Source organism: Ziziphus jujuba, chromosome 8 (assembly GCF_031755915.1).
Source record: "Ziziphus jujuba cultivar Dongzao chromosome 8, ASM3175591v1".
NCBI lineage: Eukaryota > Viridiplantae > Streptophyta > Magnoliopsida > Rosales > Rhamnaceae > Ziziphus > Ziziphus jujuba.
The window spans coordinates 3,486,136-3,558,224 of NC_083386.1; the positions used below are offsets into that span (position 1 = coordinate 3,486,136).

The 72,089-nt window shown below is 35.6% G+C and overlaps 1 protein-coding gene and 3 long non-coding RNA genes across 5 annotated transcripts; 2 read left to right on the forward strand and 2 right to left on the reverse strand.

Annotated features, from left to right (window-relative positions):
- Nucleotides 1–5,761: 5,761 nt before the first annotated feature.
- LOC125420293 (23 kDa jasmonate-induced protein) lies at nucleotides 5,762–6,786 on the reverse strand. Its single transcript, XM_060819294.1, has 2 exons — nucleotides 6,311–6,786; nucleotides 5,762–6,140 (listed from the first exon to the last, which is right to left on the reverse strand). The coding sequence occupies exons 1-2, from the start codon at nucleotides 6,749–6,751 to the stop codon at nucleotides 5,958–5,960; spliced, it is 624 nt and encodes a 207-aa protein (XP_060675277.1). The 5' UTR covers nucleotides 6,752–6,786; the 3' UTR covers nucleotides 5,762–5,957.
- Nucleotides 6,787–9,302: 2,516 nt separating this feature from the next.
- LOC132805128 (uncharacterized) lies at nucleotides 9,303–11,414 on the forward strand. Its single transcript, XR_009640490.1, has 3 exons — nucleotides 9,303–9,799; nucleotides 9,912–9,972; nucleotides 11,185–11,414. It is a non-coding gene; the product is annotated as an uncharacterized LOC132805128 (long non-coding RNA).
- A 1,844-nt stretch (nucleotides 11,415–13,258) lies between these two features.
- Nucleotides 13,259–45,300, forward strand: LOC132805111 (uncharacterized). 2 transcript variants are annotated; one of them, XR_009640445.1, is made up of 3 exons: nucleotides 13,259–13,649; nucleotides 13,762–13,822; nucleotides 45,248–45,300. It is a non-coding gene; the product is annotated as an uncharacterized LOC132805111 (long non-coding RNA). The 2 variants fall into 2 exon arrangements; XR_009640444.1 differs by lacking the exon at nucleotides 45,248–45,300 and adding an exon at nucleotides 15,055–15,265.
- A 10,293-nt stretch (nucleotides 45,301–55,593) lies between these two features.
- On the reverse strand, nucleotides 55,594–57,588 carry LOC132805120 (uncharacterized). The gene is made up of 3 exons (XR_009640463.1): nucleotides 57,202–57,588; nucleotides 57,029–57,089; nucleotides 55,594–55,804 (listed from the first exon to the last, which is right to left on the reverse strand). It is a non-coding gene; the product is annotated as an uncharacterized LOC132805120 (long non-coding RNA).
- Between the last annotated feature and the right edge of the window lie 14,501 nt (nucleotides 57,589–72,089).

Below are 72,089 nucleotides of genomic sequence, written 5' to 3' on the forward strand. Positions count from 1 at the left end.
TAATACAATATTCTAATATTACACTATTTATTTAATTAGTTTGGTTTATATATACATTTCATCATTTGAATCGTATTTTGAATTTCTATTATTATTAATAATTGTAGAATATTTATAGCATGGATAATAAATTTTACTTGACATCTAACATGAAAATTATTTAAAACCAATTATTGAATGACAAACATATAACTTTTCTATGTGAACAAGATTTTAATAACTCTTGGTAGTCCTAATACACTTAACTAACCACCAATATGATGTCTCGGACTACGTATACACATACGAAACTACATCGAGCGGTCAAATGTATACCTAAGTTTAATGTGCACACACATATTAAACATGATAACTGGATCAATAACATTGACAAATAATATATTTATCGACTTGGAAAATTAATAGTCAATAGGTAGTCAATAGGTAGTGATCCACCTTCTCATATTCCACTCTATTAATCATTATTTAAATTGATGCCGACACATAACCAATTTTCTAAATTTTCATTAATCATTAACCTGTCCATACTGCTAAGTTTTCTTACCATTATTGTATATACATATACATATATCATGAATTATTTGTATTGTATCCTAACTTATAAATCTTAATATACTAGTTTGATCAAAATTATATATGTTATATAATATATAAGATATTGTCTTAATTCCGCAACCATTGGATGTCATAGCTGTTTTTTTTTTTTTTTTTTTTTTTTTTTTTTTTTTTTAATTTGCTCATATTAATTTAAATTCAAAAAGATGTTTAAATATGCATTAGTCTTCCTTCAGGGAAAAAAAAATGTATTAGTCAATGAAGGCGTGACAATTAATAATAAAAATTATATGGGCGACAATCCTACTGATCTAGAACTTTTGTTTGTGTTTATGACATCCTGAGAAGAGTATTTATTGATAAGAATACAAAACTGATGAGAGAGGACCAGAGAAGCATGAGGCAAGCTTTGAACATTAACAAAAAGTTGAGAATGGGCTGAAGCTTAGATTGGGTGATATATATGCATGAATATAATTTTATTAAATGAACATGCATCCATTGATATATATATCTGACAATATTTACTTCTTATTTTTGCTAGAATTACCTAAGATTACGGATTAACGAATAAAATACTATTTTATCCTTATTTATTTGAGAATCACAGCAAATATGACTTATACAAATGAGCAACCAAGGGCCTATCAATCATTCTGATTGCAAAAATATCATAACTTCCTTTTCAAGTTCTTTGATTGCTTCAAATTTTAAAAAATTAATTTGTCATATTAGATCCTACAAGTTTGATCAAATTTAACTTAGATATAACTTCAAATAATAAAGTTAAATCTACATTTCAAATGGGCCCAAATATCTAGAATGGAACTTAGCCTGTTTACGTCCGTTCCTTGATATTTGATCAAACGTGCATTTCTTATATTAAAAACAAAAAAGAAAGAAAAGAAAAGAAAAAAAGTAAAAAGAAATAAGTGGCAATATAATTTTTATTCATATATATTCCATCTAGAGAGAGAGAGAGAGAGAGAGAGAGAGAGAGAGAGAAAAAGGAGGATTACACTAGCTAGTTTATGGGACAAAATACCCTAAATTGGAACTAACAGTAAGGTTGTTGGGCGTGACGATGTGTCTCCATCAATTTGCGACCGAAAGGCAAGGCCTCTATGGCCGTTCATAGCGGAACCAGCCGCTCAGTCCATGAGTCCACATTTTTTTTTTTTTTTTTTTTTATGGTGTGGGGTTTTTGTCTATAAGGGCTGACGGGGGCGTTTAAAGCCCATTCAACTCTTTCTTTGGTTTTTTTATTTTATTTTTTGATTTTTATACTAATGAAATAAAATTTTGATTGAAATTTTATTACTAAAATAATTCATGTACTCATATTCTAATATATATATATATATATATTGGTGAATGATACATAAAATTATACCTTTTTTTTTTTTGTTTGCTAGTGTGGCTGGGCCTGCAGGCTTCCCTCCCCTTCCCAAAGACTCGATCCCGAGCACACACAGGCTGGGATGTGGAAACTCTGCCACTGGAGCTCCACGGCGAGTCTACATCAAATTACACTTGATAGTATTTCCTCGCGGGCTCCACTGTAGTCTACATCCATCATGGAAGGGGACATATTGATAGCTTCACTTAATATAAGTAACACTTTAATAAATGAATAATCTTACTAAATTAATAAAATTGTTGGGTTCCAATTTGAATCAATATACTAAATAAATGAATTCAATAAATGTATAAAAAATATTGTTAAAAAAAAAATCCTTTAAGGCTTATTGATTATATAAATTAATATCTGATTAAATCTTGTAATAAATAAATAAATATATATATACATTTATCGTAGAAAAAAAATTATGTAATAGTTTTTATTTTATTTTATTTTTTTTATATTGCTTTTTTTTTTCCCCTCCAAATATGCATATAATATACTTTTTTCCAAGATGGATAAGAAGATAAATAAGATTTGAAATAAAAATCGATCAATTGTCAATTTTTCATAAATATAAGTTAACTAATTAGCTAACTCAACAACATTTTTTTTTTTTTTTTTGTATTTATCTGTGGAATTCCTTCTATTGGTAGAATTTTTGATATAGTGAAATTCTCTATTTCTCGGTCGTCTGTCTTAATATAAGTGGATTCCGATTCATGCGGTCGTTTTCTGCTGCATTGGTGTTTTCATTGGTTTTTTTGTCTTTATTTGTTAATTAAGTGGTGATTAATTTGGTAGTTGTAGATCTGATCAAACCGGATTGATATTTTTTGTTGCTAATATATATTATATAGTTGGTAAAATTATTTTTAAAAAGTAGTATAAAATTTGTTTTAAATTAATAAATATTTATTTATTATTAATAACTAAATAACCTCATTAAATGAATACTTTCTTATAGTCCTATGAATATTCATTTATCAATGTTTTACTATACTGGCTTTCTAAATGTAAATAAGTTCATTTTTGTTTTTATTTTGTTTTGGTTTTTTCTGTTTTGATTATTATTATTATTATTATTATTAATTTTAAATATGAGGATATAGAGAGCTAAATTCAATCTTGCCGCAAGAAAGAGTAAATTGACCACATGGCTATATCCACAGAGACCACAGGCAAGTCTATAAAACATTATTATGATAATATATTAACTTCTTGCAAGAAAATTATCCCAGCAAGATATAGCAAATGAGTACGTATTACAATACGAAATTTATGCACACTGAATTTTTAATTATTTTTTCATATTACAATCCTATCCATTAATAGCAATTCATAATTACCCTAAAACCAAATAGAGAAAAACAAATTAAAAAAAATACACCACTCTCTGTACTTTTGACTTACATATACGGAATCAAAATATCCAAGTTAGGTATACCGCGAACCAGAGGCCGTTGTCTTGCCCTGTCAAAATAATTGGGTTATGTATATTGGGCATGAAATTAATTATGTGTTTCGTAATAAGCCTACATCGATTTTTCTCATGCAAAATGGAAACCTCAAATGTCAAATTATTAACTCCAAATCAAAATAGGTTTAGCCACCTACTAGAAAAAGATATCACTTACTAACAAACCTATACATTGCAGATTAGAGTATGCCAAAGCAAAAGAGAAAAATCGAGAGAGATTCTAAAACTCAAAAACACGGAAAAAAAAAAAAAAAAATCTTATATGTCTCAGACCCATAGGACCCAGAGGTCTATCTGGTGGTGGTGGCGTTTGCCATAAACTTCAAATGGGAGCAGCTTTCTTTCAACAAGAATACTGGCTGAATTAGATCTTGTGATAAAAGGACATGTGAAGAATTGAAAAAATATATGAAAAAGAGAGAAGCTGTTCTCCTCCCCTGTTTTTCCATATTGCCGAATATTCCTCTGTTTCCATGTTTTAAATCCGTTCAAATATATCTGAGAGTTTATTTATAGAAATATATGTGAATTTTCTGCTATATATATATATATATATATGTATCTCGCTTTGAGATTTATTTTCACTGAAGGCCACGTTTAAGCTCTTCAACAGCCAAACAGGCTTTTATTACACAATTCCATAGGAGAGAAACATCCCAAAGAGGCATCAGAACCAGAAAACGCACTCAAGAATCGGAAACTTCCAAAACAAATCGTAAAGACATGATAATGAAATATAGGTTATACGTGCACTCATAGGATGATAAGATGATGAAGTTATTTATTTTTAGAAGAAAATGCACTTTAATATCTTTTCTTTTTATCCATCTTTTATTTAGAGATTGTAAAAATATTTATTGAAAAACGGTATCCTCTGTTTCCAGAGCCTGTAAGCTTTTGACAAATTCCATTTGAAAAAAAAAAAAAAAGGAAAAAGGTCGTGCTACTCATTTCATCCGTAGAATTGATTTTATATATATATATATATATATTTTTGTTTTTTTTTTCTTGAATTAAATTTTTTTTAAAATTGTGAAAATCCCTTAAAGCGTAAGCGCATTCTTGGTTTTACAGTGCCTCTCTCTTCTTCTTCTCTAGCTGGAAAATCATGCCAGAGGCTCCAACAATGGCAAAATATAGATAAACTCTCTGATAATCCTAGCCACTCTTTTCCCACAAACCCAGGACCCTTTTCTTTCACCCTCTCGAAACCACACAAAAACCCACTTCTCATTGAAACTTCTGCTTCTTCTTCATCTGCGCAACCACAATCCCAAACAATTGCCCCTACAAACCCATCACCACAGTTTCATGTGGGTCAGACTTCTGCCTCCATCTTCTCTTAGTATTCTTCTCATTTGTTAAGGTGCTGGATGACAATGGAATTGCAGCATCTGGAGAAATTGTTAGACCAAATGACATATATATTAACAAACAAACTCCCAGAGTAACGAGGGGGACTATGGTAGGTTAAATGATGGGTCAGCTTTTGGTTTCTTGCATAACTATTCAATATCGTTCTGTTGACATCAATTGCATACCTGCCATTCCTGCATCCAGTGAGTACAGAAACGTTCAATAAGTTTCTTTCCCTTTATTTCCAAATTCAGCGATTTCAAGTGTGCTCCTCAGACTTTTAAAAGTCCCACAGGGGAATCAAGTGTGGTTGACAAAGTGGCTCTTTTTACTGACAAAAATAAAAATATGTGCATCAAATAACATAATTCGTCATACTCGTAGACCTGAGGTAACAGGGTTTAATTTTGGCATCATCTGTTGATTCTTTTTATGTTTCTTTTATTTTTTGTTGATTTTTTTGTAATTTAATGTGCAAAGGTTGGTGATAAATTTAGTAGCAGACATGGACAAAAAGAACCATTTCCAATAGGAAGATTTCCCCTTTTCTAAGCGTGTCATTTGCCCTGATTTAATTATGAATCCTCATGGATTTTCAAAATTCCTTTCTCATTTATTGTTAGCATTATTATTATTATTATTATTATTTTTTGTCTGTGTTTAGTGTAATAGATTATATTGACAATTGCATTACCTGTAGGTGATAAGACCTAGAGTCTTATTACCCAAGTATAATATATCCGGGATGCTTGTCATTACTTAAGTTGGTGACTGATGTATATCTATATCCATAGAGACCACAGGCATGTATATAAAACATTATTATGATAATATATATTAACTTCTTGCAAGAAAATAATCCCAGCAAGATATAGCGCAAGAGTGCATAGCCAAGTATCATTAACTTCTTGCAAAGAAATAATCCCAGCAAGATAGAACACAAGAGTACATAGCCAAGCCTATAAAACATTAATGCTGCATGCACAGTGCACTTGCAATTGCAGCCTTAATCTTAAACATACACACACACACAGACATAACAAGAATATCCATACATATTGGCATGATTATCAATATATATAGTTTACTTTATGTATATATATATATAATAGTCCATGAAATATTTGAAACAAATATTCTGCAATATATATATTATGAGGCGAATCAAGGAACGAACTGCAAGGTCATTGTTCCAGAATATTTGTAAGGGTTGTTTTGGGTAATGGACGCACCTGAGTAGCATCCAAACGAAGTTTCCTTGTAAGAATCAGATTTGATCAAGGGGTAGACCCAGTTCCAAATATCACCAGCATCGTAATGCGCAGGCTTTCGAATCTCAGTGTAAACCTATATATATATATATATATACACACACACACACATAACAATTAAATTCAATTAATTAATACTATAAAAAGCTTAAATAAATAAATGTATTTATAGATAATTAATTAAGGTATATACGAATGAATTAATAATATTAGCATATGAGTTTGGCAGAGAAAGAAGCTACTCACGTATTTTTTGGGGTTGCTGGGGACGTTGTACCAAGAGTGCAACCAGACATACTCTTCTCCACCACTTTCATCGTAGTTGAGGCCGCGGTACAAAACGGCGGCGGATGAACCGGCCACATGGAGGAAAGCAGCCCACTGACCGTTCTGAATCTGTCTGGGGTACGGGGCTTCACCGATGTGGCCGCTGAAATCGTGCTCCCTAAAATATGTTAAGGTGTCACCAGTGGCATTATAAATAGTGACCAACGTAGCAATTCCATCGCCATACTTCTCCTTGAGTTTGAGCACGTACGCATCGGCCTTCTCATTCTTTCTTTCAGCTTCCCTCAGGTTGTAAGCCAAGTAAGCCCTGTCTTTGCGGGTGATTACTTGCTTATTTGCAAAATACTTCCTCACTGTTTCATCGGTCACTGGTTCTCCAAACACGTTCGGAGCTGCCATGATATGGCTTTGGAACTTTGATGATATATTTCTGATTTTTTTATTTTTTATTTTTTTTATTTTTTTGGATTTTTGTTGGAAGACAACTAGGTATGCATGGCAAGCTAATCAAGTTAGCACCTATACTTATACACATCCACGCCCAATCCCTGAACTCCACGACACTGTGTTACGTGGACAACTTCTTTTATTTTATTTTTCTTTCTTTTTCCGTCTTAAACATTAAGCCAAAAAAAAAAAAAAAAAAAAACTACGTAATAGAAATCTTGGTGGCGGTTTACGGTGAACTACCATTTACGTCATGAAAACAAATATATATATATATATATATAATATAAATTGTGATTAAAAATATGTTTAATTTTGTCTTCCAGATTTATATTTGACATTGATGTCGGCAAAGTTTTGGATGGAGGAAAAAATTTTGCTTGGTAAGTAAGGTTTTGTAAAATAAATAATAAAATATAATTTGTATTTAAAAAAAAAAAAGAAAAAAAGAAGAAGAAAGAGAATTTGCTTCAAGTAAAGAAGGTTCAAGAGATAGTTTTTACAAGAAAATAATAACTCTATATATTAATATTTTTTTATATCCACAACTATCACATCAGCATGTATATTACAATTTTGTAATGATGTTAACATATAATACAAATAAATAGGATAAATTATAAGAATGTAAATAATCAATATATTCTGAATCAAGTTATGGCATAATGTAAATAATCCATTACCCCATATATCTTAATAGGGTCACAAAAGTTTTCTACATAATATTTTTAAAAACAAAATCATATATATAAGATAAAACTGTTTGCTACTCGATATTGAATGTGTGTATATATATTATTAAAAACATTTCCAATTTTTAGTAATAAAGTTGATGAATTGTTATCCTCCGCATTTAATATCTAATGTCAGGACCCGTCTAAAGTCCTCTACCGGAATCTTAGACAAGTCCTAATCTCAGAGAAACCCTACCGAACCCTCCAATGGAAAAATCCAGTAGAACCTCTCTTAAGGGTTGAACTTACCACAAATTTCCTGTACCGAAAACGGTGTGACACTGTTTAGGCGGCGCGTGCGGTGGCCGTTGGCTGGGATTTTTTGCAGATTTGTAGATCGAGGGGAGAGCAATCCAACGGGATCGGCGGTGAGGTAAACAGAGGCCGGACGGCAGAGAAATCACGGTTCGAAGAATTTCGGCCTCTCGCCGGAAAAAGCTCCGATCCCGGTGCGTCGGTGGTTCGGTGGCAGTGAAATTTGGTGGGTCGGCCGGACTTGAGGAGGTGGTGATGGCTAGCTGGTGTGTGTGGCCAGAAAATGGCCGGAAATGGGTCAATCGGCGGTGGCCGGTGGTGGAGGGAAAAAGTCGCCGCCGATCTTCGCCGCCTCGATCCAGGCGCGTCCGGAGGCCAATGGCCGTGAAATTTTGAGGTTTTGCCGGAAATGGGGAGGGGAATCTTGCTGGCTGGCGCGTGTAAGGTAGATCGACAGGAAAATTTGAAAACCTCCGGTGGCCGGTTGGACTCTCTCTCTCTTTCTCTCTCTTCCCCGAGATTTTTATCAAATAAAAGCCACCGTGTGACACTGTTCATGCCACGTGGACCAATCAGAAGTTGACACGTGGGTCACTGTGCACTTAAGCCAGATATAATAAAATAATACGGTATCCGGCGAATTTCAAACGTCCATAACGTTTTAACCAAACGTCCGATTCAAGCGTGCCGCTAGTCTATGAACTCGTATCAATGAGTACTTTACAACCATACAAGAGTCAAAACAAAATTACACCACAAGAAAAAGTCAACTCCGACACATTTTGGACTGTTTACACCTCAACTTTCAAACCGTAGCTCCGTTTTCGACGTGCTACTAGTCTACGAACTCGGGGCATCATTGTAACACCCCGTCCCGAACCATGTCGGAATTTTTGCACGTTGACCGAGGTTGACCGTTGACCGTTGACCGAAGGGGTCAAAAGTTGACTTTTTGATCCGGTTGGAATTCTAGGTTGACTGAGGTACTGTTATGAAGTACACGTTGGCACGAGTTCGTAGACTGGTAGCACGTTGAAAACGGAGCTACGGTTTGAAAGTTTTGAGTAAAACAAGTTGAGGTCCAAACTGTCCAAGGGGTGCGGGGGTTGACTTTTTATTCATGTAAGGTTGAGCATTGACTCATGCATGATTGTGAAGTGCTCGTCGATACGAGTCCGTAGACTAGCGGCACGTCCGATTTGGACATGTGGTTTGAAAGTTATGGACCTGTAAAGTTTTTCAAATACTGTATTATTTTAATATTATTTTTACACGCATAACGAGGTGCCACGTGTGACTTAATGAAGGTGGCCATGTGTCACCATGGTGAAATGCCACATGTCAACCATGTGAAAAAAAAAAAAATCAAATTATTTTATTATTTTTGAATAATAATATTATTATTAATATTATTTAATTATTTCTTTTTCTTTTCCTTTTTCTTTCTCTTTTTCGTTTTCTTTTTCTTTTTCTTTTTCTTTTCTTTTCCCCACGTGGGAAAACACCACCATTTCTTTTTCTTTTTCTTTTTCTTTTTTTTTCTTTTTTTCCCTTCTTCTTCCCCGAAACACACACGACACACACAGTTATTTTTCTTCCCTCCGGCCGTCCCTCTCTCTCTCCCGTGTTTTTGAATTCCGGCCACCCATAGCCCTCACGCGCCAGCCACCAAGGAAGCCCGCCACCTCGCGAGCTTGGCCGCCAAGTTTCACGGCCAGCCGCCGCCGGACGCGCGCCGATCGGGCCGGAGAAGCCGCCGGCCGGCCAAGTTTCTCTCTCCTCTTTTCTTGTGTTTTCCGGCCAGCCCACTCCCAATTGAGCCTCCTATCCCCCTTATTTTGGGTCCTCTGAATCCAAAAATGGCCTCCAATCCCAGAAATTCGAAGCTGTTTGCGAGATATGGGGAAGTGAACACCGGCCGAACCTTTCCGACCAAATTCCGGCCACCTCCGGCGGAATTGGGGTCGACGGAGACCGGATTGGTGATCCTCGTTCCACGAGCTTCGATTCGGTATATCATTCGACCATTTTGGTTAACGTTTGCATTTAAGCCCCCGGGTACCGGGTATTATTTACCCGATTAAAATATTAATTTATTTGACTGTCTGTGAATTTTGTTCTAGGAGCACCGGTGAGTCGTAGAATTGATCCCGTGGTGGATCATGGGTTAATTGCGTGCTCCAGGTGAATGACTCACCTTTAAAAATATTTTTGGGATAATTAATTGTATTTATGTGGTATTAATTTGATATTTGTAATTTCTGCTTATGTGGTGTACTTTAAATATAATCGGGAAAAAATATTATTTTATATATATTTACCCATTGGTAATAAATGGAAATTTTGGGATCATTAAGAAATTCCCGATTATTATTTTATTGTGGTTTAATTTATTACTATGCATGAGCGAAGTGGATTTCGGTATTAATTGTACATGATTTTAAGTAATAATTTCCGGGCATAATTGGGTTAAATATTTTACGAAAATATTTGGTTTAATTTTATAAATTATGCCCGCGGTATTTCAATTGTTGAATCTCGTATTACGAGAAAAGGTATGGTTTTATCTGTTATCGATGTTTTCGTACCGGGTTGTTGAATAAAAATATGTGGGATGGTGTTTTGTGAAAATTTGGTATACTTCCCACGGTAATTTGTAAAACGGTACGGTTGGTTATTATTGTTTATTTTTAGACGCACTCACACAGTATTGGTGTTCTGGTGTATGGTGTATGGACACGTGGTAGTGCGCGGTTATTATCTGGTTTAGCGCACGGTTATTACTTCACCCGTGAGTTGCCATTGGACCGTGGGCAGGCAAGGTTATTGTTGTGCACAGCCGCCCCCCTCCTTGGCCGGGTTGATGGTTTTTAGCAGTCGGTACTGTCGGGACGCCGAAGTGACCACTGCAGGTTTCTCTCTTTAACCTCCCGCCAGTCGGTGCTCGGGACGCTGGGTATCGGAGGGCATCACCGGTATATGGTGTGGTGCGTCAGGTGTAATTGTCGGTGTAAATTGCAATTAAAGTTTAAAACCCCAAAGGTGTTCAAAAAAAAAAATTATTTATTATAATTTATTACAGAATATTTATATTTGGGGTATTTATTTATTTGTTTATTTGTTGTTTATTAATTCGTTTGGTTCCTTGGTTTTTGGGAAGTACGTACAAGAGTTTTGTGAAAATGTTTTAAAAGGGGAACATTTTAAACAGAGTGAATAGTGAGAGTTTTGAGAGAAATTATTACTTTAAATATTTATTTATTTATTTATTTAATTGTTCGGTATTGCTTAATTAAATTCCTTTATTTTTATATTATTAATATTAAAGGTGTATAGTAGTTAGGGTCACTCACTGAGATGATTAGCATCTCACACTCTTAAATTCCGTTCCCCTAGGTCCAGGTTGGAGACGTTGATTGTCCGGGGCGAGCCCAACGTCTCAGTTCGTTGCCGAAGGTTCAAGAAGTTTTTCTTCCCTTTTTCCTCTCTATCCTGTATTGCTTCTTTATCTGTTATTTTTATAAATTCCACATTTGTCGTATAATGCTCTGTATACTGTATTGGACGTGTCGTTGTTCTTATGCACTGGGTTGCTACTGTTGTTTTATTTTGAAGTGCTGCAATTTGTGGAACAATTTGTAGTTGTGGGAGGAATAAGGGGATGTTTATAGAAGTGTGTTTTCAGTGCAGGTAGTTTGTGGTAAGTAAATCCCTTAGGGGAGACTCTGTCGGATTTTCCGTTGGAGGGTCCGGTAGGGTTTCCCTGGGATCAGGGCTGTCTAGGGTTCCGGGGAAGGAATTCTGGACGGGTCCTGACAATCATGCACTTCGCCAAGGTACCCTGGTCAACTGGACATTCCAACTGGAGCAAAAAGTCAACTTTTGACCTGCTCGGTCAACGTGCACAGATTCCGATACGATTTGGGACGGGGTGTTACAAATAATAATTAATTGAAAATAATATTTTCTCTCAAAACCCTCACCATTCACTCCGTTGGAAATGTTTCTTTTTTAAAACATTTTCGTAAAATCCATCTTTTATGCTCCAAAAATTAAGGAATAATTAATCTAACAAATAATTAAATAATCCAAATACGAATAAAATGTAAGAAAATATAATAAAATAAATTTAGAATACTTGCATGAAAGAAATATAACATAAGGGAAAAATTCAATGTATAATTCATAAAATTTGATTTAATAAATCAAAATAAACAGTATCAAAAATATAATTTAAATAATTACAAACAATCCTGTAAAATAAGTGGTAGAAAAATACTATAATATTCATTTTGAAATATTCAACCAATCTATATAATATTTTTATGGCAATATGCATTTTAAAAACATTAATTTAAAATAAGTGACATACAATATAAATAAATACATTTTAGAAAATATTAATTGGAAATAGGTGATAAAACAAATTAAATATATTTAATTTAAATATAGCTTTAAAACTTTAGGATTTGAAATTTATTTCAGAAAAATAATACTTGACGCACCACATTATATACCAGTGATGCCCTACGATACCCAGCGTCTCGAGCACCGTCTGGCGGGAGGTTAAAGAGAAAAACTTGCATATGGTAGCTTCGGCGTCCCGACAGCGCCGCTGCTTAAACTGTCAACCTGGCCATGGAGGGGGGTGGCTTATGGAAAATATCAAACTTGCCTACCCTCGATCCGATGGCAACTCACAGGAGATATTATAACTGTAACACCCCGTCCTGAACCATGTCGAAAATTTTTGCACGTTGACCGAGGTTGATTGTTGACCGTTGACCAAGGGGTCAAAAGTTGACTTTTTGATCCGGTTGAAATTCTAGGTTGACTGAGGTATCGTTACGAAGTACACGTTGGCACGAGTTCGTAGACTGGTAGCACGTTGAAAACGGAGCTACGGTTTGAAAGTTTTGAGCAAAACAAGTTGAGGTCCAAACTGTCCAAGGGGAGTCGGGGTTGACTTTTTATTCATGCAAGGTTGAGCGTTGACTCATGCATGGTTGTGAAGTGCTCGTCGATACGAGTTCGTAGACTAGCGGCACGTCCGATTTGGACATATGGTTTGAAAGTTATGGACCTGTAAAGTTTTTCAAATACTGTATTATTTTAATATTATTTTTACACGCATAACGAGGTGCCACGTGTGACTCAATGAAGTTGGCCATGTGTCACCATGGTGAAATGCCACATGTCAACCATGTGAAAAAATCAAATTATTTTATTATTTTTGAATAATAATATTATTATTAATATTATTTAATTATTTCTTTTTCTTTTCCTTTTTCTTTTTCTTTTTCTTTTTCTTTTTCTTTTCTTTTCTTTTCCCCACGTGGGAAAACACCAATCCTTTCTTTTTCTTTTTCTTTTTCTTTTTTTTTTTCTTTTTTCTTTTTTCCTTCTTCTTCCCCGAAATACACACACACACGCAGCTTTTCTTTCTTCTCTTCCGGCCGTCCCTCTCTCTCTCCCGTGTTTTTGAATTCCGACCACCCATAGCCCTCACGCGCCAGCCACCAAGGAAGCCCGCCACCTCGCGAGCTTGGCCGCCAAGTTTCACGGCCAGCCACCGCCGGACGCGCGCCGATCGGGCCGGAGAAGCCGCCGGCCGGCCAAGTTTCTCTCTCCTCTTTTCTTGTGTTTTCCGGCCAGCCCACTCCCAATTGAGCCTCCTATCCCCCTATTTTGGGTCCTCTGAATCCAAAAATGGCCTCCAATCCCAGAAATTCGAAGCGGTTTGCGAGATATGGGGAAGTGAACACCGGCCGAACCTTTCCGACCAAATTCCGGCCACCTCCGGCGGAATTGGGGTCGACGGAGACCGGATTGGTGATCCTCGTTCCACGAGCTTCGATTCGGTATATCATTCGACCATTTTGGTTAACGTTTGTGTTTGAGCCCCCGGGTACCGGGTATTATTTACCCGATTAAAATATTAATTTATTTGACTGTCTATGAATTTTGTTCTAGGAGCACCGGTGAGTCGTGAAATTGATCCCGTGATGGATCGTAGGTTAATTGCGTGCTCCAGGTGAGTGATCCACCTTTAAAAATATTTTCGGGGTAATTAATTGTATTTATGTGGTATTAATTTGGTATCTGTAAAATTGTGCTCATGTGGTGTATTTTAAATATAATCGGGAAAAATATTATTTTATATATATATTTACCATTGGTAATAAATGGAAATTTTGGGATCATTAAGAAATTCCCGATTATTATTTTATGGTGATTTAATTATGAATTATATTGTTGTTTAATTTATTATGCATGAGCAAAGTGAATTTTGGTGGTATTTGTACGTGGTTTTAAATTTGATTTTCTGGGCATAATTGGGTTAAATATTTTACGAAAATATTTGGTTATATTTTATAAATTATGCCCGCGGTATTTTTATGGTTGCATCTCGTATTTCGAGGAAAATTGTGGTTTGTTGATTATCGATGTTTTCGTACCGGGTTGTTGAATAAAAATATGTGGGATGGTGTTTTGTGAAAATTTGGTATACTTCCCACGGTAATTTGTAAAACGGTACGGTTGGTTATTATTGTTTATTTTTAGACGCACTCACACAGTATTGGTGTTCTGGTGTATGGTGTATGGACACGTGGTAGTGCGCGGTTATTATCTGGTTTAGCGCACGGTTATTACTTCACCCGTGAGTTGCCATTGGACCGTGGGCAGGCAAGGTTATTGTTGTGCACAGCCGCCCCCCTCCTTGGCCGGGTTGATGGTTTTTAGCAGTTGGTACTGTCGGGACGCCGAAGTGACCACTGCAGGTTTCTCTCTTTAACCTCTCGCCAGTCGGTGCTCGGGACGCTGGGTATCGGAGGGCATCACCGGTATATGGTGTGGTGCGTCAGGTGTAATTGTCGGTGTAAATTGCAATTAAAGTTTAAAACCCCAAAGGTGTTCAAAAAAAAAAATTATTTATTATAATTTATTACAGAATATTTATATTTGGGGTATTTATTTATTTGTTTATTTGTTGTTTATTAATTCGTTTAGTTCCTTGGTTTTTGGGAAGTACGTACAAGGGTTTTGTGAAAATGTTTTAAAAGGGGAACATTTCAAACAGAGTGAATAGTGAAAGTTTTGAGAGAAATTATTACTTTAAATATTTATTTATTTATTTATTTAATTGTTCGGTATTGCTTAATTAAATTCCTTTATTTTTATATTATTAATATTAAAGGTGTATAGTAGTTAGGGTCACTCACTGAGATGATTAGCATCTCACACTCTTAAATTCCGTTCCCCTAGGTCCAGGTTGGAGACGTTGATTGTCCGGGGCGAGCCCAACGTCTCAGTTCGTTGCCGAAGGTTCAAGAAGTTTTTCTTCCCTTTTTCCTCTCTATCCTGTATTGCTTCTTTATCTGTTATTTTTATAAATTCCACATTTGTCGTATAATGCTCTGTATACTGTATTGGACGTGTCGTTGTTTTTATGCACTGGGTTGCTGCTGTTGTTTTATTTTTGAAGTGCTGAAATTTGTGGAACAATTTGTAGTTGTGGGAGGAATAAGGGGATGTTTATAGAAGTGTGTTTTCAGTGCAGGTAGTTTGTGGTAAGTAAATCCCTTAGGGGAGACTCTGTCGGATTTTCCGTTGGAGGGTCCGGTAGGGTTTCCCTGGGATCAGGGCTGTCTAGGGTTCCGGGGAAGGAATTCTGGACGGGTCCTGACAATAACTTGCGCGCTCATCCACATACATAGTACAGAATACCAGTACTGTATAAGTGCGTCTAAAAGAAATAACCTTATTATTTTTTAAAAAAATAACAATTTTTGCAAACTCACCGTGGGAATTATACCATTTTTCAAATCCACAATCCCACATTTTTTCTTTAATCCTCATCATAAATCCAGCACTTTAAAATTCACCAATTTCAAGTCCATCCATTTAAATATAACAATCTTCAATACCATAAAAACCTGATCCATAAATAATCAAACGCATAAATATGGATTTTGAACTCAATACTTTAGTACAATTATTTTTTCTCAAAATCTTAAAATCAATTTATATCAAAATCACATAAATTTCATATTTGCTTAAATCCACATAAGTACATTTATTATACGCAATTAATTCTATAATATAAATTTAACAATAATCGATCATAATTTAAATCCTGAACTTCTTTAAAACCAAATATATGAATTCCATGCAATATATGCTTAAATCAATAAACTTTTGGCATCATAAATTCAAAAATAAATTTAATAAGAATTTAAGACATAATTTATTTAAAAACCCAAAATATAATTTTTGATGCAATACATGCACTAAGTCAACATAAATCATCATCATAAGCTCAAATAACAATCTCTTCAATATTAAACATATATAGCACATTTTTCATCAATTCAATTAGCACCATATATAAATATATATATATATATATATATATATATTTTTTTTCACAATCCCAAAATATAGTTTGGTGACATTACATATATTAATTAATCATAATTTGGCATTATAAATTTTAAATATCAATTCCTCTCAATATCGACATATTTATTTTCCATAATTTCAAATAACACAAAATATATATTTTTAATAGTCCCCAAAATAGTTTTGAAGGTGGATCACTCAACACGAGCATGCAATTAACCCAAGATCCTCCATGGAATCAATTCCACGATGCACACGTGCTCCTAAAACAACAATATTACACAATGTCAAATAAATTAATATTTTATTTGGGTAAATAATACCCCGTACCCGGGGGGTTTAACACAAACATTAACCAAAATTTGTGATTAATATACCAAATCGAAGCTTGTGAAATGAGGATTACGAATCTGGTCTTACTTCCCGAAGATCGGATCCGAGGTGGACGGAATCTCGTCGGAAAGTTCTCGGATTTTAGGCCTTCGATTCTCACAATCTGTTAAGAATTGAGGAAAGTGGACACCAGATTTGGGTTCAGAGTGTCAGAATTATTGGAAAAGAATGGGCGGTACAACTAGAAACTTGCCGGAAAGTCGATTTCTCGACGAGCAGCCGTGGTTTCCGGAATCCGCCATCGCCGGCGGCCCGTCCGGTGGCCACTGGTCGTGATTTTTGGTAGGAAGGTAGATTGGGGAATGGGTGACTCAACGGGACCGGCGGTGAGGCAAATGGAGGTCTGAATGGAGAGAAATTTGGGTTTGAAGTAATCGGCACCGCTGCTGGAAAAAGTCTCGATCCAGGCCCGTCGACGGTCGGTTGGCCTTGATTTTTGGCTGGCCGGTCAGTTTTCAGGTGGGCTTCAAGCTAGGGTGATGTGTGTACTATTCTGGTGGTTGGAAATGGGTGAACGGAGGTTGGCCAGTTGGGTTTCTCTCTCTAGCTCTCTCTCTCTGTCTCTCTCTCTCTCTCTCTCTCTCTCTCTTTTTCTCTCCTCCTTCTTCTTCTCTCTCCTCCCTCTCCTTCTCAGCTAGTGTAAATTCCCGTGGGTGCCACTATGCATTCACAGGTGGGTCCATTTTTTTGACATGTGGTACCACTGTTCACACAGATATAGATTCATGAATAGTAAATACTGTCTCGAAAAAACTTCACAGCTCTGCAACTTTCAAACCACATGTCCAAATCGGACGTGCTGCTAGTTTATAAACTCGTATCGACGAGTACTTCACAACCATGCATGAGTCAAAGCTCAATTTTGCATGAACAAAAAGTCAACTCCGGCACCCTCGGACAATTTGGACCTCAACTTGTTTTGCTCATAACTTTCAAACTGTAGCTCTGTTTTTGACGTGCTACTAGTCTATGGACTCATGACAATGTGTACTTTTTAACGGTACCTTGGTCAATGTGAAATTCCATCAGGAGTAAAAGGTCAATATTTGATCCCTTCTCGGTCAACGACGGTCAAACCCGGTCAACCTTGGTCAAATTTGAGAAATTTTCGATGTACTTCGGGACGGGGTGTTACAAGATGGAACGTTGATTTTGGCAATGAATTTTCTTTTATTAATTTTTAAATCACATTAAAAATTAAAATTTTAAAAATTGATTAATAATCAAAATATAAATATTGATATATTAAAATTCAATTAAAAAAATAAAATCTATTAAAATTGATTAACCATAAATATATTTTTAAATCTCATATTTTAAAACAATTTAAAACTTAAAAACATTATGATGGTAAAATTACAAGATTGGCTTGTTAAGAGCCTAATTATATATATATATATATATCAATATAACTATGTTTTATTTTTAAATATATATATATATATATATATATATATAAAGCTATGTTTTATTTTTAAATGATACAATATTTGAACTTTTTTTAATGGAAAATAATATAAAGTTTAATATGATAAGTTTTTGGAATCAGTTAAAAAATATACAGTTACTATTTTCTTTTCATTTGGAGTGGCTTTTAGTTCTTTAAATACACCTATGGGAAAAAAGAAAAAAAATTTAAAACAACCCTGCCTACAGCTCATGCCTTTTTGTTTTTAGTCTTCTATATATATATTGAAATGAGAAAACAGCCTCATCACCATGCAACCATACATCATCTATATTTTGTCGTGAAAAAATGAAATCTCTCTCTTGTATTTGTCTCATTCTGTCAAACAATTCCAATTAAATTATGATAGGCTATTAGAATTAAAATATTCCCCTTATCATTTCTTTTGGTTTTATGTGTAATTTTAAAATATATTTTCATATATGTATTAAAAATGTAACATATATAAATTTAATTGTTTATACTTATAGTCAATGCTTTAAAAAACAAAAGCATAAAATGAGGTGTTCCATTGTTTATAAGGCTGCCTCAAAGGCGTTTCTATAAATACTTTTCCGCTATATAAAAAATACTATATAAAATATTAAACATATTTAAAATTATTGGAATTAACATACTTAAAAACACATTATACTTTATTAGTTTTTTGTTAAAAATAAATAAAAATTATAATGATGCATTTTTAAAACAATTGTATACTATTAATTCGCTTTTATTAAACTGTAAAGTAAGAATCTTTTAATTTATTATATGTAAATATTATATTTTAAGATTTGGAAGAGCACTTGGTGTGGGCTGTGGATCCATTTTATTTTGTTATGGGCTTAATCAATCTTTTCTACGTTATTTAAAGGTGGGTTAGGTATATTGATTGGGCAAAGGTTTGCTATTAGGGTTTTTTTTTAAAACTAACTATCAGGATCCGTCCAAGATCTCTCACCGGAACTCTAGACAAGTTCTGATATCAGGAAAACCCTATCGGATCCTGCAATGGAAAATCCTGCACTGAAAACACACTTTTATATATATACCGCCTTATTCCTCCACCTTACTACAATTTAATTCCACAATAATCAGCACTTCTATAAAACAGGGAACTAATGCAGTATTTAATAAAATATATCCAATACAGTATACAAAGCATCATAGGGTACAATTAAGTATCAAAGTTATACAACAAAGGATGGAAAGAAATATTACAATAGAAATAAATGAAAAGAAAGAGAACTCCTCGAAATACGATAGCAACGAAGGTCAAGCTCGGTCAGAACAAACGTCTACCAATCTTTGTACCTAAGAGAACGGATTTAAAAAAATATGAGATGTCAATCATCTCAGTGAGTGACCTTATCTACTATACAATTATAATAGCAACAATAGTCATAGTACACTTGAATAATTAAGAATAAATAAGTAAATAATTAATAACTAATTGAAAATAATATTTTCTCTCAAAACCCTCATCATTCACTCCGTTGGAAAAATTCCCCTTTGAAAACATTTTTGCAAAACCCAATATTTTATGCTCCAAAAATCAAGGAATAATTAATTTAATAAAAATTTAAATAATTCAAATACGAATAAAATATAATAAAATAAATTTAGAGTACTGGCATTAAAAAAATATAATATAAAAGTAAAATTCAATATATAATTCATAACATTTGTTTTAATAAACTAAAATAAACAGTATCAAAAATATAATTTATATAATTACAAACAATCATATAAAATAAATGGTAAAAATATTATAATATTCATTTTGAAATATTCAGCCAATTATAATATTTTTATGGCAATATGCATTTAAAAAAAAACGTTAATTTAAAATAAGTGACATAAAATATGAATAAATACATTTTAGAAAATACTAATTGGAAATAGGTCATAAAACAAATTAAATACATTTAATTTAAATGCTGCTTAAAAACTTTAGGATTTGAAATTTATATCTAAAAAATAATACTTGATGCACCACACTATATACCAGTGATGCCCTACTATACCCAACGTCCCGAGTACCGTTCGACGGGAGTTTAAAGAGAGAAACTTGCATACGGTCGCTTCGGCATCCCGACAGAACTGCTGCTTAAATCGTCAACCCAGCTATGGAAGGGGGGTGGCTTATCGCCAATATCAAACTTGCCTGCCCTCGGTCCGATGGCAACTCACGGGAGATATTATAACTTGAGCGCTCATCCACATACATAGTACAGAACACCAGTACTGTATAAGTGCGTCTAAAACAAATAACCATATTATTTTAAAAATAACAATTTTTCCAAAACTCACTGTGAGAATCATACCATTTTTTAAATTCACAATCCCACATTTTTTTCTTTAATATCTCCAGCATAAATCCACCAATAATAATATACAAATAACTTTTCCCGAATTATAAAATCAATCAAATAATATTTCAAGGGCATAATTATATAATTTGAAAGCACCAACATTTTTTCTTGAAATATTTAAAATCAAATCATGCCCAAAAATAATATTAAAATCCAAATACAATTAATTAAATGAAAACACCTTGCTCATGCATAATAAATTCAATTAAATCACAATAATAATAATCAAGAATTTCTTAGTAAACCAAATTTTCATTTAGCATCAATAAGCATATATATATATATATAAAAGAAATCATCGAAATTGATAATACAATTTACTACAATTATAAAAATTCCACCACATGAGCATATTTTTTAAATATCAAATTAACATAAAATAAATATAATTAATTACCCCAAAATAGTTTTAAAGGTGGGTCACTCACCTCAAGCACGTGTATCAATTGAGATCCTCTGCAGGATCACCTCCACTACCCACACGTGCACCTAAAATATCCACAATACACAAAACTAATTATTTTAATACTTTAATCGGGTAACTCCCAAATGGGTACCCGGGGAGCGAACACAAACGACAACCAAAATTTACAAGTGATATACTAAATCGAAGCTTGTGAAACGAGGATTATGAATCTCGTCTTACTTTCTGGAGATCGGACCCGAGGTGGCCGGAATCTCATCGGAAAGGTGTCGGATTTTGGATCCTCGGATCTCACAAACCATCACGAGTTGGAGTAAACCGACCTCATATCTGGGTTTAGGGGGTCAAAACTACTGGGAAAGGATGGGTGGTGCAACTGGAAACTCGTCGGAAAGTTGATTTCCTGATGAGCCACCGTGGTCACAAGAACCCGTCACTGCCGGCAGCGCCTCCGGTGGTCACTGGTGGTGATTTTTGGAGGAAATGTAGATCGGAGGATGGGCGAATGGATGGGACTGGCAGTGAGGTAAATGGAGGCTGGATCAGAAAGAAATCTAAGTGGGAAGTTTTCGACGCCGTTGTCGGAAAATGCTTCGATCTGGGTACGTCGGTGGTCGGGTGGCTGCGAGATTTGGCGGGCTGGCCGAAAATGGAAGGAGCAAGGTGGTGGTCAGGCACGTGTATGGTTTAAAGGGGCAGAGGACAGTGAACGGAGGGTGGCCGTGGGTGGTGGCTTCTCTCTCTATCTCTCGTCCCCGCTCTCTCTCTCTTTCTCTCTCTCCGGTCACATGGCTCACACATGGATTTGAGCTAATAAGAAGCCATCCCATGGATGCCACTGTGCATTGATGGGACAGGATGAGGGCTTGATACATGGCACATATTTTTCACAATAACACCATTTGATTAAAAATAGTATAAAATAATACTATATCTGAAAAACTTTGCGAGTCCATAACTTTTTAACCTGGTGTCCAAATTAGGCGTGCCGCTAGTCTATAGACTCATATCGATGAGTAATTTACAACCATACAAGAGTCAAATCAAAATTCTACATAAATAAAAAGTCAAACTTGGCACCCTTGGACAACTTGGACTGCAACTTGCCTTGTGCATAACTTTCAAACGGTAGCTCCAATTTTGACGTACTACTAATCTATGAACTCGGGACGATACGTACTTTGAAATGGTGCCCCGATCAAGGCAAATTTCCATCCAGAACAACAGTCAAAATTTTGACCCACTGGGTCAACGGTCAACCTTGGTCAATGTATAAAAATTCCGATGTACTTTGGGACGGGATGTTACACTAACCACCCCGTAAATCTATTCTTGAAAAATAACAAAATTTTTATTTTTTTTAAAAAAATAACCAACTTTTAACTCATCTGGACCAAAATACCCTTTACTATATTTTTATTTTTGCTTGCTTTCCCTTTCCCTTTCAAAACTTAGGCTAGGGCTTTCCCTTTCGAAAAACACCATTACAGTCACCACCAAAAGCCAGTCGTCGTTGCACCAACACCATTGCCATAGCCACCAAAAGCTACTCATCACCGTAGCTACACCATTGTCGTCGCCACCAAGAGCCAGTCGTCATTGCATCAACAACATTGCCGTCATCACCAAAAGCTAGTTGTCGCCACAGCCACAGGTTGCATCTGTGCCGGTGCTGCCCCAACCACTTATTCCTTCTTTCTCTAACGGAACCCTAGACAAGCCTTCATCTCAGGAAAATACCACCGAATTTTCCAATGGAAAATCCAACAGCATCTCCCCTAAGGGTATGACTTACCACAAAATTTCCTGCCCAGAAAAACACACTTCTAGAAACATCCCTTTATTCCTCCCACCTTACTACAATTTATTACCACAATTTTCCAGGACTTCAAATAAATGACAGGGAATCAATATATGATTCAGTAAATATGTGTCCAATCAGTATACAGAGCATTATCCACTACAATTGAATATGAAATTTAATACGATATAAGATAAAAAGAAATAATACAAGATAAAAAAGAAAGGACAAGCCTCTTGGACTTTCGGCAACGAACCAAGACGTCGAACTCATTCCGGACAATCAATGTCGACTAACCTGGGCCTAAAGGAACGGAATTTAAAAACATGAGATGCTAATCATATCAGTGAGAAACCCAATCTACTATACAATAATAATAATAATAAAAGGATAAATAACTTAGTTAATTGATTAATAGGAAATAAGTAAATAAATAATATGTAGTTAAAAATAATATTTTCCCTTAAGACCCTCACGATTCACTCAATTGGAAAAGTTTTCTTTTTTAAAACGTTTTACAAAACCCGCTATTTGTATGCCCCGAAAATCTAGGGAAAACAATTAGTCAATAGTTTTCTAATAAAATACGATAATTCAAGAATCCAAATTTATAATAAAATAAATTGAAATAAAAATAATTGTAACAATTACTAAATAATTAATGCACGTCATAACAATTAATACCAAAATATTAATAAAACTCACATTAAAACAATTCATGAAACAAGTAAATAATTAAAATAAATCAATTTATTGAATAATTAAGCAAAGAAAAAATTAAATCAAATTAAAACCTCCATTTGAAATAAATAATAAAAACAATATTAAATATATTCTTAATTTAAATACAATTTCAAAATATTTATTTTGAAATCCATGTTCTGAAAATCATTTGATGCACTCACTATATGCCAGTGGCGCTAACAGTACCCAGCGTCCCAAGGTACCGCCAGACAAGAGGTTAAAGATAGAAACCGGCATACGGTTGCGTGGCGTCCCACCGTGCCGTTGATACCAAGCGTCCCAGCCATGAAGGGGCAGCCTACCCTCATCCAATGGCAACCACAGGACAACTCCATAAATCAACTGCGCGCTACTCACACCCACCTGTGCACTAATGTAACACCCCGTCCCAAAGTACAACGGAAATTTTCCAACTTTGACCGAGGTTGACCGTTGACCGTTGATCGTTGACCGTAGGGGTCAAAAGTTGACTTTTTGACTCGGATGGAATTCTATGTTGATTGAGGTACCGTTACGAAGTACACGTTGGCATGAGTTCATAGACTAGTAGCATGTCGAAAACGGAGCTACGGTTTGAAAGTTATGGGCAAAACAAGTCGAGGTGCAAACTGTCCAAAATGTGCTGGGAGTTAACTTTTTATGGTTGTAGAATTTTGCTTTAACTTTTGTATGGTTGTAAAGTGCTCATCGATACGCGTTCATAGACTAGCGGCACGCTTAATTTGGACATCGGGTTAAAAAGTTATGGATATGTGAAGTTTTTCGAATACCATAATATTTTAATATATCTGGCTTAAGTGAACAGTGATGCCACGTGTCAACATCTGAGAGGTCCATGTGGGTGAACAGTGTCACCCACGGTGGCTTTTATTTTGGTAAAACGGTGGGGGAGGAGAGAGAAAGAGACGGAGGAGAGAGAGAGAGAGAGAGAGAGAGAGAGAGAGAGAACCACCGACCGCCGAAGTTATCAACTTTTCCGGCCGAACCTTGCCACACGCACCGACCAGGCGGGAGTGCCTCTCCATTCCTGACCAGCCCTAAAATTTCATGGCCAACCGACCGGCGACGCGCTCGGATTGGAGCGTTTTCCGGCGACGGCAATTTTTCCCCTCCACCATCGGCCATTACCGTTTGACCCATTTCTGGCCATTTTCAGGGCACACGCACCAATCACCCTTCACCACCTCCTCATTTCTGACCAGCCCACCAAATTTCACGGTTATCGGACCTCCGACGCACCAGGATAAGAGTATTTTCCGGCGAGGGGCCGAAAATCTTCAAACCCAGATCTCTTCGCCGTTCGGCCTCCGTTTGCCTCATCGCGGGTCCCGTTGGAACCCTCTCCGTTCGATCTACAAAACTCCCAAAAATCTCAGCCATCGGCCACCGGACGCACCGCCACCGGTGACAGTTGCCGATGACCGCGACGGCTCACCGGAGAAATCACTATTCCGGCGAGTACCCAGTTGCACCGCCGGTCCTTATAGACTAATTCCGACCACCTAAACCCAGATCCGGTGTCCTTTTCCTCCAATTCGCAACGGTTTGAGAGAATCAAAAAGTTGAATCCTGAAAGCTTTTCGGCGAGATTCCGGCCACCTCGGGTCTGATCTCTGAGAAGTAAGACCGGATTCGTAATCCTCGTCACTCAAGCTTCGATTCGGTATATTACTCGTCAATTTTGGTTGACGTTTGTGTTTAACCCCCCGGATACCGGGTATTATTTACCCGAATAAAATATTAATTTAATTGAGTTGTGTGAATTATTGTTCTAGGAGAACATGTGCGTCGTGGAATTGATCCCATGGAGGATCTTAGGTTAATTGCATGCTCCAGGTGAGTGACCCACCTTTAAAACTATTTTGGGGTGATTAATTATGTTTATTTGGTGTTAATTTGATATCTAGAATTATGCTCATGTGGTAGAATTTAAATATAATTGTGGAAAAAATATTATATATATATATATACCCATTGATGCTAAACGAAATTTTGGGTTATTAAGAAATTCCCGATTATTATTATTGTGATTTAATTGTATTATTATGCATGAGTAAGGTATTTTCATTAATTAATTGTATCTGGATTTTTATATTATTTTTGGGCATGATTGGTTTAAATATTTTAAGGAAAATATTTGTTTAAATTGGTGGTTTCAAATTTGATAATTATGCCCGTGGAATATTATTTGATGGACTTTGTGATACGAGAAAAATTATTTGTATATTGTTATCGATGGTTTCGTGCCAGAAATGTTAAAGGAAAATGTGGGATGGTGAATTTGAAAAATGGTATAATTCCCACAGTGATTTTTGGAAAATCGGTACAGTAATAAAAAAAAATTGATAATTGGTTTTAGACGCACTCTTATAGTATTGGTGTTCTGGTTGTATATGTGGATTAGCGCGCAAGTTACTATGTCTCCTGTGAGTTGCCATTGGACCGAGGGCAGACAAGTCTTATATATTGCACATCAGCCGCCCCCCTCCGTGGCCGGGATGACGGTTTCAGCAGCGGTGCTGTCGGGACGCCGAAGCGCCATATGCAAGTTTCTCTCTTTAACCTCCCCGCTAGTCGGTGCTCGGGATGCTGGGTATCGGAGGGCATCACTGGAATATGGTGTGGTGCGTCAAGTATAAATTTTCAGATAGAAATTTCAAACCCTAAAGTGTTCTAAAATTATTTATTTTATTTTATTACCTTTTATTTATATTCGCATCATTTAATTATTATTTATTAAATTAATGATTCCTGGATTTTGGGCATATGAATATTGGATTTTGGAAAATGTTTTAAAAGGGAAGCCTTTCCAACAGAGTGAATAGTGAGGGTTTTGAGAGAAAATATCATTTTCAATTAATTATTAATTATTTACTTATTTATTCCCAATTAATCAAATGTGCCATAAGTATCGATGTTTTATAATTGTACAGTAGATAGGATCACTTACTGAGATAACTAGCATCTCATATTTTTAAATTTCGTTCCCCTAGATCCAGGTTGGGAGACGTTGATCGTCCGGGGCGAGCCCGACGTCTCAGTTCACTGCCGAAAGTCCAAGAAGCATTTCTTACCTTTTTACTTTTCATCTTGTATTACTTCTTTATCTGATATTGTATTATTCCACATTTATTTGTATAATACTCTGTATACAGTATTGGACATTTAGTTATTAATTATGCACTGATTTACTGTTATTCATTTGGAGTGCTGTAAATCTGTGGAATTAAATTGTAGTATTGAGGGAGGAATAAGGGGATGAATATAGAAGTGCGTTTTCAGTGCAGGAAATTTGTGGTAAGTCCAACCCTTAGGGGAGGTTCTGCCGGATTTTCCATTGGAGGGTCCGATAGGATTTTCCTGGGATCAAGGCTTGTCTGGGATTCCAGTGAGGAATTTTGGATGGGTCCTGACAGCTAATCATATCCATGTGCGCACTAATTGCATCCATATACACAGAATACTAGTACATGTATGGTGCATCTAAGAACTCGTAAATCATAAATCAATATTTTTCAAAATCTCAAAATTTCATAAACATCATCGGGTTTATTCCATCCAATTAAACTCGTAATTTTCTACATTCTCTTTTAAATCATCATTATAAATCCATCAAGTTCAAATCCATCAATTTGAATATACAAATTTTTCAATGGCATAAGGTCAAGCCATTAATATTTCAATGCATAAATATTTTTGAAACATAATAATTTAAATCCATATTTTTCTCAAATTCTCAAAAATCAATTGAAATCAATAATATGAAAACCATATAAATTCCATATATAATTAATTCATATAACTGTGCACAATAATTGAATAATAATCATAGCAATAATTAAAATAAATCAAAACCACAATTTCTTTAAATTCCCAAATATATTCTTTTGGCACCAAAACATATATTAAAAACATTATAAATTGGCAATACAATTCTAGATAGAAATTCTCATAATATCGAACACATAAACATATTTTTGAAATATTCAATTATGAAATATTCCAACAAATTAATTTAATAATTAATAATTTCAATTTCAATTTCATAAAATTCTTTAGATCAAAATATTTCTTAATACATAAATATTTTGATTCACTCAATTGAGCATCAAATTTCCAAATATAAATCTACTAAATATTTATCATATAGAATATCAATTTCAAATATTCAATTAATACAAAATATTCACAAATTTTATTCCCGAAATTAATTTGAAGGTGGGTCACTCACCTCGAGCACGCAATTAACCCAAGATCTTCCATGGGATCAATTCCATGATGCACATGTGCTCCTAGAACAACAATATTACATAACTCAAATAAATTAATATTTTATTCGGGTAACTGGAAACTCACCGGAAAGTCGATTTCCTAACGAGCCGCCATGGTCACCGGAATCCGCCATCGCTGGCGGTGCGTCTGGTGGCCACTGGTCGTGATTTTTGGAGGCAAGGCAGATCGAGGAATGCGTGACTCAACAGGACTGACGGTGAGGTAAATAGAGATCGGAATGGAGAGAAATCTGGGTTTGAAGTAATCGGCGCTGCTGCCAGAAAAAGTCTCGATTCGGGCGCGTCAGCGGTCGGTTGGCTGGTTTTCAGGTGGGCTTCAAGCTAGGGTGGCGTGTGTACTGTTGTGGTGGCTAGAAATGGGTGAATGGCGGTTGGCGAATTGGGTTTCTCTCTCTAGCTCTCACTTTTTCTCTCTCTCTCTCCTCCTTCTCCTTCTCTCTCCTCCCTCCCCTTGTTAGCCACTCAAAAAGCCCATGGGTGCCACTGTGCACTCATGGGTGGGTCCACTTTTTTGACATGTGGAACTACTGTTCACATAAGTCAATTTATATTAAAATATTACGGTATTCGAAAAATTTTGCATGTCCATAACTTTTTAACCAGATGTCCAATTTAAGCATGCCACTAGTCTATGAACTCGTATCGACGAGTACTTCACAACCATGCATGAGTCAAAGCTCAAATTTGCATGAACAAAAAGTCAACTCTGGCACCCTTTGGACAGTTTCGACCTCAACTTGTTTTGCTCATAACATTCAAACCGTAGTTTTGTTTTCGACGTGATACTAGTCTATGAACTCATGACAACGTGTACTTTTTAACGGTATCTCAGTCAATGTGAAACTCCACCGAAAGCAAAAAGTCAACATTTGACCCCTTCTCGGTCAATGATGGTCAAACCTGGTCAACTTCGGTCAAATTTGAGAAATTTTTGGGACGGGGTGTTACATATATGTTACGAAAAATAGAACAAAACAATAGGAATAGTAGAATAAAAACAATACACAGATTTATGTGCAAAACCCTTGACGGGAAAAAACCACGGACAAAAAGAGATAAAATTTTTATTGATCAAGATTGATACAAGAGGTGAGCAAATAGAACAACTAAAAATTCAATACAGCTTAAAACTCTCCAAAAGCATAAAAAATATATTATACAGAATAAACCTATAAATTAGAAAAGTCCATACCGCAAGCTTTTCGAGTCGAATCAATAAAAATGTGGATCACCAACTCTAACAATATATAAATTGATTTTTTCAATGGTATGATATAAGTACAAATTACTTTTTGCCGACACAAATGAATGAGCTAGAAAGACACATCATTTGCATAAAATCATACATTTAAAAGTCACCTTCATTTCATTGATAGAAAAAGCAATTTGAAGTACAAACCTTGTTCGTCAACTCAATTATTGATACCCAGTTTGGGTGTGAAATGTATATTTTTGACCTATACATATAGGTGATTTTCCCCCACATACACAAAATGCACGTGTAAATTGCTGTGGCAACCGAACGGATAAGAAAGAGACACTCCAGCTGCCTAAAAGCATATGTGTCACTGTACCAGTAGTAATAGTATCAAATAATTGCTGAATTTGTAACCAAACAAGGCTTTGCGGGACGATTTGCTCCTCCAGCGAGCATCCCCTAGGGCCCCATGCTTATCTATTTGTCATCTTGCATGTGGACCTAATATATTAATAACCACTCATATATATATATATATATATATAGGTGATTTTCCCCAAATACACAAACACATGTTTAAATTGCTGTGGCAACCGAATGGACAGAGAGACACCCCAGTTGCCTAAAAGCATATGTATCACTGTCCCAATGATAGTAATGGTACGAATTAATTGCTGAATTTGGAAACAAACAAGGCTTTGCGGGACCAATGCCTTCTCCAGAGAGCATCCCCTAGGGTATGCTTATCTATTTATCATCACCAAATGTATTAACAACCTCTCATATTTGCAAAGCACCCAAAAAATAAAAAATAAAAAACTCTCATTTGCATGTATCCATTGATATACAACCACTTTAGCAGCAATGTCAAAAACCACATCAGCTCACTCAGGTTTCACACAAAGAGAACTAGAAGGACTTTACATCAGCAGTTATAAACGATAGAGATAATCTTATCTCTAAAGGTTTAGCTAGAAGCAAAACAAATTCAACAGTTTGATGGTATTGATAATTGTTGCTTTAAAAATATTTCTATTTATTTATTTTTTGGTTTAAACCACGAGGTATCCCACGGGAAGCAACTTGTGGCCTGGGCCAAGCCAAAGTCTGAGCGGGGATTAGTCCCATCCTTGAAAGCTGATGAGTACGAAACAAATTCTAAATGTTTAGCTAGGAGCGAAACAATTTCAAGAGTTCAATGATAATTGTTGTTTTTAAAATATTTTAAATATTGTTAATAGCCGACAACTTATTTACATGTATATCACTATGAAAAAGATAAGCATTAGCCACGGAATTGCTGTAGTTAGAAATTTTTAACGACAGGATTATTGACCACAACAAGGGAACAGTCTATTGTGAATAAAAACGTTTAACCACACAATCTAAACTTTTTAGCCACAATTTTTTTCATGGCCAATAGCCTCTTTATTCGTAATTATATACTGTATTTAGTAATCTGAGGTTTAATCGTCAATCAAGAAGTCACTGTTCAATTATCTGTTTTCCATTGTTTATATTGTTGAGCCAAAATTAACCATTCAATGCTTTCACCAATCTTGCATTTACTGGAATATCCATCGCATATATGCATTTGCTTGCATGTCTCTTTATTACTAACAATTCTGATCACTAATCTCTAATTACACACCAATTAATTTGGAAATATTCACCTTTTTGTCTTTTCTGAAAAGGCCTTCGTCTTGTGGCATGTGCTCTCTATGCGCAAAAAATTATTTTTGTAGAATCCCATAACCCAATAATATAAAGATAATTCTACACTTACCAAATTAATTTGTTAATCAAAACTTTTATCACCATGAGTTGGCATTTCAGTTGTAATTATTGAATTGAAAATGGCGACATATAGATTTCATATTCCTCTAGTTTTAGCATTGTACTCTTTTTACCTCATATATACATATATATATACTATATTTAAAATATGTCATTTTGAATCTTTTCTTTCTCTCTGTCTTTCTTTTTCTTTTTGGAATCAAGTAAAAGTATTACAAATTTATCAACAGAGAATTACTATTTCTTTTCTGTTTCGAGTGGCTATTAATTCTTTAAATATAGATATGAAAAAGTGAAAATAATAAAATAAAATAAATAGGCAAACATCCTCCACAGCTCATGCTTATTGTTCTGTCTACTGTATATATTTTGTAATAAGAAAACAACCCCATCACCGTTCAACCATATATATCTTCTATCTTCTGAGCATGAAAAATCCAAACAATTCAAATTATATATAATCAAATTTATATCAGAGTAGTCTAATAGTTCAACATTAGGTATTTTTTCATTAGCCTTTAAATTATTTCAAAATTTTTTTCATTAGTTTTAGCATTGTACTCTTTTTACCTCATATATATATATATATATATATATTATTATGTCATTTTGAATCTTTTTTTTTTTTCCTTTTGTCTATTTTTTGTGGAGTCAGATAAAAGTATTACAATTTTATCAACAGAGAATGACTATTTCTTTACTATTTCGACTAGCTTTTAATTCTTTATATATAAATATGAAAAAAAGAAAATAATAAAATAAAATAAATAGGCACACATCCCCCACATCTCATGCTGTTTGTTCGGACTATTCAATATATTCTGCAATAAGACCCCATCACCATGTAACACCCGGTCCCGAACCATGTCGGAATTGTTGCACGTTGACCGAGGTTGACTGTTGACCGTTGACCCAAGGGGTCAAAAGTTGACTTTTTGACCCGGTTGGAATTCTAGATTGGCTGAGGTACCGTTACGAAGTACACGTTGGCACGAGTTCGTAGACTAGTAGCATGTTGAAAACGGAGCTACGGTTTGAAAGTTATGAGCAAAACAAGTTGAGGTCTAAACTGTCCAAGGGGTGCCGGAGTTGACTTTTTATTCATGCAAAGTTGAGCTTTGACTCATGCATGGTTGTGACGTGCTCATTGATACGAGTTCGTAGACTAGCGGCACGTCCGATTTGGACATGTGGTTTGAAAGTTATGGACCTGTAGAGTTTTTCAAACACCGTATTATTTTAATATTATTTTTGAACATGTAACGATGTGCCACGTGTGACTTAATGAGTGTGACCATGTGTCACCATGTTGAGAAGCCACATGTCAACCATGTATAATATCATATTATTTTATTATTATTTTGTGTAATAATATTATTTAATTATTTTTATTTATTTTATTTTCTTTTCTTTTCTTTTTCTTTTTCTTTTTCTTTTTCTTTTTCTTTTTCTTTTTCTTTTTCTTTTTCTTTTTCTTTTTCTTTTTCTTTCTTTTCCCCACGTGGGAAAACACCTTCTCTTTTCTTTTCCTTTTCTTCCCTTCTTCTTCCCCGAGCCCGACAGAGACAAAAACACGCAGAAATTTTTCTCTCTCTCTCTCTCTCTCTCCTTTGACTCTCTCCCTCTCTCTGTTTGACCGACTGTTTGGCCGGAGTTCAGTCGCCGGAAAGCCACACACGCCGGCCACCTGTGAAGCCCAGCTCGCCGCGACCTCAGCCTCCAATTTTCCCGGCCAGTCGCCGCCGGACGCGCCCAGATCGGGCCGGTGAAGTCTGCGGCGGTGACTTGAAATTTTCCGACGATTCTCGCCGTTTCCGACCAACCCAGCCCGACCCATACCTCTATTCCACCATTTTCGACCTTTCTGAGTCCATTTCCGGGGTTATATTGCACAAAATCTTCACCGTTTAAGAGATCCCTCAAGTTAAATCCGGCCGAATCTTTCCGGCCAAATTCCGGCCACCTCCGGCGGAATTGGGGTCGATGGAGACCGGATTTGTAATCCTCGTCACTCAAGCTTCGATTCGGTATATTGTTCGACTATTTTGGATAATGTTTGTGTTTGACCCCCCGGGTACCGGGTATTATTTACATGAATAAAATATTAATTTATTTGACTGTGTGTGAATTGTGTTCTAGGAGCACCGGTGAGTCGTGGAATTGATCCCATGGTGGATCATGGTTTAATTGCGTGCTCCAGGTGAGTGACCCAGCTTTAATAAATATTTTGGGGTAATTAATTATATTTAATTGCTGTTAAATTGGTATCTGAAATTATGCTCATGTGGTGGAATTTAAATATAGTCGGGAAAAAATATTATTTTATATATATATTTTTACCCATTGATACTAAACGGAATTTTGGATTACTAAGAATTTCCCGAGTATTATTTTATGGTGGATTAATTTATTTATTGTGCATGAGCAAAGTATATTTCAGTAATAATCGTACGTGGTTTTAAGTGTTATTTTTCGGGCATAATTGGGTTAAATATTTTATGAAAATATTTGTTTAAGTTGGTAGTTTAATTTTATAAATTATGCCCACGGTATTTATCTGTTGAACCTCGTATTACGAGAAAATTATGGTTTATTTGTTATCGATGTTTTCGTACCGGTTTGTTAAATAAAAATATGTGGGATGGTAAGTGTGAAATTTTGATATATTTCTCACGGTAATTTTGAAAAACGGTACGGTTGGTTAATAATAATTATTTTAGATGCACTCATACAGTATTGGTGTTCTGGTGTATAGACACGTGGTTTAGCGCGCAAGTATTATTTCTCCCGTAGTTGCCATTGGACTATGGGCAGGCAAGTTTGTTATTGGCCACAGCCGCCCCCCTCCTTGGCCGGGATGATGGTTTCAGCAGAGGTACTGTCGCGACGCCGAAGTGCCGTTTGCAAGTTTCTCTCTTTAATCTCCTCGTCAGTCGGTGCTCAGGACGCTGGGTATCGGAGGGCATCACTGGTATATGGTGTGGTGCGTCAAGTGTAATTTTCAAATAAAGTTTCAAACCCCAAAGAGTACAAAATTATTTATTATAAATTATTGCAGTTTATTTATATTTGGGGTATTTATTTATTTATTTATTTGTTGTTTATTAAATTATTTGGTCCCTTGGTTTTCGGGAAGTATGAATATCGGGTTTTGTAAAATTGTTTTAAAAGGGGAACATTTCCAACGGAGTGAATAGTGAGGGTTTTGAGAGAAAGTATTACTTCAAATGTTATTTATTTATTTGTTCGGTATTGGTTAATTAAATCCCTTTATTTAGTATATTATTAATATTAATGGTGTACAGTAGATAGGGTCACTCACTGAGATGATTAGCATCTCATGCTCTTAAATTCCGTTCCCTTAGGTCCAGGTTGGAGACGTTGATTGTCCGGGGCGAGCCCGAAGTCTCAGTTCGTTGCCGAAGTCCAAGAAGTATTTATTCCCTTTTTCCTCTCTATCTTGTATTGCTTTTTATCTGTCATGGTATTAATTCCACATTTATTGTATAATGCCCTGTATACTGTATTGGACGTGTAGTTGTTATTATTGCACTGAGTTGCTGTTATCTTTTGAAGTGCTGAAATTTGTGGAAACAAATTGTAGTAATGTAGGAGGAATAAGGGGATGAATTTTTGAAGTGTGTTTTCAGTGCAGGTAATTTTTGGTTAGTCCTACCCTTAGGGGAGGTGCTGCCGGATTTTCCGTTGGAAGGTTCGGTGGTATTTCCCTGGGATCAGGGCTTATCTAGGGTTCCGAGGAAGGAATTCTGGACGGGTCTTGACAACCATGCAACCACATATATCTTCTATCTTCTGACATGAAAAATCCAACAATTCAAATTAAATTCTGATTGTATATACATACATATATACATATATATATATATATATATAAGAAAGTCATATATATATATATATAATCATATTGATCTACTGGTTGACCATCACATATTTTTTTATTAGTAATTAGATCACTTTAATGATTAACATTTAAAAATTAAATAATTACTTAATATGAATTAATGACAAATTAAAACATTATTTGATGAAAGTGAATCTTAAATTTGTTGAAATATAAATGGATTTTTAGATGTCACATCTTGAAATTATTCAATGGTTGATAATAAAAGTCATGATAATTTTATCATTAATTCGATCTTATATGAGCCTAATTGTATATATATATATATAAGAATTTTGAAAAAATAAATTATATTTGCCAATTAGCTTCTTTATTGCCGGAGATAACTTATTTATTGGCAGATATAATGATATAATTATCAAATGGGTAAATAAAGCAGTAGGTACCCCTGCGGTCTTTAAAAGGCCATATCCATCTGAAGGCATTTGACAAGCAGTGCATTCCAGTCTGCCTAGTCTCCAATATATGATCCTCAATCTCTCTTGAATTTCTTGTGATTTCCAATTAATAATTGCAGTGATGGCTGACGTTATTTTCCTGAACTCCGCGAAGCTCCGCAAGCTTGCTGTGCTTGTTCACGGATATGAAATCGAAATCTTACAAAACCTCTACTTCAAATTAGAAGTGGAACAAGTGAAATACCCGGGAACATGTAATTCAAATATGGAATCCGTGAAGCGCCTGCTGGATGAGTGTGATGCATTAGTGAAGAAGTGTGAGAATGACAGCATTCGGTCTCCGATTGCGTCTCTCATCCTTTCGTTCATCGAAACTTGCGGAAACGGTGCACTGCAGGTGGTGAGGAACTATACATTGCGTAGAGACTATCTTGACAAAGTTATTGAGCATGTCCACAACCTTATCAAAGAGTTGGATGATTTGGACGCTGGCAAAGCCAAGGACGTTGCTGATCTCACCAAACAAATTCAACAGTACGACAAGGCTGTTAAGCGGTACATCAGGATGAGTGCGAATAGTGAAGCATCCAAAGCATTCTCGTCCTCTATCTATCATAACGGCATCGACTTCCCCACCCTACTGCAAACGACCTACCCTAAGCTAGCTACTTAATTTTATTTATAATTTTATATATACGCCTACTAGCCAAGGCTAATTTGTTTCATTTTAATTGTTATATATTTAATCTTAAATTAAAATTTGTGAGAGATTTTTTTATTTTTTCTGGATGAAAAAATATATTGGAGGGAGATATACTACTGACTTTTAATAACGTTCATATTACATATGATTCGATATCATATGATATATCTATGCAGGCACCAGGCAAAATTGAATTTGGGAGGGCATTTCAAGGATTTGAAAGATGATCAAAAGCTACTGGTAATTAATTTATGATTAAATAAATGATATATTATTATTATTATTATTGTTATTACTATTATTAGTTATAGCACAGTACGTTAATCTTTTTTATTATTATTACTTTTTTTACATATATATATATATATGTATTGTGTATATCATGATGTACGTTTCTTCGGTACGTATATAGGTGTATGATTCAATAATTGAGGCATCTGGTCGTGGAAAAGTACTGGATGAAGATGTTGGATTTTTGGAACAAAAAACACAGCAAAAGGAAAGGAAAGAAAACAATGAGCGTAAATTAGTGTGAAAAACTTACTTCATTCATTTCTGGACAAAAATATATAAACATAAGCTTACAACAATAAATCACCTACTTTTCACCTACTATTGCAGTAATCATACCATCAAAAGACGAGTTATACTTTGGTTATCTAATACAATAGTGTTTTACAAAAAAACTGAATATAAAGTAACTAAACATCAAAAAGGAACTAAGACACCAAAAAAAGTGTCATTACACTAACAGAAGAAACACTTAGAGCAATTGGAAGTTATCAAGGGGATTCCCGTGTTAAAGCTTCCATTGATATTAAAGATACTGCCGGCAAAGCTAATCTCCTGTACAATGCAGCAAGCATAACATGGGACATATATACGGCTGAGAACCCCATCAAAGAGGCGGCGTGTAATGCCGTTGTTCAGGTAGCCTCACAAGGCGGTGCAGTGGTGCGAGATATTGTGAAAGCTACCGCAACAGCTGCCATAGATGGCACTAAGGTAACTGAATTGTTGGTGAGTGGGATAGGAATGGTGGTTGGGTTTGCTGCATCTTTTATTCTTGGAACAGCCGCCGGTGTATTGTTCGATTTGATTTTCGGCTCCGGAGGCACGGCACCCTTGCCTACTGATGGCCTTATTTTTCATGTGGCAACCATGCCTGATGGCAAGGAATTGGCAAGATTAATTGCCTAAAAGATCATCATCGGCCATTTTACATTAGTTTCTATATAAATAGTCCTCATTAGATTATAATATTTTAATTTTATAAAATTAGAATACAATGCAAATGATTAATCCATCATGATTTATTTGTATTGTATCCTTTTTTATAAAGTTATGATATCCCTATATGGCGAGGACTACATATAATAAATAAATCAATAAAATGAATGCACATGTGTTATTGTTATTGTTCTTGTTCTTTATATATATATATATATATTATGTGCTATTGTTTGTAAGTTTTTATTAGTTGTATTTGAAAGAAATTTTCCTTTCCAATATATGGAAATATTGTATGTTGTGGCTACGTTTCATCAATAAAACAATATGGTTGTAATAATATAGATACATACATATATATATATATATATATGTTATTTTCTATTTTATTTATTTATTTATTTTTTTACTTTTATTATTTCTAAAACAGAGACTTGGGACAGGGGTTATGGTTGAAGGTAGATAAAAAAATGAGAAAGGAAAAAAGGTTTGACATGTATTTTGTAGATACATGTAACTGTGCATGAGTCAATGAGAAATTATAACCGAAGCCTGAGCAGGTAATAGTTCCATATACCAAAAAAAAGAAGGGTGTGGCAATATTTCGTGGTCTAAAAATCATGTGGGTCATATTTTAGTATGGGAAAGTAAATCCTTAAAGATAATCAATTCTATGACATCATATGGGGTCATATTTTAAGTATCCAAATAAGCAAGTTTTAGATAAACTATGAACTATCACTTCGAAAATAATTTCTACATGTACATATAAAATTTACGAAAACAAGTAAAGTGTATATGATTAAGTAAACAGCCATGGTACTTGCTAATGTTATAATTAAAATGTTAGCTTGTAATTTCGCGACTGAACCAATGTGAAGATATTTTTAATATTGATTATGCGTAATATAGGGTAAATTTGTATGATATATTAATGGACATGCAAATAGTTATATGTCTATCTGCCCATATGTGATACAATTATATATATTCTTTTGGATTTTTCAAACCACAGATTGCAACTCTCGTTTAGCTGCATTGTCTATTCATATTCAATCATTCAAATTCAATCAAATAAAGTTGATTTAATCGATATGTCTCTCATATCCGTTATGATAAATCGTAGATTCAAACTATCACACATTCATCCCTTTATATTAGATATAATAATAAGAATGATAATAATGATAATAATAAAATAATTCAAATTCAAAATTATTTAATCTAATTACAAAGCGTCCAAAATACCATTTGTGAAATGTACAAATTGGAATGTTTTAATTCCTATATGTCTCTTTGTTTGATTCCTTGAGGGGCAAGTTGTTCATTTGTATTATTCGTATATCTCTAGGTAGAATCCTTTAGAGATTCTTATGGTGGCGAATCGGAATCCTTATCTTTGTGTTTTTGGATTTAATTTGTGTTTTCTTTTATGTATTCTTAATGTTGGACTGGGAAGATGGAATAGAAGTTTACACCACATAAATTAGCAAAGTTTGGTTTATCTTGTAACAATTACTAACCGTTCAATTTTAATTTGGCTCGAGAAAGCTCAATGGTATGGTTTACTATTTGTTAACTCCACTAAATTTATAAAGATATTTTCATATGCCAAATATAACCTAACCCCATATATATATATATACATATGTATATATATATATATATATATATATTTATATTTTGATAGAATACAAATGTCAGGACCCGTCCAAGATCCCTCACCGGAACCCCAGACAAATCCTGATCCCAGAAAAACCCTACCGGGCCTTCCAATGGAAAACCCGGCAGAGCCTCCCCTAAGGATTGGACTTACCACAATTTTTTTGCATTGAAAATACACTTATATATACACCACATTATTCCTCCCACCCGTCCAAGATCCCTCATCGGAACCCCAGACAAATCCTGATCCTAGGAAAACCCTACCGAACCTTCCAATGGAAAACCCAGCAGAATCTCCCTTAAGGGTTGGACTTACCACAATTTTCCTGCACTTAAAATACACTTCTATATACACTACATTATTCCTCCCACCTTACTACAATTTAATTCCACAAGTTTGCAGGACTTCAAATAAATTACAGGGAACCAGTGCATAATTAAATAAATGAACGTCCAAATAGTATACAGAGCATTATCAGTACTATTGAATATGAAATTTAATACAATATAAGATAAAAGGAAATAATACAAGATAGAAAGGAAAGGAAAGGCCTCTTGGACTTTCGGCAACGAACCAAGACGTCGAGCTCATCCCCGGACAATCAACGTCGACTAACCTGGGCCTAAGAGAATGGAATTTAAAAATATAATATGCTAATCATCTCAGTGAGTAACCCAATCTACTATACAATAATAATAATAATAAAATGGTAAATAATTTAGTTAATTGATTAATAGGAAATAAGTAAATAAATAATAGGTAATTAAAAATAATATTTTTCCTCAAAACCCTCACGATTCACTCAGTTGGAAAAGTTTCATTTTTAAATCATTTTCCCAAAATCCAACATTTTATGCCCCAAAAATTCAAAAAATATTTAATTAATAATTTGCAATTAAAAGATAATAAATTAATAATCCAAAAATTTTTAGTGAGAAATAATTATAAAAAATAATACTAATGACAAATATTAAATTGGGAATAAAATATTGTAAGCAATTAATACAAAAACACAATAAAATTTATATTAACAAAAATGATCCAAGAAATATGTAAATAAATAAAATAAAACCAAATAATTAACAATAAAACTCAATTTAGAATGCCAAAACAATTTAATTTATAAAACACTATTAAAAACATTTTAATTTAAATAAAATTATAAAATATTGTATAACTAAAATCATATCGTGAAAACCATATGATGCACCCACTATATACCAGTGGCGCCAACGGTACCCAGCGTCCCGAGTACTGTCAGACAGGAGGTTAAAGAGAGAAACCGGCATTCGGTCGCGTGGCGTCCCATTGCACCGTTGCAAACAGACGTCCTGGCTATGGAGGGGTGGCCTACCCTCATCCGATGGCAACCACAGGACAATCCCATAATCACCTGTACGCTACTCACACCCACTTGTGCACTCACCACATCCACCTGTGCACTAATCATATCCATATATAAAAAACACCAGTACGTGTATGGTGCATTTAAAAAATCATAAAATCAATATATTTATTTTTATCTCAAAATCTCATAAATACTACCGAGTTTATTCCATCCAATTAAACCCGTAAATTCTCCACAATTCCTTTATAAATCATCGTCATAAATTCTTCGCATAAATTCCATCAATTTCAAATCCATCAACTCTCAATTCCGTCAATTTAAATATGCAAATTTTCCAATTGCATAAATATTTTTGAACATAATAATTTAAATCAATATTTCTTTCTTAAATCTAAAAAAAAAAAAACAACAATTTGAATCAAATATGTCATTTAAACCTCATCAAATCCACAATAATCAAAATTCTCATAAATATACATTTTCAAACACATAATAAATCCATCAATGAAATTAACAACAATTTAAAATAAATATTCCTTCAATTCCTCAAAATTCAAAATATAATTAAATCATATAAAAATTCCAAAATTCATAAATCCATATAAATGCATTTTTATTGCTTGAAATAAACTCACAATAATTTCAACAATAAATCAAAAATGTTAAAATCATAATTTCCTTAAATATCAAATTTCCATAAAATCTAAATTTTCATAATTTGTCAAAAAAATCATATACTTCAAACTATTCAAATATTGGCATCAAAATTTAATTCACATTTTATCACATAATCAACATAGAATAAAAACATTCAAATATTAGAATATTTCAAAATATAATTAATTTAACACCAGAAAATAATTTTGAAGGTGGATCACTCACATCGAGCACGCAATCCAACCAAGATCCTCCATAGGATCAATTCTACGGCTCACAAGTGCTCCTAAAATATCCACAATACACAAAACTAATTATTTTAATATTTTAATTGGGTAACTCCCAAATGGGTACCCGGGGAGCGTACACAAATGACAACCAAAATTTACGAATCTGGTCTTACTTTTTGGAGATAGGATCCATGATGGCCGGAATCTCACCGAAAGCTCTCAAATTTTAGGCCTTCAATTCTCACAATCCGTTAAGAATTGAGGAAAGTGGACACCGGATTTGGGTTCAGGGGGTCGGAATTAGTGGGAAAGGATGGGCGGTGCAACTGGAAACTCATCGAAAAGTCGATTTTCAGATGAGCCGCCGTGGTCACGAGAACCCATCAACGCCGGCGGCGCGTCCGGTGGCCACTTTTCAAGATTCCTTTGTGGGAAGGTAGATTGGAGAATGGGTGACTCAACGGGATTGGTGGTGAGGCAAATGGAGGTCTGGTTTGGGAGAAATCGGTCGAAGAAGGAAATAGGTCGCTCACCGGAAAACACCCCGATCCAGGCGCGTCGTAGGTGATCTAGCCGTGATTTTTGGCTGGTCGGCCGGTTTTGATGGGTGGGTCACGGTGGTCAAGCGTATGTACAGTTTGGCCAGTCCTTCCCCTTTTTCTCTCTCTTTCTCTATCCTCTTTCTCTTTCTCTCTCTCCCTCCCCTTGTCAACCAGTCAAAACGCCTGTGGGTGCCATTGTGCACTCAGGGTGGGTCTACTTTTTGTGACACGTGGCATCACTGTTCACACACATACAGATCCATAAATAGTAAACGCTGTTTTCGAAAAATTTCACAAGTCCATAACTTTCAAACCACATGTCCAAATCGGGCGTACCACCAGTCTATAAACTCGCATTGACGAGTACTGCACAACCACACATGAGTCAAAGCTCAACTTTGCATGAACAAAAAGTCAACTCCGGCACCCCTTGAACAATTTGGACCTCAATTTGTTTTGCTCATAACTTTCAAACGGTAGCTCCATTTTGAACATGATACTAGTTTACGAACTCGGGATGGCATGTACTTTGCAATGGTGTCTCGGCCAATGCAAAATTCCACCCAAAACAAAAAATCAAAATTTTGACCCTCTCGATCAACAGTTAATCTCGGTCAACGTGCAAAAAAATTCCGACGTATTTTGGGACAGGGTGTTACAACAAATCTTGAGATAAGATGTGCCTCTTGTTCTACATCATCTCAAGCCGCCACATCAGCAAAGGAGATTAAAAATCAAATAGATTGTGATAATAAATAGGCCTCCATCGGATAAGTTACAAAACTCATGTATTGGTTTGTTGTAGAGCTGTAGCTAAGTGAATCCATCTCGGATAAGAATCGTGTTAGGACCCGTCCAAAATTCTTCACTGGAACCCTAGACAAGCCCTGATCCCAGGGAATCATTAATTTAATAAATAATAATTAAATAATCCAAATATAAATAAAATGTAATAAAATATAATAAATAAATTTAGAACACTTACATTAAAGAAATATAACATAAAGGAAAATTTTTCAATATATCTAATTCATAAAATTTGATTTAATAAATCAAAATAAATAATGTAAAAAAATATAATTTAAATAATTATAAATAGATGGTAACGTAAATAAAATATATTTAATTTAAATACGATTTTAAACCTTTAGAGTTTGAAATTCCTGTCTAAAAATTTATACTTGACGCACCACACCATATACAAGTGATGTTCTCCGATACTCAGCGTCCCGAGCACCGTCCGGCAAGAGGTTAAAGAGAGACACTTGCATATGGTCGCTTCGGCGTCCCGACAGTGCTGCTGCTTAAACCGTTGTAACACCCCGTCCCGAACCATGTCGGAATTTTTGCACGTTGACCGAGGTTGACCGTTGACCGTTGACCAAGGGGTCAAAAGTTGACTTTTTGATCTGGTTGGAATTCTAGGTTGACTGAGATACCGTTACGAAGTACACGTTGGCACGAGTTCGTAGACTGGTAGCACGTTGAAAACGGAGCTACGGTTTGAAAGTTATGAGCAAAACAAGTTGAGGTCCAAACTGTCCAAGGGGTGCCGGAGTTGACTTTTTATTCATGCAAGGTTGAGCTTTGACTCATGCATGGTTGTGAAGTGTTCGTCGATTCGAGTCCGTAGACTAGCGGCACGTCCGATTTGGATATGTGGTTTGAAAGTTATGGACCTGTAGAGTTTTTCAAATATTGTATTATTTTAATATTATTTTTAAACGCGTAATGATGTGCCACGTGTGACTTAATGAAGGTGACCATGTGTCACCATGGTGAAATGCCACATGTCAACCATGTGTAAAAATCAAATTGTTTTATTATTATTTTAAATAATAATATTATTATTAATATTATTTAATCATTTTTATTTTATTTCTTTTTCTTTTTCTTTTTCTTTTCTTTTCCCCACGTGGGAAAACACCTGTTTTTTTTTTCTTTTTTTTTTTTCCTTTTCTTTTCTTTTTTCCCTTCTTCTTCCCCAAGCCACCAAAAAACACACACACACGCATAGTTTTTTTTCTCTCCCACCGGCCGTCCCTCTCTCTCTCCTTGCTGCACTTTTTCTGGCCACCGGCACCATGCATGCGCCGGCAGCCAAATTTCTGGCCGAATGGCCAGCCGACGTGCCGGGATCGGCCTCCATAGCCGGCGGCCGGTGTGCCGCTGGTTCGGCCATTTTCCGGCAGCGACCGGTCGTGCAGCTGGTCCTTTCCCACTAATTTGGACCCTCTGAGTCCGATTCTGAGCTCCAATTAACTCAACTCCCGTCGATTTACAAGATACGAAGGGATTAAATCCGGCCGAAGCTTTCCGACCAAACTCCGGCCACTTCCGGCGGAATTGGGGTCGATGGAGACCGGTAATGCGCTCCTCGTTCCACAAGCTTCGATTCGGTATATCATTCGCCTATTTTGGTTAACGTTTGTGTTTGACCCCCCGGGTACCGGGTATTATTTACCCGATTAAAATATTATTTTATTTGACTATCTGTGAATTTTGTTCTAGGAGCATCGGTGAGTCGTAGAATTGATCCCGTAGTGGATCATGGTTTAATTGCGTGCTCCAAGTGAGTGACCCACCTTTAAATTAATTTTGGGAATTTAATTGGTGAATATATTATGTGTGATTTAAATATTTGGAATTTAATTTCTATGTGCCAAATATTTATTTGATTTATTGTGGAATTATTTGTGAATTTATCGTATTTAAGAAATGTGCATTTCACCAATTTATGCCATGTGAAATTATTTTATGGTTTTGCGAATTTTGAAATTCGGGTGGTTTTAATGTTAAATTGGGCATGATTTGATTTTCAAATATTTCAAAGAAAATATTTGGTTATGTTGGTGATTTCAATTTTTATAGAATATGCCCATGGAATATTATGAGATTTGATTATGATATTTCGAGAGTTATTTATGCTATTGGGAAAATGTGGATATTTGAATTGATGGATTTGGGAGTTGGTGGATTTGAAAATCATGGAATTTATGGTATTGATTATAAAGAAATTGTGGAGAATTTTTCGATTCAAGCGGATGGAATATACCCGCTGTGTTTATGCAAAAATGTGAAATTTATTATATAAATTAAATTTGTGAGTTTTGATTTTTAGATGTACCGTGCACGTACTGGTGTTCTGTTTATATGTGATATGGTTAGTGTGCACACGGTTGTGATTAGCGCGCAGGTGGGTGTGATTAGCGCGCAAGTGATGTGATTAGTGCGCAGGTGGGTGTGAATAGTGCGCGGTTGATATTATAAGGTTGTCCTGTGGTTGCCATCGGATGAGGGTAGGCCACCCCCCATGGCCGGGACACCAGGTTAGCAGCGGCGCAGTGGGACGCCACGCGACCGTATGCCGGTTTCTCTCTATAACCTCCTGTCTGGCAGTACCTTGGGACGCTGGGTACTGTTGGCGTCACTGGTATATAGTGGGTGCATCAAATGATTTTCAGAACTGTGTTTTAAAAATAAAATGTTGTGAAACTGTATTGGAATTAAAAATATAATTATTACGGTTTTGGTATTTATTTGATTGGGGTTCTTAAATTAGTTTAATTTTCTCTTTACTTAATTATTCAATAAATTAATTTTCTTTAAATTAAAATTGTCGGATGCGTGACTTATTATATTCTATTTGATATTTAGTGAATTAATTGATGTCTTGGTTTTTGGGGATTACGAATAAAGGGTTTGTGAAAAGGTTTTAAAAGGGGAACTTTTCCAACTGAGAGACTTGTAAGGGTTTTGAGAGAAATTATTATTTTTTCCAATTAATTATTATCTATCTACTGTATTACCGTGGTATTATATTGTATAGTAGATAGGGTCACTCACGGAGATGATTAGCATCTCACACTCTTAAATTCCGTTCCCCTAGGTTCAGGTTGGAGACGTTGATTGTCCAGGGCGAGCCCAATGTCTCAGTTCGTTTGCCGAAGGTTTAAGCAGTTTTCTTCCCTTTTTCCTCTTGAACTTGTATTGTTTCCTTATCTGTCATTTTATAAATTCCACATATATCTGTATAATGCTCTGTATACTGTATTGGACGTGTTGTTTTTATTTATGCACTGGACTGTTGTTGCTTTTGAGAAGTGCTGAAATTTGTGGAATAATTTGTAGTATCGTGGGAGGAATAAAGGGATGTTTTTTTTAGAAGTGTGTTTTCAGTGCAGGTAAATTTGTGGTAAGTAAATCCCTTAGGGGAGGCTCTGCCGGATTTTCTGTTGGAGGGTTCGGTAGGGTTCGGTAGGGTTCCCTAGGATCAGGGCTTATCTAGGGTTCCGGGGAAGGAATTCTGGACGGGTCCTGACACCGTCATCTCGGCCATAGAGGGGGGCGGCTTATGTGCATTATATAAAACTTGCCTACCCTCGGTCCAATGGCAACTCACGGGAGACATTATAATTTGAGCGCTCATCCACATATACAATACAGAACACCAGTATTGTATGAGTGCGTTTAAAATAAATAACTGTATTATTATTATAAAAAGGTACGTAATTTTTCCAAAATTCATCATTGGAATTATACCATTTTTCGAACCCACAATTTTCTTTAACATTTCTAGCATAAATCCACCAATAACGATATACGAATAATTTTTTCCCAAATCATAAAATCAATCAAATCATGATCCACGGGCATAATTATAAAATTTGAAACCACCAATTTAACCCAATATTTTCCTTGAAATATTTAAAAATCAATTCATGCCCAAAAATAATAATATTAAAATCCAAATACAATTAATTAATGAAAATACCTTGCTCATGCGTAATAAATACAATTAAATCACAATAATAATAATCGAGAATTTCTTAATAACCCAAACTTTCATTTAGCATCAATGGGTATATATATATATATAATAATATTTTTTCCACAATTGTACTTAAATTCCACCACATGAACATAATTCTAGATATCAAATTAACATAAAATAAATATAATTAATCACCCCAAAATAGTTTTAAAGGTGGGTCACTCACCTAGAGCACGCAATTAACCCAAGATCCTCCATGGGATCAATTCCACGACGTACATGTGCTCCTAGAACAACAATATTACACATTTCAAATAAATTAATATTTTATTCAGGTAAATAATACTTGGTACCTGGGGGGTTTAACACAAACGTTAACCAAAATTGATGAGTAATATAGCGAATCGAAGCTTGTGGAACAAGGATCACATTACCGGCCTCCATTGACCCCAATTCCGCCAGTGGTGGCCGGAATTTGCCCGGGAAGTACCGGCTGAATTTTATCTCCTCAAAACTCACGAACCACTTCGAATTTAAACAATTGGAGACCATATTTGAACTCATAGGGGTGGCGATTAGGACTGGGCTGGCCAGAAACGGCGACATTCGCCGGAAAAACAAAATGAGCCACCGCCAGCTTCAACCGCCGATCTGGGCGTGTCGCCGATCAGCCGGCCACCAAACTTGGCACCTGAGCTCGTCGATGGCTGGGCTTTACCAGTGGTCGGTGTGTGTGGCCGTTCGGTGGCCGGAAAATGTGCAGCACGGAGAGAGATATATCGGCGGGAAGGAGAAAATGAAGAAAGAAGGAGAAGACGGAAGAAGAAGAAGAAAGAAGAAGGGCCCGTGGGCCTTTTTTCCCACGTGGGGGAAAGGAAAAAAAATAAAAGAAAAAAGAAAAGAAAAAGAAATAAAAAGAAAAATAAAATAATTAAATAATAATAAAATAATATTATTGTATAAAATAATAATAAAATAATATGGTATTTAACCATAGTTGACATGTGGCATCTCATCGTTGTGACACATGGCACCCTTTATTAAGTCACACGTGGCACACTCTGTTCACATATTTAAAAATATTATTAAAATAATACTGTATTTGAAAAAAATTACAGGTCCATAACATTCAAACCACATATGCAAATCGGACGTACCGCTAGTCTATGAACTCGTATTGATGAGTACTTCACAACCATGCATAAGTCAAAACTCAACTTTGCATGAACAAAAAGTCAACTCGGGCACCTCTTGGACAGTTTGGACCTTAACTTGTTTTGCTCATAACTTTCAAACCGTAGCTCCATTTTCGATGTGCTACTAGTCTATGAACTTGTGACAACGTGTACTTTTTAACGGTACCTCGATCAATGTGAATCTCCAACAGGAACAAAAAGTCAACAATATAATAGTAACGATAATCACAGTACATTTGATTAATTAAGAATAAATAAATAAATAAATAAATAATAATTAATTGAAAATAATATTTTCTCTCAAAACCCTCACTATTCACTCCGTTGGAAAGGTTCCCCTTTTAAAACATTTTCGCAAAACCCGTTATTCGTATGCCCCAAAATCAAGGAATCGTTAATTTAATAAATAATAATTAAATAATCCAAATATAAATAAAATGTAATAAAATATAATAAATAATTTTGGAACAGTTTAGGGTTTGAAATTTCTATCTAAAAATTTATACTTGACCCACCACACCATATACCAGTGATGCCCTCCGATACTCAGCGTCCCAGGTATCGACTGGTGGGGAGGTTAAAGAGAGAAACTTGTAGACGGTCGCTTCGGCGTCCCGACAGCGCCGCTGCTGAAACCGTCATCCCGACCACGGAGGGGGGCGGCTATGGCCAATATCAAACTTGCCTGCCCTCGGTCCAATGGAAACTCACGCGAGACATAATAACTTACGCGCTAATCCAAATATACAGCCAGAACACCAAAACTGTATGAGTGCGTCTAAAATAATAACCCAATTTTCCAAAATTTACCATGGAAATTATACCATTTTTCAAACTCACCATCCCACATTTTTCTTTAACATTTTCGGTACAAACCACCGATAACAATATACAATATTTTTTCTCGTATCACGAGGTCCATCAATTAACATTCCACGGGCATAATTATGAAATATGAAACCACCAATTTAAACCAATATTTTCCTTGAAATATGTAAACCAACTATGCCCAAAAAATAACATTAAAATCTAGATACAATTAATTAATAAAAATACCTTATTCATGCGTAATAAATACAATTAAATCACAATAATGATCAAAAGTTCATTAATAAACCAAATTTTTATTTAACAGCAATAAACATAAACGTACGTATAAAAATAATATAATTAATCACCCCAAAATAGGTTTAAAGGTGGGTCACTCACCTGGAGCACGCAATTAACCTAAGATCCTCCATGGGATCAATTCCACGACGCACATGTGCTCCTAGAACAACAATTCACACACAGTCAAATAAAATAATATTTTATTCGAATAAATATTAACCAAAATTGATGAGTAATATACCGAATCGAAGCTTGAGTGATGAGGATCACGAATCCGGTTTTACTTCCTGGAGATCGGACCCTAGGTAACCGGAATCTTGTCGGAAAGCTCTAGGCCTTTAGAGTCTTGATTCTCCCAAAGCATCACGAATTGGAGGGAAAGGACACCGGATTTGGATTCAGGGGGTCAGAATTAGTGGAGAGGGACCGGCAGTGCAACTGGATACTCGCTGGACTAGTGACTTTTTCGGCGAGCCGTCGTGGTCATGGGCAACCGATGCCCGCGGTGGCGCGTACAGTGGCTGGTGGCCAAGATTTTTTGGGGGTTTTGTAGATCAAGGGGAGAGGGTTCCAACGGGACAGGCGGTGAAGCAAACGGAGGCCGGACGGTGAAGAGATCTGGGTTTGAAGATTTTCAGCCCCTCACCGGAAAATACTCCGATCCCCTCGCATCGGAGGTACGGTAGCCGTGCAATTTGGTGGTCTGGCCAGAAATGAGGAGGTGGCGAGGGGTGGCTGGCGCGTGTGGCCTAAAAATGGCCGGAAATAGGTCAAACGGCAGTGGCCAGTGGTGGAGGGGAAAAATCACCGTCGCCGGAAAAAGCCCCGATCCGGGCGCGTCGCCAATCGGTTGGCCGTTAAATTTGGGTGGCTGGTCGGAATTGAGGAGGCGGAGACAGTGGGGTGGCGCGTGTGGGGAAAGGGTGCCCGAAAAATGGCTAAATGGCAATGGCTGGTCGTTTCTCTCTCTAGCTCTCTCTCTCTCTCCTTCCCCCATCGGCCGGCCCGTTTTGCCAAAATAAAAGCCACCATGGGTGACACTGTTCATCCATGTGGACCTCTCAGATGTCGACACATGGCATCACTGTTCACTTAAGCCAGATATATTAAAATATTACGGTATTAAGAAAACTTCACACGTCCATAACTTCTTAACCAGATGTCCAATTTAAGCATGCCGCTAGTGTATGAACTCGTATCGACGAGCACTTTACAACCATACAAAATTCAAAGCAAAATTCTACAACCATAAAAAGTCAACTCCCGGAACCTTTTGGACAATTTGAATCTCGACTTGTTTTGCCCATAACTTTCAAACCGTAGCTCCGTTTTCAACGTGCTACTAGTCTACAAACTCGTGCCAACGTGTACTTTGTAATGGTACCTTAGTCCACCTAGAATTCCATCCGAGTCAAAAAGTCAACTTTTGACCCTTTCGGTCAAAGTTGGAAAATTTCCGTTGTACTTTGGGACAGGGTGTTACAAGTATTATCACAATACATCATAATAGGCCTTTCAATGGAGTCAACCACTCCCAAATAATGAATAAAATTCTGAAGCCACCGAAGCCAAACTGCCTGACGAGTAGCCTCATAACACGCCGCATACTGTGCCTCCATAGTCGAGGATGTTGTCACAGATTGCTTGGCCCTTCGCCAAGACACAGCACCTCCTGCCATGATAAGTATATACCCAGTGGTAGATTTCTTATCATCTACACAGCCTTTATAATCTACATCACTGTAACCAACTACTTCAAATGAGTTGGTATGTCGATAAGTCAACATATGATCTTTAGTACCCTGAAGATACCTAAAGACCTTCTTAGCTGCTTGGTAATGAATAGGACCAGGATTGCTCATAAATCTGCCAAGCTCACCCACAGCAAAAGCTATATCAGGTCGTGTACAAACTTGAGCGTACATTATACTACGCACTGCTGAAGAATAACGAACATTTCTCATTGCCATCCTCTCTTTATCATTTTTAGGACACTTGTAACACCCCGTACAGAAGTACATCGGAATTTCTAAAATTTGACCAAGGTTGACCGGTTTGACCGTCGTTGACCGAGAAAGGGTCAAATGTTGACTTTTTGTTCCTGAGGGAATTTCACATTGACCGAGGTATCATTAAAAAGTACACATTGTCACGAGTTCATAGATTAGTAGCACATCGAAAACGGAGCTACGGTTTGAAAGTTATGAGCAAAACAAGTTGAGGTCCAAATTGTCCAAGGAGTGCCAGAGTTGACTTTTTGTTAATGCATGGTTGTGAAGTACTCGTCGATACGAGTCCGTAGATTGGTGGCACGTTCGATTTGGACATATGGTTTGAAAGTTATGGACCTGTAGAATTTTTCAAATACCGTAATATTTTAATATTATTTTTAATATGTGAACAGTGTATGCCACATGTCGCAATTTTAGTCAATCCTATGAGTGAACAGTATCACCCATGGGTGGCTTTTATTTTGGAAAAACACGGGCACGGGGGAGGGGAGAGAGAAAGAAGAGAGAGATAGAGAGAGCTAGAGAGAGAAACCAACCGGCCACCGCAGTTCACCCACTTCCGGCCACCAGAAAAGTACACGCACCATCCTAGCTTGAAGCCCACCTGAAAACCGGCCTGCCCGGATCGAGGCTTTTTCCGTTGGCGTCAATTCCTTCAAACCTAGATTTCTCCCTACTCCGGCCACCGTTTGCCTCACCGCCGGTCCCATTGAGTTACCCATCACCAGATCTACCTTCCCACCAAAAATCACGGCCACTGGACACTGGACGCGCCGCCGGCGGTGGCAGATTCCGATGACCACGGTGGCTCACCGAGAAACTGACTTTCTGGCGAGTTTCCAGTTGCACCGCCCCTCCTTTCCCACTAATTCAGACCCTCTAAATCCAAATCCGGTGTCCACTTTCCTCAATTCGCGATGGATTGTGAGAATCGAAGGCTTAAAATCTGTGAGTTTTCCAGCGAGATTCCGGCCACCACGGGTCCGATCTCCAGGAGGTAAGCCTCAATCCGTGATCCTCGTTCCATAAGCTTCGTTTCGGTATATTATTCACAAGTTTTGGTTAATGTTTGTGTTAAACTCCCCGAGTACCGGATATTATTTACCCGAATAAAATATTAATTTATTTGAGATGTGTAATATTGTTGTTCTAGGAGCACGTGTACATCGTGGAATTGATCCCATGGAGGATCTTGGATTAATTGCGTAGTCGAGGTGAGTGACCCACCTTCAAAATTATTTTGGGATGTTAAAATATATATATTTTGTGTTAATTGGTTATTTGAAAATATGTTTGATGTGTTGAATATTTAGAAAATTTATATTTAGAATTTTGATGCGAAAATTGAATGGAATTAAATATTTGGGCATTATAAAATATTTTGGTCCTAAGGAATTTGAGATTTTAGTAAATTTTATCAAATTTTATTGTTGAAATATTTCATAATTAAATATTTGATAAATATGTTTTATGTATTTGACATTAAGAGAATTTCCATATAAATTGTATTGCTAATTTATAATGTTTTTAATATATGTTTTGGTGCCAAAAGAATATATTTGTAAATTTAAAGAAATTGTGGTTTGATTTATTTTAATTATTGCTATGGTTATTAGTTTAAAAATTGATTTATGGTCAATATATTTCACTATGGTATTTCTGATTTTCGTATGAAATGACGATTTGAAAATTTTGAAATATTTAAACAAGCGGTTGAACTTGACAATTTAATTATGATTATGATACAGTAGGATACTGTACCAGATATCTTTAATTGATGTACCATATAGTACCAGAGTTTGGTTCAGTATTATATTACAGCGTGCTAGGTTTATCATGGTGCCGTGAGGTTGGTTTCATCCAATGGTTATCTATTATTACCACGGACTGTGAGATCGGGTTTATCCGACGGTTTATTATTATTGCTACGGTGCCGTGAGGTTGGTATCATCCAACGGTTTATTATTGCCACGGACAGTGAAGTTGGGTACGTCCCGACGGTTATTTATTATTTCCACGACACCATTCATATATTGAGGGTCGTGAGGTGGGTGTATCCCACGGTTTATATATTGGTACATCGTATGGTACATTGTACATGTTTGTATATATTGTTGATTTACAAATATTGTGGTGATTTCTGCATTTTCATATTTATTTGGTGGAACTGTAATTATTATAGTTTATGCTCAAATGTTTATATTTGGATTTGAAACATTTCATAACATTACAATGATTGCTCATTCATATTTTTGAGCATCGGTTTTATGATATTGATTAGGTTACAAGTTTGGATTTTTGTGAAATGATTTTAAAAGGGAAACTTTTCCAACGGAGTGAATGGTGAGGGTTTTGAGAGAAAATATTATTTTCAATTAATTATTATTTATTTATTTATTTATTTTTAATTAATCAAGTGTACTATATTTATTATTACTGTTATAATTGTACAGTAGATAAAGTCACTTACTGAGATGATTAGCATCTCATATTTCTAAATTCCGTTCCCTTAGGTAGAAGGTTTGGGAGACGTGATCGTCCGGGACGAGCCCGACATCTCAGTTCATTGTCAAGATTCCAAGAAGCATTTCCTCTTTTTTTCCTCTTCATCTTGTATTGCTTCCTTATCTCACATTGAATAAATTTCATATTTACTTGCATAATGCTCTGTATACTGTATTGGACACATTTTATTAAATACTGCATTAATTCCTTATTATTATTTTGGAGTGCTGCAAATTATGGATTTATGTTGTAGTAAATGGGAGGAATAAGGTGGTGTATATAGAAGTGTGTTTTCAGTGTAAGAAATTTATGGTAAGTCCAACCCTTAGGGGAAGTTCTGCCGGATTTTCTATTGGAGGATCCGGTAGGGTTTCCCTGGGATCAGGGCTTGTCTAGGGTTCCAGTAAGGAATTTTGGACGGGTCCTGACACACTGATCCTTAGAAAACTTTTCACCTTTCGTAACCGGTACACTTCTAGGAGAATAATTATGCATATCAAATCTCTTTAAGGATTCTATCAATATAGGCTCTTTGAGACAATTGCAACATATAATTAGTTCTATCTCGAACAATCTTGATGCCCAAAACAAAAGAAGCCTTTCCAAAATCTTTTATATCAAAATGGTTGCACAACATCTACTTTGTCTCAGCCAACAGGTCAGTGTCATTAGTAGCCAAAAGTATGTCATCAACATACAACACCAAAAATATAAAACTGCTCCCACTGACCTTTATATATATGCATTTATCAACAACATTCTCCTTAAAGCCATTTTGGATGACAACCTCATCAAACTTAAGATACCATTGCCTCGAAGCCTGCTTAAGACCATAAATTGACTTCTTAAGCTTACAAACCAAATTACCATTCCCTGTTTGTTGGAAGCCAATTGGTTTAACCATATACACATCTTCAAATAAATCACCATTTAGAAAAGTAGTTTTGACATCCATCTGATGCAACTTTAGGTCATAATGTGCCACAATTGCCATAATGATTCTAAAAGAATCCTTTATGGATACAGGAGAGAATGTCTCTGTGTAATCAATTCTTTCCTTCCAGCTAAATCCTTTGGCTACAAGTCTAGCCTTATACCTCTCTACTTGACCATTAGAGTCTCTTTTAGTCTTAAAGGCCCATTTGTACCCTATAGGCTTGCAACCCAATGGTAACTCAACCAAATCCCAAACACCAATTGATGCCTTGGATTTCATTTCATCTTCCATTGCATCCAACCAAAAGTTTGAGTTTGAACTGCTTATGGCCTCCTCATAAGTGACTGGATCTAAATCATCACTTATGTCAACTCATGCTCCTGCAAGTAAACCTCATAGTCATTAGGAATAGCTGATCTCCTAATCCTTTGTGACCTCCTCAAAGGTACATCAGCATCTTCAATAGCTAGAATATCCTACTCTTCAACAATGAGTTCATTCTGACCAACTCCTGGTTCATCAACTACTGGATCAACAATATCTCTATCAGGAGCAACTACACTGGGAATGAAAACACTTTCTTCTCTAAATTGAGGCACCCTTATTCCATTATTATCATCAAATCCAAAATTATCTTCAAAATAAATGGCCCTGTCTGATTCCAAGATCCTGGTGGTGTGAGAAGGACAAAAGAATCTTGAACCCCTAGATCCTATACAATAGCCAACGAAATATCCACTAATGGTTTTAGGATCCAACTTCTTAATTTGGGGATTATAAATCCTTACTTCAGCTTTGCAACCCCATATTCGAAAATGGTGCAAATTAGGCTTTCTTCCTGACCACAACTCGAAAAGTGTCTTAGGAATGGACTTACTTGGAACTTGATTCAAAATACAAGCCGCCATCCTTAAAGCCTTTCCCCACAAATAATTTAGCAAACTAGAATTTGCCAACATAGACCGCACCATATCCAACAAAGTCCTATTCCTTCTCTCAGCTATGCCATTTTGCTGAGGTGTACCAGGCATCGTATATTGCGCATCAATGCCACACTCACCCAAATAAATAGCAAAAGGTCCTGGGTTCCTTCCAGTCTCATCATATCTACCATAAAACTTACCACCTCTATCAGACCTTACAGCTTTTATTTTCTTATTCTTTTGAAGCTCCATCTTTACCTTAAATTCTTTAAGGCAACTAAAGAATCTGACTTCTCACGAATAAGCTCAATATGTCCATAACGAGAGTAATCATCAATGAAGATAATAAAATATCTATAACCACCCAAAGCAGTTGGTGTAAAAGGTCCACATATGTCAGTGTGGATTAACTCCAAAACATCTCCACACCTAGCTAATTTATCCTTTCTTACCTTAGCAGTTAACTTCCCTTTCACACATTCAACATAAGTCAACAGATCATAGAAATCAAGATTAGGAAGTATCCCATCCTTCACTAACCTTTCCATTCTGTGCCTAGAAATATGTGTCAGGACCCGTCCAGAATTCCTTCCCCGGAACCCTAGACAGCCCTGATCCCAGGGAAACCCTACCGGACCCTCCAACGGAAAATCCGACAGAGTCTCCCCTAAGGGATTTACTTACCACAAACTACCTGCACTGAAAACACACTTCTATAAACATCCCCTTATTCCTCCCACAACTACAAATTGTTCCACAAATTTCAGCACTTCAAAAATAAAACAACAGCAGCAACCCAGTGCATAAAAACAACGACACGTCCAATACAGTATACAGAGCATTATACGACAAATGTGGAATTTATAAAAATAACAGATAAAGAAGCAATACAGGATAGAGAGGAAAAAGGGAAGAAAAACTTCTTGAACCTTCGGCAACGAACTGAGACGTTGGGCTCGCCCCGGACAATCAACGTCTCCAACCTGGACCTAGGGGAACGGAATTTAAGAGTGTGAGATGCTAATCATCTCAGTGAGTGACCCTAACTACTATACACCTTTAATATTAATAATATAAAAATAAAGGAATTTAATTAAGCAATACCGAACAATTAAATAAATAAATATTTAAAGTAATAATTTCTCTCAAAACTTTCACTATTCACTCTGTTTGAAATGTTCCCCTTTTAAAACATTTTCACAAAACCCTTGTACGTACTTCCCAAAAACCAAGGAACTAAACGAATTAATAAACAACAAATAAACAAATAAATAAATACCCCAAATATAAATATTCTGTAATAAATTATAATAAATAATTTTTTTTTTGAACACCTTTGGGGTTTTAAACTTTAATTGCAATTTACACCGACAATTACACCTGACGCACCACACCATATACCGGTGATGCCCTCCGATACCCAGCGTCCCGAGCACCGACTGGCGAGAGGTTAAAGAGAGAAACCTGCAGTGGTCACTTCGGCGTCCCGACAGTACCAACTGCTAAAAACCATCAACCCGGCCAAGGAGGGGGGGCGGCTGTGCACAACAATAACCTTGCCTGCCCACGGTCCAATGGCAACTCACGGGTGAAGTAATAACCGTGCGCTAAACCAGATAATAACCGCGCACTACCACGTGTCCATACACCATACACCAGAACACCAATACTGTGTGAGTGCGTCTAAAAATAAACAATAATAACCAACCGTACCGTTTTACAAATTACCGTGGGAAGTATACCAAATTTTCACAAAACACCATCCCACATATTTTTATTCAACAACCCGGTACGAAAACATCGATAATCAACAAACCACAATTTTCCTCGAAATACGAGATGCAACCATAAAAATACCGCGGGCATAATTTATAAAATATAACCAAATATTTTCGTAAAATATTTAACCCAATTATGCCCAGAAAATCAAATTTAAAACCACGTACAAATACCACCAAAATTCACTTTGCTCATGCATAATAAATTAAACAACAATATAATTCATAATTAAATCACCATAAAATAATAATCGGGAATTTCTTAATGATCCCAAAATTTCCATTTATTACCAATGGTAAATATATATATAAAATAATATTTTTCCCGATTATATTTAAAATACACCACATGAGCACAATTTTACAGATACCAAATTAATACCACATAAATACAATTAATTACCCCGAAAATATTTTTAAAGGTGGGTCACTCACCTGGAGCACGCAATTAACCTACGATCCATCACGGGATCAATTTCACGACTCACCGGTGCTCCTAGAACAAAATTCATAGACAGTCAAATAAATTAATATTTTAATCGGGTAAATAATACCCGGTACCCGGGGGCTCAAACACAAACGTTAACCAAAATGGTCGAATGATATACCGAATCGAAGCTCGTGGAACGAGGATCACCAATCCGGTCTCCGTCGACCCCAATTCCGCCGGAGGTGGCCGGAATTTGGTCGGAAAGGTTCGGCCGGTGTTCACTTCCCCATATCTCGCAAACCGCTTCGAATTTCTGGGATTGGAGGCCATTTTTGGATTCAGAGGACCCAAAATAGGGGGATAGGAAGCTCAATTGGGAGTGGGCTGGCCGGAAAACACAAGAAAAGAGGAGAGAGAAACTTGGCCGGCCGGCGGCTTCTCCGGCCCGATCGGCGCGCGTCCGGCGGTGGCTGGCCGTGAAACTTGGCGGCCAAGCTCGCGAGGTGGCGGGCTTCCTTGGTGGCTGGCGCGTGAGGGCTATGGGTGGTCGGAATTCAAAAACACGGGAGAGAGAGAGGGACGGCCGGAAGAGAAGAAAGAAAAGCTGCGTGTGTGTGTGTATTTCGGGGAAGAAGAAGGAAAAAAGAAAAAAAAAAAGAAAAAGAAAAAGAAAAAGAAAGGATTGGTGTTTTCCCACGTGGGGAAAAGAAAAGAAAAGAAAAGAAAAAGAAAAAGAAAAAGAAAAAGGAAAAGAAAAAGAAATAATTAAATAATATTAATAATAATATTATTATTCAAAAATAATAAAATAATTTGATTTTTTCACATGGTTGACATGTGGCATTTCACCATGGTGACACATGGCCAACTTCATTGAGTCACACGTGGCACCTCGTTATGCGTGTAAAAATAATATTAAAATAATACAGTATTTGAAAAACTTTACAGGTCCATAACTTTCAAACCACATGTCCAAATCGGACGTGCCGCTAGTCTACGAACTCGTATCGACGAGCACTTCACAACCATGCATGAGTCAACGCTCAACCTTGCATGAATAAAAAGTCAACCCCGACTCCCCTTGGACAGTTTGGACCTCAACTTGTTTTGCTCAAAACTTTCAAACCGTAGCTCCGTTTTCAACGTGCTACCAGTCTACGAACTCGTGCCAACGTGTACTTCGTAACGATACCTCAGTCAACCTAGAATTTCAACCGGATCAAAAAGTCAACTTTTGACCCCTTGGTCAACGGTCAACAGTCAACCTCGGTCAACGTGCAAAAATTTTCGACATGGTTCAAGACGGGGTGTTACATATGTCCCAAACGTTTATGCCATAACATTGAGGAATTGTCATTAACTCTTGGGCGTTTGGAAGCAACAATAGGAGCAATAACAGAATTAACAGAGAAATTGAAACCATTATTAAATAAATCAAGCTTATATAAATTGCCACATAAAGTTTCAAAACCAACAACTTTACCATCCTTAAATAATTCAACTTTGTTATTTCCAAACAAAAAACTATAACCTTGACTATCCAAAACAGAAATAGATAACAAGTTTCTTTTTATTGAAGGTACATAAGAAACTTCTTGCAACTCCAAAGCATATCTAGTGGCAAGCTTCAACTTGATTGTTCCCACAATGTCCACCTTCACTCTTGAGCTATCTCCTATATAAACATGCTGCTCAAGATTGGTTGGGCCCCTTCGGCTTATCATCCCTTGCAATGAATTAGTAACATGAATTGTTGCTCTAGTATCTAACCACCAAGAATTCATAGGCACATCAATAATATTGGTTTCAATCATTAAAAATATTACCTTTCTTCTCTTGCTTTCCCTTGAAGGTCCAACAGTCTGTCTTCTTGTGTCCAACTTTATTACAGTATCCACACCTTCCATTGAAGTACTCTTTCCTTTCTCTAATCTGAAAAGCACCATCCCTCAGCCTTTTAGGCTTCATACCAGAAAACTTCTTCCTATTGGTGTTAAAACCCTACCCCGGCTTGAAACCTTGTCCTGGCTTGAATCCTTGTCCATTCTTTTGGAAAAACTTCTTGGACTTATCTACCTGATGTGAAACCATAGCAACAGACCTAGACTTACTTAATTTAATATCATCCTCTTCCATGACAAGGATAGCAGTCAATTCCTCCAAGCTATAACCTTCTTTCTTAGTATTCAAACTCGAGCTTATATTATCAAACTGTGATGGAAGACTCATTATAGAATAGGTCAAGAACTCCTCTCCAATGTCCATCTTAAGGTCCTTCAGCTTATTATAATAGGAGGAAAGTAGCATAATATGGTCCCTTACTCCTTTAATACCTTCATACTTGGTATTATTCAATAGGTCCAAATAATGATGCTTCTCATTCATATCAAACTTGATAAACTTCTTTCCTATCTCTCAAGAAGTCTTTTTGCAGTATCCACTTTAGGAATACGAGCATATATGGCCTCATCCATGTAATTCTCCATCATCATCATACAACACTTATTAGAGTGCTTTCAATCCTCATAAAGTTTCTTAGCTGCTGCAGTACTCTCATCAGTCGGTATCTCTGGTGGATCTATCTCCAAAGCCAAATCCAATTTCATGAAGGTCAAATTCATAACTAAGATTTTCTTCCATTTTTGATAATTTGTCCCATCCAATTTCATCATGGAAGTCATGGGCAGAAGGTTTGGGGTGCTACTAGCTGTAAAAATAGTAAACAACAAGACATTCAAAAATATAAGACAGTTCAATTACTATTTTCCAGCCCCTCAACACAAAAACACAAACATAAATATCGCTTAGGGTCTTTGTAGCACTAAAGATACCCTTACGCGGGCAAGGGACAGTCAACCAAATAACCACAATCAAATGCATTGAACTAAATCACTGATAGGGTAACCAAGAACCTGCGATTCATGGTATTCAATCAACTTCCACTGCCATTTCAGGCGTCATACAAAGCAACTAAAACCACCGACAGGGTAGCCTAGTTACCTGTATAGACCCTAGTTAATAAGTGGGAGATAATTAACAAATTGGCAATTTCATGATATAGGTAAATAAAAGATAACCGATCCACTATGCCAACACACATTACATTGGTACACATAATGCAAACAAAATAAGTCTCACGACAGGTGAGTACCTAAAATCCCACACTACTATACCAACTAGGCACAAAGTCTCCTTGGGTAAGCTCACACAATCCAATTTTCCAATCACAAATATTTAATTTAATTTAATAAAATTGAAATGTGATAATTAAACAAATAAATAAACAATAAATAAATAAATTGAACAATTGAATCATTAAATTAATTAATAAATAAACAACAAATAAATCAATAATAAAAAAATAAATGAGAATAAAAATAAATATGTTTTTTTTTTTTTTACTGTTGACATCATCTGCTGACATGAACAAACGACGTGTCCTTAGCTAGCCGGGTCGGGTCTGACCCGATTCCAACTTGTACGGGTCCCGTGACCCGATTTCTTACCCGGCTCTATCTCCTTCGTTCCAAACTCCGTTTCCAGCAATACCGGCGGCGATAGTTCCGTCTTCCCTTGGGCAACGTTTCCCACAAATCAATTTGATTCAAAATCAACCCAAAATAAACACCCAAGCAAGGTTTATATTCGGCCATGGAAGGTTCAAAATCAACAGATTTTTACAAGGTTTTGAACCAAATTGATTAATCTAAACTACTACATGCAATCCATAAACTCCAATAAAACATAGCCCAATTTTCAAATAGCATCAATAACCATTATTCAGATTTTAAGGGTTTGATTTTTTTTTTTAATGAAGAAATAGCAATTGGGATATATATAGATATGCATACATAATCGAAAGTATTATCACACAAATTCCAGCAAATATATAAACATCACAAACACAATCAGGCATAAATCTTATATATTCACAAGATATGTAATTTTGATTCTCTTAATCTACACATGTATTCGAATTGGAGAAGAAGGAAAAATAAACAAAAAAAAACATGTATAGATTATTCAATGGCCGAACATACAGTAATAATCCGAATAATCACATGAAATTTATTATACATATTAACCATGCTCTGATACCAATTGTTAGAATTTTAAGGATCTTAATACGCATAATAAAATCTAATCAAGTATAAAATAATAACCTCTGAACGCAGCCATTGATAAACTATCAATCTACTATCTGCAAAACAGAAAATAATGTAAAGTAGTGCCTATGGATACACTACTCTCAAACCACTCTTAGATCTTTGAAAATCCTAGTCTCAATAATAATATACAGTATATGTTGTTTGCTTGCCCTAGACCCTTTTTATAGTCTGTGCAAGTCAATGGGCTTATAATCAAAGTTGGTCTTCTAGTCCAATGGGCCAACTGAAGTCTTATAGAGAGTGTGTGACCAAGGGCCCTACTATAAAATATTAAAATAAATCAGTCCCATTAATAGTGTAAATAGGCCCTGTAAGTGAGTAATTGATTATGTTAAGTCCACAAATTATTTATTTATCTAACAAAATGTACATTTTTAACATATATGTAGGTGATTTTCCCCAGATACATAAATGCACGTTTAAATTGCTGTGGCAACCAAATGGAAAAGAAAGAGACACCCCATTTCCCTAAAAGCATATGTATCACTCTGCCAGTAATAGTGTTAGTATCTACCAATTGCTGAATTTGGAAACAAGCAAGGCTTTACCGGACTAGAATTAAGCGATCCCGTGAGAATATTTGTTTTGGGTGAGGAATGTAGGAACAAAGTGAATGCTTTGTCTCTGTTCGATCATTGGCTAATGACAGTAGGTAAACCCTACTGACATTACATGTAATAATAACAAGAATAATAATATGTGAAAAGAGAGGAAATTACAACTGTTGGATAAAATTCACGGATCCTAAATATGGGAATATTCATAGAGGTGATAGTCGTGTGTAAATAACTCACAGATTCCTTCCGCAACCTTCAAGTCCTAGGGCTTTATTGAATGGTGCTATTTTGGCTTTATGAGGAGCTGTGATTTTTGTTGCTTGTTGGGTTCTTGTTTTGCTATACAATTTAGAGATTTTGGCCCATTGACCACTAAATGGCTGTTTAACGTAGATACTCCTCCTGGGATTTTTTTTATTTTTTTATCTATTCATATCCTATTTATTATATCAACTATACCTTTGCCAATAACCCATCCACTACATTCAATCTCCTTTTAACTTTCTTTCACCAAAACCAAACTCACTCTCAGTAACTTTTCCAGAATGTTCACGTTTTAGAAAATGTTACCGATGGCCATTATCATTATTACCGATAGGCCATTGCTAGTTTAGGTTATGTAATTTTCTTTTTTTGGTTAATGGCTTAATTTATTTGCTTTTTAATTTTTTTCTTCTTCGATACAACTTCTATCATGACAACAATATAAATAATTATAATATCACATAGAGTATTATAAAAATAAAATAAAAAAAACCACTTTTCATATATACAAATTAGCAAAACAATTATCAAGATGTATTGCGAATAATAATAGATGTCATTGGTAAGTTTTCCAAAGAGTAAACAAAGTTTCTAAAAAAATTACCAACAGTTGCTATTGTAATTAAGGATAAAACATAATTTTTTAGACTTTTAAGGGTCAATTTATTTTTTTAATTTCTTTTTTATTTTTATTTATTTTTTAAATTTTGGTTCAATGTATCACAACTTCTATAATAACATATACAACACAAATAATACTCTCTAAAAAAATTATCAATGGTTATTATCGTGATTATTGATCTGGCATTAATAATTTTAGTTGCATAATTTTTTTTTTAATGGTCAATTTGTTTTTTGGAAACTGAACCCAACTAGCAAAAGAAATGCATAAATGCCATATTTGAGGCCATTACTGCGAAAAACTCATAGTAAAGCCATGAATTTTCTATCCAACAGCAACTAATAAAAAATAGTTGGGGAATCGTAACCTCACAAAATCAGCCCTCGAGTAATGACCACAAAGCAACCATCCTTGCTCGTTGCACGCCCATATACTGCAAACACCAACCGAATGGAGACTTAAACATACTCCCAACCCAGCTTGTAAAAAAGACACAAACTCACCACTTTATGGAAAGAAAACAAATGTTATAATAATAAGGATAAGATTTTGCTTTTCATTGTGACAAATCTAATTAAAAATAAAAAATAAAAAAAGGGAACAATCAAGCAAAATAAAAAATTTGGGGAACAATGAAACAAAATCAAAGTTTCATAATATATACATAGAGGGGGAGTTCGAGGTTGAGAGGGCAATGAATCTTGGTGATTGGTTTTTGCTGTCAAGAGAGATCGAGAGGGAGAAATCAAAAGGGAGAAATTAAGAGAGAGAACTGAGACCATGGTGCTCAACAAATGCAAACCTTTGAGCTGCATTGGAAGATTGATGGCACAATCTCAGAGCTTCAAGATTCTCACTACAATTTCAGTTGGATTTTATTATTGCTGCTTCAGTGGTTAATGATGGAATTTGGAAAAAAAAAAAAAAAAATTATCGTGGTTCCAAGAGTTTAGGTTAAGAAGCAGAAAACCTTTTATAAGATTGTTTGGTTTTTAATTTTTTTTTATTTTTTATTGAAGGGTATAGTAGATAAAGATTGATAGAAAAAAAAAATTTATATATATTAGAAGCGGTGGGCGTCTAACGTTTAAATTTAGAATCTATTTGAGTGGCAATGAACCAAAATCCCCTTCCAATTTCCTTTCATTCTTGCAACATTCACTATAGCACATGAATATTTATAGTCCTTAGAACCCAATAGTAAATGTTAAGTTTTCTTAACATATCAAGTGACATATTAAAAGTTGTTAGCTGAGGACACATTTCCCGAATATATATATATATATATATTACAAATTATATTAAAAAAAAAAACAGAAAAAAAATTTAATACTACAAATTGAATTTTAAATAAAATTAATTCAATTAATAAATCATTTGCATTTACAATTTTAAAATTAAAAAAAAAAAACTTCTTCTAAAAATGAATATATATATATATATATATTTTTAAGAAATAAATCCCCTGCTCATGTGCTCTACTATTGGGCGTATATATATATATATATATTTAAGATTTATATAGGGGGTTATACAGTTTAAGGTTTTTAGTTTTAACGGATAAACAAACAGCATTAGTACTTTGGCTTCAATGAGAAGAGGTTTTCCTAACGTAGACAAAATTCAAGAAGATTATTTATATATTGTTCCAAAGGGAGGCGTTAATCAGAAGCCAAAGAGGCGTTTGTTTATGCTTTTGATCAATGAAGGGAGTTCATAGTAAACCTTTTTTGTTTCTCAGGTCATCATACTCCAAAGATTTGAATGTTAATTCCTCCTCCTGAATTAATAAAACATATTAGAATCTTTATAAGACAGTTACAATCTTTAATGTTGGGTGTAGAAAAAATTACTGTAAACATTTGATAAAGATAATGAGGCATGTGTACCTTATTGTTTTGATATAGATTTTCAACAGAAAATTGCAATTCTTAACTAATTTTGGGTTCTTTTTTTAATTTATTATATTTTACGCACTGCCTAATTACAAGATTTAGTTTGGCTTCCTTGTTGGCTTCAGCAGCATCAGTTAGAACCACTCAATGAGTGTATTAATGAAACTCTAGATCATTCCAAGTCAGCATCCGAGGTTGGGAATTTTTATAATCTTTTTGCTTCTTACATTTTTTCTACCTCATGGCGTGGCACACTTGGTTACAAAAGCTGTTAATTGTTGTTTTCAATGCAATGAATAGGATTTTGCATTGTTTCCAGCAATCAGAGAGGATTCACTTTTGTCCGCAGCGAAAGAAGGTAGACATAATGGCTGCCATTTATTCTTATAGGGGGAAGACAATTCGCCTATTAGTTTTGCTTCATCTTGTGGAAATGTAAGAATTTACGTTTACTAGCCAAGAATAAATTTTTGCAGTTTTGTTTTTCTAAATTATGTTGCTTATTTGAAGGGAATACTCATTCAAAAAGGAAGTGGCTTTAATCTATTTTGTGTCTTGTTGTTGGAGTTATACTAACTATGCATGATTCCAGAGTCAAGCTGATTCTCACATATGAAAGTTGTATATGCTAGATTTGTCCCCGTTCTCTTTTTTATTTTTATTTTTTTATTATTTATTATTATTATTATTTTTTTTCCCTGTCAGTATGATGCTCTCTTATTCCATGTGTTATGCTTGCATGCAGAGAAATATTTACAGCTGCTGTTCTCTTATTCCATGTGTTTTCATTTCATTTAACTAAATAAATTATATATCTTGATTTACTTTTTTGATGAATAGGTGCTTCAGTTTCAACTTCATCTCTCATCAGATGGATATACACAGTACAGTGAAACTCAATCGTTGGCTTCAAATGCATATGGAGCCATTCTCAAATCCAATAGAGTTCTGTCAGCGGAACAACTTGAAACTTCTGTTGCTTTTATAGAGAAGACTTCGTCTAAAATGAACAATGAAGATTGTAGTGTAAATATCCTTCCTCTGAATTCCATACCAGAACCTGTGGGGAAATCTGTCACCCGGTCTCCTTCCAATCACAAGGATTCAACAAGGCATTATCGGGAAAGGTTCAGTCTTAAGTATCTCAAAGGTGCTAATATCAACACGGCAGTTGAACTCTCTACTGCAGCATCCGAAGCATTGGTTATACATGAAATAATGAAGAGTGACTCAGAAGCATTGGAAGCAGCAGATGTACTTGAAGTTTCCCTTCGGGTAAAGCAAGCACGGTTACAATGTTTAGATGATGCCATTCATTGCTCAAGTGAGGAAACTGACAAGAATGATTATTTGTTGGACCTCATGTTACGAGAAAAATTATTTTTATGTTGTTATCAATGGTTTCGTACCGGGTATGTTAAAGGAAAATATGTGGGATGGTGAAATTGAAAACTGGTATATTTCCCACGGTGATTTTGAAAAATTAGTACGGTAATAAGAAATTTAACAATTATTTTAGATGCATTCATACAGTATTGGTGTTCGGTGTATATGTGGTTAGCGCGTAAGTTATTATGTCTCCCGTGAGTTGCCATTGGACCGAGGGCAGGCAAGTTTGATATTGGCCACAACCGCCCCCCTCCTTGGCCGGGATGACGGTTTCAGCAGCAGTACTGTCGGGACGCCGAAGTGCCGTTTGCAAGTTTCTCTCTTTAACCCCCTGCCAGTCGGTGCTCGGGACGCTGGGTATCGGAGGGCATCACTGATATATGGTGTGATACGTCAAGTATAAATTTTCGGATAGAAATTTCAAACCCCAAAGTGTTCAAAAATTATTTATCATAGTTTATTACATTTTATTTATATTTGGGGTATTTATATATTGTTTATTAAATTATTTGATCCCTTGGTTTTCGGGAAATACGAATATCGGGTTTTGTGAAAATGTTTTAAAAAGAGAACATTTCCAATGGAGTGAATAGTGAGAGTTTTGAGAAAAATTATTACTTTCCATTGTTATTATTTATTTATCTATTTCATTGCCGGTATTAATTAAATTTCCTTTATTTGTTATATTATTAATATTAAAAGTGTTCAGTAGATAGGGTCAATCACTGAGATGATTAGCATCTCATGTTTTTAAATTCCGTTCCCTTCGGTGCAAGGGGTGGTAGACGTTCTTCCGGAGCGAACCAAATCTCCGCCGCTATCATAGTTTGAGAAGTACCTTTGTATTCGTTTATTTCAATTGTAATATTTCTTTCATCTTTGTTGTATTCTCTGTTCAATAGTACTTCATGAAGCTCTGTATACTGTTCTGGACACTTATATATTATTTATGCACTGGGTTATTGTTATTCCTGTGAAGTGCTGTAAAATTGTGGAATCAATTTGTAGTATTGTGGGAGGAATAAGGGGATGAATATAGAGGTGTGTTTTCAGTGCAGGAAAGTTGTGGTAAGTCCAACCCTTAGGGGAGGTTCTGCCGGATTTTCCATTGGAGGGTCCGGTAGGGTTTCCCTGGGATCAGGGCTTGTCTAGGGTTCCGGTGAGGAATTTTGGACGGGTCCTGACATGTGTAATGTTGATATTTTAGGTGCACGTGTGGATTGTGAGACAGATCCTGTGGATGATCTTGATTGATACGCGTGCTCGAGGTGAGTGACCTACCTTCAAAATTAATTTCGGGTGTCAATTGTTTATATTTCATTATATTGCTATTTGATTGTTTTAATTATGTTAATTATGTGATAAATTGTAATTTAAATTTTTGATAGCAATATTTGAATAATTTGAATTATGTGATTTTTGACAAATTATGGGAAATCTGGATTTTATGAAAATTTGGTATTTAAAGGAATTTGTGAAATTTTTAATATTATTTGATTATTGTCGAATTTATTTGTGAGCTTAGTTTTAATTAATAAAAAGGATTTATATGAATTTATGGAAATTTGAATTTCCATATGATTTATCGGAATTTTCAATTATTGTGGACTTTGAGAATTAAATTATTGTTTTAAAGGTTTTATTGGAGAAATGTTTATGTATTTGGATATTATGGGTTGATTTAATTATGGCCAGATTAATAGAATTTATGTGATGGATTTATGATGATGATTTGGAAAAAGATTATGGAAATTTGGGTTTTATGATTTATGGTTTTTAGATGCACCATACACGTATTGGTGTTCTGTATATAGATGTGATTAGCACACAGGTGATTTATAGGGTTGTCCTGTGGTTGCCATCGGATTGAGGGTAGGCCGCCCCTCCATGGCCGGGACGCTTGTTTGCAGGGGCACAGTGGGACGCCATGCGATCGTATGCCAGTTTCTCTCTATAACCTCCTGTCTGGTGTTACTTTGGGACGCTGGATACCGTTGGCGCCACTTGTATATAGTGGGTGCATCAAATGATTTTTATGACATGATTTTAATTATATAATGTTTTTGAACTTTATTTAAATTAAAATATTTTTAATAGAGTTTTATGAACTAAATTGTTTTGGTATTTTAAATTAAGTCCCATTATTAATTATTTTGTTTCACTTTACCCATTTATTTTATTTATTTAATATTTCTTGCATCAGTTTTGTTAATATAAATTTTATTGTATTTTCGTATTAATTGTTTATAATATTTTATTTCCAATTTAATATTTGTCATTTTATAATTGTTATTATTGTTATTTATTATTATTTCTCATTAAGCCTTTTGAATTATTAATTTATTTCCTTCTAATTATTATTATTTTTTTTTTGGATTTTGGGGATTAAAATATCGGGTTTTGTGAAACGTTTTAAAAAGGAAACTTTTTAAACTGAGTGATTGTGAGAATTTTGAGAGAAACATTATTTTCCAATTACTATTATTATTGTTATAAATTGTGTAGTAGTTAGGGTCACTCACTGAGATGATTAGTGTAACACGGAAATTTTCCAATCACTCACTCACTGAGATAAATTGTGTAGTAGTTAGGGTCACTCACGAAGTACAACGGAAATTTTCCAACTTTGACCGAGGTTGACCGTTGACCGTTGACCCAAAGGGTCAAAAGTTGACTTTTTGACTCGGATGGAATTCTAGGTTGACTGAGGTATCGTTACGAAGTACACGTTGGCACGCGTTCGTAGACTAGTAGCACGTTGAAAACGGAGCTACGATTTGAAAGATATGAGCAAAACAAGTTGAGGTCCAAACTGTCCAAGGGGTGCCGGAGTTGACTTTTTATTCATGCAAAGTTGAGCTTTGACTCATGCATGGTTGTGAAGTACTCGTCGATATGAGTCCGTAGACCAGTGGTACATCCGATTTAGACATGTGGTTTGAAAGTTATGGACCTATAGAGTTTTTTTTTAAATATTGTATTATTTTAATATTATTTTTAAACGTGAAACAATGTGCCATGTGTGACTTAATAAATGTGACCATATGTCACCATGTTGAGATGCCACATGTCAACCATGATTAATACCAAATTATTTTATTATTGTTATTTTATATAATAATATTATTTTTTTAATATTATTTAATTATTTTATTTTATTTTATTTTTTTCTTTTTCCTTTTTCTTTTTCTTTTTCTTTTTCTTTTCTTCTCCCCACGTGGGAAAAAAGGGCCACGAGCCCTTCTCCTTCTTCTTCTTCTTCTTCTTTCTTCTTCTTCTTTCTTCTTCTTTTCCTTTCCTTCCTCCCTCTCGGCCTCACCGTTTTTGTTCTCACCGGCCACCATCCAAGACCACACGCCGGCGAGCTCACCAGCCAAATTTGGCGATCGGCCGACCGGCGACGTGCCCAGATCGGGCTGGTGAAGTCGGCGGCGGCGGGTTGAATTTTTCTGGCGATTCTCGCCGTTTCCGGCCAGCCCAGTCCAAATTACCACCCCTTTCCCCCTATTTTGGGTCCTCTGAGTTCAAATATGGCCTCCAATTTCCAAAATTCGAAGTGGTTTGCGAGATACGAGGAGATCAAGACCGGCCGAAGCTTTCCGGCCAAATTCCGACCACCACCAGCGGAATTGGGGTCAATGGAGACCTGTAATGCGATCCTCGTTCCACAAGCTTCGATTCGGTATATTATTAGACAATTTTGGTTAACGTTTGTGTTTAACCCCTGGGTACCGAGTATTATTTACCCGAATAAAATATTAATTTATTTGACTGTGTGTGAATTGTGTTCTAGGAGCATGGATGAGTCGTGGAATTGATCCCATGGAGGATCTTAGGTTAATTGCATGCTCCAGGTGAGTGACCCGCCTTCAAATTAATTTCGGGAATTAAATTTGTGAACATTTTGTGTGAATTGAATATTTGAAATTTATATTGTATGTGTCAAATATTTAATTGATTTATTGTGGAAATTATTGGTGGATTTATTTTGATTAAAGAAAATATGCATTATATAAATTTATGCAATGTGAAAATTATTTTATGGTATTGAGGATTGTGGAATTCAATTATATATGAAATTCTTGTGGTTCTAACATTATTTTGGGCATGATTTGATTTTTAAATATTTCAAGGAAAATATTTGTTTATGTTGGTGACTTCAATTTTTATAAGTATGCCCATGGAATATTATGTGATTTAATTTATTATATTTCAAAAATATTTATGCCATTGGAAAAAAAAATTTGAATATTTAAATTGGTGGATTTGGGAGTTGGTGGATTTGAAAATCATGGAATTTATGACGATGATTATAAAGAAATTGTGAAAAATTTACGGGTTTAATTAGATGGAATAAACCCGGTATGTTTATGGAAAATTTGAGATTTTGAGATGCATTAATTTATGATTTTTAGATGCACCATACACGTACTGGTGTTTTGATATATGGATGTGATTAGTGTGCACATGGATGTGATTAGCGCGTAGGTGGGTGTGAGTAGCGCGCAGGTGATTTATGGGGTTGTCCTGTGTTTTCCATCGGATGAGGGTAGGCCGCCCCTCCATGGCCGGGACACCTGTTTGCAGCGGCGCGGTGGGACGCCACGCGACCATATGCCGGTTTCTCTCTATAACCTCCTGTCTGGCGGTACCTTGGGACACTGGGTACTGTTGGCGCCACTGGTATATAGTGGGTGCATCAAGTGATTTTCAGAACTGGGATTTTAAAATAAATATTTTGAAATTGCATTGGAATTAAGAATATGATTAATGCTGTTTTTATTATTTAATTAAATGGGGATTTTAAATTGATATAACTTTCCCTTTACTTAATTATTCAATAAATTAATTTCTTTTAATTATAATTTTGGATAATTGACTTATTATATTTTATTTGATATTTAGTTGAATAAATCGATGCATTGGTTTTCGGGGATTATGAATAAAGGGTTTTGTGAAAATGTTTTGAAAGGGGAACTTTTCCAACCGAGAGAATCGTAAAGGTTTTGAGAGAAATTATTATTTCTAATTAATTATTATTTATCTACTTAGTTATCGTGGTATTATAATTGTATAGTAGATAAGGTCACTCACTGAGATAAGTAGCATCTCACGTTTTTAAATTCTGTTCTCCTAGATACAGGTTGGGAGACGTTGATCTTCCGGGGCGAGCCCGATGTCTTGGTTCATTGCCAAAAGTCCAAGAAGTATTTCTTTTATTTTCCTCTCCATCTTGTACTGTTTCATCTGTCATTGTATTAATTCCACTTTTATTTGTTTAATGCTCTGTATACTGTATTGGACATATAGTTATTTTTTTATGCACTGATTTGCTGTTATTTATTTTGAAGTGCTGTAATTTGTGGAATCAATTTGTAGTATTGTGGGAGGAATAAGAGGATGATTATAGAAGTGTGTTTTCAGTGCAGGAAATTTTTGGTTAGTCTTACCCTTAGGGGAGGTGCTGCCGGATTTTCCGTTGGAAGGTTCGGTGGTATTTCCCTGGGATCAGGGCTTGTCTAGGGTTCCGGTGAGAAATTTTGGACGGGTCCTGACAATTAGTATCTCATATTTTTTCAATTTCGTTTCCTTAGCCTCAGGTGGTAGACCTTGTTGATCAGGGTGAGCTCGATGGCTTGATCGTTCCTGGAAATCCGAAAAGTTTCCTTTTCTTCATTTCTTGTCTTGTAATATTTCTTTCTACTCTGTTGTAATAATTATCATACTTAGAATTTTATTAATGCTCTATATACTGGATGAATTATTTATGTTTTGCACTGGTTCCCTGTTTATTTGAAGTGCTATAAATTTGTGGAATAAATTGTAGTAAGGTGGGAGGAATAAGGTGGTGTGTTTAGAAGTATGTTTTCAGTATAGCAAATTTTTGGTAAGTCCAACCCTTAGGGGAGGTTCCGCCAGATTTTCCATTAGAAGGTCCGGTAGAATTTTCCTGAGATCAGGGCTTGTCTAGGGTTTCGGTGAAGAATTTTAGACGGGTCTTGACAATATTCATAATACATCAAAATTATATAGATATTATGATCAATTAACTTCGTAATACAGGGGAAGTAAATGGGCAAATAAATGAAGGTAAACTCACACGAAACTTGTAGTAGCCTCATAGTAATGTATGAACAACAAGGACACTTAACAAACCGTCAAGCAAACAA

Bases quoted from the DNA above. Each gene is read 5' to 3' on its own strand.
- LOC125420293 (XM_060819294.1), bottom strand. From the start codon at position 6,751: ATGGCAGCTCCGAACGTGTTTGGAGAACCAGTGACCGATGAAACAGTG. The intron at 6,141-6,310 runs GTGAGTAGCTTC...ATATATATATAG, and splicing joins CCAGCAACCCCAAAAAATAC to GTTTACACTGAGATTCGAAA.